A 72,089-nucleotide genomic window follows, 5' to 3' on the forward strand; every position below is an offset into this window, starting at 1 on the left:
CAAGGCATTTATTAAAATTGAAATGCAATTGCTCATTTCTTCCAAAATTCACTCATTATTTTTCTATTTTGACTTTTTTCAAAGAGAACTTCCCCAAAAACCTCGCCATTTTACGCCAGACTTGTTTGGGTTTTCAATTTTGTGTGTACTCATAAACCAAACCACGACACTTATTTATTTATTTATGGTACATGTGTATATGTGGCTGATTCAGCGGAGTAGAATCTCTGAAATTATTGCAAATAAAATAAATAAATAAAACACTCATTTTTATTTTTTTCATGTTTTTCAAATCTTTTTTTTTTTCACCTCACTTATGCCATAAATATGATCCTTGAACCAACACACTACACCACAATTTATAGCACTCAAAAATAGTTTAAGAATTTAAAAAAGGTAATATAAAGTGAAACCAACATATAAACTATCAAAGAAATTGTATAGACCATATAAGTGTATTTGTGATTTTCATATACTATTTATTTTTTATTTTTTGATTTTTTGATTTTTGATTTTTTGATTTGACAAAGATATAAAATTAAAGAAATTAACAACTAGTCAAAAGCAATATACACACTAAGAGCTGACAAAAACCTGCATTATTTTTATCACCGAATCACCAAATATTTAAATGACTTATGGATAAAGCTCAAACTAATGCTAGAATTTTAAAATAAAAAGGTTTAAGAAAATGAACATTAGAAAATTAAAAATTTTGAAAATTTTCAATTTTTTATGATTTGTGGGTATAATCCCTTCCCCACACTTATTTTCAACATTGTCCCCAATGTTGTGAGATGAAAGAAAATAAGACAACGAAAGTCCTCCTTTATTAAACTTTTTATTTGTAGAATTATCTTTTAGCCTTGCAATTTTAGAATAACAAGAAGAAATCGATTTACCAACGCCATTCAAAAGATTTTCTTTTTGTAGTTTTTCAAACTCCAACTTACCATCCTCTGCAAAATTCGACCCCTTAACTGCAAAAACTAGGTTAGACCTAGCAGACAAATTCATAGATATAAAAATTGGAAACTCAGCAGTTTCATCAAGCACATATTTAGTCAATCTGTCTGCTTGAACATCAAAAGGGATTGGGGGCACATAAGGATTGTGTGGTACATAAGGCTCCTCTTCCTCGAAATCTTTATTTTGCACAGGTTTGGTATTTTCAAAGAGTTCATCAATAGGGATTGGGGGCACATAAAGCTCGAGAGGCTCATAACTATAATCAGATTTATGCAATTGAGGCTCATCTTTTTCAATAACAATATCATTAACATCATTATTCAATTTTTCAATTATTTCAGTTTGTTGACAAATGATATTATCTTTGAACTTGTTTTCATTATTCAGAGCATCCTCACGTTGATTAGGTAACTTACCTGGCACATGCCCTTGCACAAATTTAGCAATTTGCTCTAAATGTGCTTCCAATCTTTTAAAGCAAGCCTCATTTTGTTGCAATCGTTGTTCATCTTCTTCTTGTTGCAACTGGTGCTCATAAGCTTCTTGTTGCAACTGGTGCTCATAAGCTTCTTGTTGCATCTGGTGCATTTGGAACCATTGATCATGTGCTTCTGATCGCCTATTGCAAGCCTGTATATAATCATTCAAGGAGTCCTCCAAAGATGGTTTTTCAAGTTGGGGTGGAGTTAATTGAAAATCATTTTGATTATTAACAAAATAAAAATTGGAGTAGTTTGGTTGAAAATCATTTTGATTATCAACCCAAGAGGGTGGAGGAAGTGCATCTATGGTTGTAGTCGTTTCTTGCGGTTCAAAAATTGGGTTTTCAAAAAGTAATATTTCTTGCGGTTCAAAAATTGGGTTTTCAAAAAGTAATATATCAATATGATCGTCTAAAGGAAACAGTTTAGGATATAAAGAACGACGACCCTCCATCAAATAAATAAACAAGATAATCAATAAAGAGTAAAAGGGAAATGGATAATATTAAACAATTACTAAGTACTTCTTTACTTGGTAAATAAAGTGGGAAAAAAAAAATCTTGAATGCAAATTTAAAGTGCTAAAAAAAATGAAAAAAAAAATTGTAGCAACAATAGTAAAGAGAAAAAAAAACAAGGAATTGATAATAAAGGGAAAAAAACAAACTTGAGAGGATCAACTCAAATGCAAATTATTTGGAATTCAGGAAGCGAAAGAATTGAATTGGAAGGAAAAAAAATAGCAAACAAAAGTAAGGGAAAATAAATTAAGATGGGGAAAAATAAACAACTGGAATAGAGAAAGCAAAAACAAATAGTAAGCAATTTTTAAAGGGACTAACGACTTGAATAAATAGAATATTAAAAAGGATAATCAAACGACAATAATAATAAAGTCATAGAATCAAAGAATCAAGCAGTTAAGGAATGTGAAAAATAAAGAGAATAGTGGAAATAAAAACAAGTATAAAGCAATTTTTAAATGGCCGAATGAATTAAATAAAATGCAAGATTAAAAATGAAAGAGAAGACAATAATGAAGGGATAGAAAAAATATCAAGCAATTAAGGGGAAAAAGAAGAACAGAAAATTAAATTGCAAGTTAAACAATTCCCCGGCAACGGCGCCAAAATTTGATGGACAATTTAATTAAGTCCTCGCAAGTGCACGAGTCAGTGTAGTGATAGTGTGCAAAGGCAAGGGTCGATCCCACAGGGAATTGATATTATGCAATTTAATAACTAAAAAGAGTGGAAAGAGAAGACTTTAACATAAAGTTTTAATTGCAGTTAATAAAAATTGGATAATTTAAGGTACTAGGATTAAATGCCAAAGATAACGATCAATTAAACTCAGAAAATTAAACAATGAATAATTGAATCAAAATTTAAAGGTGAACAAATAAATTATCGAGAAGCAAAAAAAATCAAAGAACAATTAAACCTGAAAAGCATAAGAACATGAATTTAAAAGGTATGGTGTTTACTCAATACTTCTCTCAAACAGACTAATAAATACTAAATTGGTCGAATTGAACTTAAATATACGAATCATGGGGAAAAACTTAATCAATTGTATTGGCAACATAAAAGCCTAAGTTAATGCAAAACTTTGTTGGCGATTTCTATCACATTCCCAGAAGACAAATGCTTAGCAATGCATAGTGACTCAGTAGCAACAAGTTCAGGCAACATCAACTTCCAAAAGACTAATCACAATCTAATTTGCAATTAAACACTAAATAAGATGGCAATTAACAATCTAATTTGCAATTAATAAGCACTAAATAATATGACAATTAACAATAATGAGTGAAGAGAAGGAAAACAATTACCAGTATAACTTTACTGCTAACCAAAAAGATTGCTTAGATAACCAAGAAACTGAACCAACACAACTCACAAAACATAATATTTCAATCACTAATTAAGTAAACTAATGATAATAAGAGTAACGAGAATGGAAATTGCCGTATAACTATCGTTGCTGCACAGACCACCAATTTGTTGCCGCCAGGAGAACTTGCCGTCACGACCGGAAGAGAAGTTGCCGATCAGAATTCGCCGACCACCAAACCAGAATTACTGTCCGCCAAAGATTCGTACGGCCAAACACTGGAAATCACCTCCGACCGGAACTGGTCCGGAGTGAACTTGATGATCCCCTTCCTCGAACGCGCATGTATTTATATTGTTTGAACCCAACAATTTTCTCAAGTTCTACGCTATAGTCGGTCAAAGCTCCGAGCAGTCACCATGCCCGAAGGAGATGCTCTTCTTCCGTTCGTTGTTTTGACTGGTCGTTGTTGAAAGAGTCTCAACCAAGAAATAATTATTACTAATTAAATAAAATACATCTTATTAAAAGCTTAAATATGTTAGAGTCCATATATAACTAATCTACAATTACTACTAAAACTAATTATTAATATATTATTATTAAATTAGAATCAAAGAATTATTGAACTGACAATTCTTATAACAAAACTAAATTAATAACAAAAACAACCCAAAAATTAAACAATATTAATAAAAACTACTTATACAATAATAAGTAAAATAACTAAAATAAGATAAAAAAATAATCAATTATTTGCAACTTAACTATAAAAAATTATTTAAAGTAACAACAAAAATAATGTTTATCAAACTTCCCCACACTTATTTACTTGCTTGTCCTCAAGCAACTGCATTATTAAAAAGAAAAGAAATTAAAATAAAATCAAGCATAAGATCGAGCTTTACCCAAATAGACTTCCAAATTTATTACCACCAATGCAAAGTTAGTGCCAACTCAAAGAATCTATAAAACATTTGACTAGAAATTAAAAACTTTAACAACTAAAATGAATATAAAACGTGTGCTCGTGTGCTGACACCTCTTATATGAGCTATACAAAATCTCAATAAACAAATATGAAAATTTCACCATATTCAACCTAAACCAAATTCAGAAATATTCTATCACTGTGCAGGTGCAAAACATGAAGGAAATAAGGATCAAGGCATTTATTAAAATTGAAATGCAATTGCTCATTTCTTCCAAAATTCACTCATTATTTTTCTATTTTGACTTTTTTCAAAGAGAACTTCCCCAAAAACCTCGCCATTTTACGCCAGACTTGTTTGGGTTTTCAATTTTGTGTGTACTCATAAACCAAACCACGACACTTATTTATTTATGGTACATGTGTATATGTGGCTGATTCAGCGGAGTAGAATCTCTGAAATTATTGCAAATAAAATAAATAAATAAAACACTCATTTTTATTTTTTTCATGTTTTTCAAATCTTTTTTTTTTTCACCTCACTTATGCCATAAATATGATCCTTGAACCAACACACTACACCACAATTTATAGCACTCAAAAATAGTTTAAGAATTTAAAAAAGGTAATATAAAGTGAAACCAACATATAAACTATCAAAGAAATTGTATAGACCATATAAGTGTATTTGTGATTTTCATATACTATTTATTTTTTATTTTTTGATTTTTTGATTTTTGATTTTTTGATTTGACAAAGATATAAAATTAAAGAAATTAACAACTAGTCAAAAGCAATATACACACTAAGAGCTGACAAAAACCTGCATTATTTTTATCACCGAATCACCAAATATTTAAATGACTTATGGATAAAGCTCAAACTAATGCTAGAATTTTAAAATAAAAAGGTTTAAGAAAATGAACATTAGAAAATTAAAAATTTTGAAAATTTTCAATTTTTTATGATTTGTGGGTATAATCCCTTCCCCACACTTATTTTCAACATTGTCCCCAATGTTGTGAGATGAAAGAAAATAAGACAACGAAAGTCCTCCTTTATTAAACTTTTTATTTGTAGAATTATCTTTTAGCCTTGCAATTTTAGAATAACAAGAAGAAATCGATTTACCAACGCCATTCAAAAGATTTTCTTTTTGTAGTTTTTCAAACTCCAACTTACCATCCTCTGCAAAATTCGACCCCTTAACTGCAAAAACTAGGTTAGACCTAGCAGACAAATTCATAGATATAAAAATTGGAAACTCAGCAGTTTCATCAAGCACATATTTAGTCAATCTGTCTGCTTGAACATCAAAAGGGATTGGGGGCACATAAGGATTGTGTGGTACATAAGGCTCCTCTTCCTCGAAATCTTTATTTTGCACAGGTTTGGTATTTTCAAAGAGTTCATCAATAGGGATTGGGGGCACATAAAGCTCGAGAGGCTCATAACTATTATCAGATTTATGCAATTGAGGCTCATCTTTTTCAATAACAATATCATTAACATCATTATTTAATTTTTCAATTATTTCAGTTTGTTGACAAATGATATTATCTTTGAACTTGTTTTCATTATTCAGAGCATCCTCACGTTGATTAGGTAACTTACCTGGCACATGCCCTTGCACAAATTTAGCAATTTGCTCTAAATGTGCTTCCAATCTTTTAAAGCAAGCCTCATTTTGTTGCAATCGTTGTTCATCTTCTTCTTGTTGCAACTGGTGCTCATAAGCTTCTTGTTGCAACTGGTGCTCATAAGCTTCTTGTTGCATCTGGTGCATTTGGAACCATTGATCATGTGCTTCTGATCGCCTATTGCAAGCCTGTATATAATCATTCAAGGAGTCCTCCAAAGATGGTTTTTCAAGTTGGGGTGGAGTTAATTGAAAATCATTTTGATTATTAACAAAATAAAAATTGGAGTAGTTTGGTTGAAAATCATTTTGATTATCAACCCAAGAGGGTGGAGGAAGTGCATCTATGGTTGTAGTCGTTTCTTGCGGTTCAAAAATTGGGTTTTCAAAAAGTAATATTTCTTGCGGTTCAAAAATTGGGTTTTCAAAAAGTAATATATCAATATGATCGTCTAAAGGAAACAGTTTAGGATATAAAGAACGACGACCCTCCATCAAATAAATAAACAAGATAATCAATAAAGAGTAAAAGGGAAATGGATAATATTAAACAATTACTAAGTACTTCTTTACTTGGTAAATAAAGTGGGAAAAAAAAAATCTTGAATGCAAATTTAAAGTGCTAAAAAAAATGAAAAAAAAATTTGTAGCAACAATAGTAAAGAGAAAAAAAAAACAAGGAATTGATAATAAAGGGAAAAAAACAAACTTGAGAGGATCAACTCAAATGCAAATTATTTGGAATTCAGGAAGCGAAAGAATTGAATTGGAAGGAAAAAAAATAGCAAACAAAAGTAAGGGAAAATAAATTAAGATGGGGAAAAATAAACAACTGGAATAGAGAAAGCAAAAACAAATAGTAAGCAATTTTTAAAGGGACTAACGACTTGAATAAATAGAATATTAAAAAGGATAATCAAACGACAATAATAATAAAGTCATAGAATCAAAGAATCAAGCAGTTAAGGAATGTGAAAAATAAAGAGAATAGTGGAAATAAAAACAAGTATAAAGCAATTTTTAAATGGCCGAATGAATTAAATAAAATGCAAGATTAAAAATGAAAGAGAAGACAATAATGAAGGGATAGAAAAAATATCAAGCAATTAAGGGGAAAAAGAAGAACAGAAAATTAAATTGCAAGTTAAACAATTCCCCGGCAACGGCGCCAAAATTTGATGGACAATTTAATTAAGTCCTCGCAAGTGCACGAGTCAGTGTAGTGATAGTGTGCAAAGGCAAGGGTCGATCCCACAGGGAATTGATATTATGCAATTTAATAACTAAAAAGAGTGGAAAGAGAAGACTTTAACATAAAGTTTTAATTGCAGTTAATAAAAATTGGATAATTTAAGGTACTAGGATTAAATGCCAAAGATAACGATCAATTAAACTCAGAAAATTAAACAATGAATAATTGAATCAAAATTTAAAGGTGAACAAATAAATTATCGAGAAGCAAAAAAAATCAAAGAACAATTAAACCTGAAAAGCATAAGAACATGAATTTAAAAGGTATGGTGTTTACTCAATACTTCTCTCAAACAGACTAATAAATACTAAATTGGTCGAATTGAACTTAAATATACGAATCATGGGGAAAAACTTAATCAATTGTATTGGCAACATAAAAGCCTAAGTTAATGCAAAACTTTGTTGGCGATTTCTATCACATTCCCAGAAGACAAATGCTTAGCAATGCATAGTGACTCAGTAGCAACAAGTTCAGGCAACATCAACTTCCAAAAGACTAATCACAATCTAATTTGCAATTAAACACTAAATAAGATGGCAATTAACAATCTAATTTGCAATTAATAAGCACTAAATAATATGACAATTAACAATAATGAGTGAAGAGAAGGAAAACAATTACCAGTATAACTTTACTGCTAACCAAAAAGATTGCTTAGATAACCAAGAAACTGAACCAACACAACTCACAAAACATAATATTTCAATCACTAATTAAGTAAACTAATGATAATAAGAGTAACGAGAATGGAAATTGCCGTATAACTATCGTTGCTGCACAGACCACCAATTTGTTGCCGCCAGGAGAACTTGCCGTCACGACCGGAAGAGAAGTTGCCGATCAGAATTCGCCGACCACCAAACCAGAATTACTGTCCGCCAAAGATTCGTACGGCCAAACACTGGAAATCACCTCCGACCGGAACTGGTCCGGAGTGAACTTGATGATCCCCTTCCTCGAACGCGCATGTATTTATATTGTTTGAACCCAACAATTTTCTCAAGTTCTACGCTATAGTCGGTCAAAGCTCCGAGCAGTCACCATGCCCGAAGGAGATGCTCTTCTTCCGTTCGTTGTTTTGACTGGTCGTTGTTGAAAGAGTCTCAACCAAGAAATAATTATTACTAATTAAATAAAATACATCTTATTAAAAGCTTAAATATGTTAGAGTCCATATATAACTAATCTACAATTACTACTAAAACTAATTATTAATATATTATTATTAAATTAGAATCAAAGAATTATTGAACTGAAAATTCTTATAACAAAACTAAATTAATAACAAAAACAACCCAAAAATTAAACAATATTAATAAAAACTACTTATACAATAATAAGTAAAATAACTAAAATAAGATAAAAAATAATCAATTATTTGCAACTTAACTATAAAAAATTATTTAAAGTAACAACAAAAATAATGTTTATCAAACTTCCCCACACTTATTTACTTGCTTGTCCTCAAGCAACTGCATTATTAAAAAGAAAAGAAATTAAAATAAAATCAAGCATAAGATCGAGCTTTACCCAAATAGACTTCCAAATTTATTACCACCAATGCAAAGTTAGTGCCAACTCAAAGAATCTATAAAACATTTGACTAGAAATTAAAAACTTTAACAACTAAAATGAATATAAAACGTGTGCTCGTGTGCTGACACCTCTTATATGAGCTATACAAAATCTCAATAAACAAATATGAAAATTTCACCATATTCAACCTAAACCAAATTCAGAAATATTCTATCACTGTGCAGGTGCAAAACATGAAGGAAATAAGGATCAAGGCATTTATTAAAATTGAAATGCAATTGCTCATTTCTTCCAAAATTCACTCATTATTTTTCTATTTTGACTTTTTTCAAAGAGAACTTCCCCAAAAACCTCGCCATTTTACGCCAGACTTGTTTGGGTTTTCAATTTTGTGTGTACTCATAAACCAAACCACGACACTTATTTATTTATTTATGGTACATGTGTATATGTGGCTGATTCAGCGGAGTAGAATCTCTGAAATTATTGCAAATAAAATAAATAAATAAAACACTCATTTTTATTTTTTTCATGTTTTTCAAATCTTTTTTTTTTTCACCTCACTTATGCCATAAATATGATCCTTGAACCAACACACTACACCACAATTTATAGCACTCAAAAATAGTTTAAGAATTTAAAAAAGGTAATATAAAGTGAAACCAACATATAAACTATCAAAGAAATTGTATAGACCATATAAGTGTATTTGTGATTTTCATATACTATTTATTTTTTATTTTTTGATTTTTTGATTTTTGATTTTTTGATTTTTGATTTTTTGATTTGACAAAGATATAAAATTAAAGAAATTAACAACTAGTCAAAAGCAATATACACACTAAGAGCTGACAAAAACCTGCATTATTTTTATCACCGAATCACCAAATATTTAAATGACTTATGGATAAAGCTCAAACTAATGCTAGAATTTTAAAATAAAAAGGTTTAAGAAAATGAACATTAGAAAATTAAAAATTTTGAAAATTTTCAATTTTTTATGATTTGTGGGTATAATCCCTTCCCCACACTTATTTTCAACATTGTCCCCAATGTTGTGAGATGAAAGAAAATAAGACAACGAAAGTCCTCCTTTATTAAACTTTTTATTTGTAGAATTATCTTTTAGCCTTGCAATTTTAGAATAACAAGAAGAAATCGATTTACCAACGCCATTCAAAAGATTTTCTTTTTGTAGTTTTTCAAACTCCAACTTACCATCCTCTGCAAAATTCGACCCCTTAACTGCAAAAACTAGGTTAGACCTAGCAGACAAATTCATAGATATAAAAATTGGAAACTCAGCAGTTTCATCAAGCACATATTTAGTCAATCTGTCTGCTTGAACATCAAAAGGGATTGGGGGCACATAAGGATTGTGTGGTACATAAGGCTCCTCTTCCTCGAAATCTTTATTTTGCACAGGTTTGGTATTTTCAAAGAGTTCATCAATAGGGATTGGGGGCACATAAAGCTCGAGAGGCTCATAACTATTATCAGATTTATGCAATTGAGGCTCATCTTTTTCAATAACAATATCATTAACATCATTATTCAATTTTTCAATTATTTCAGTTTGTTGACAAATGATATTATCTTTGAACTTGTTTTCATTATTCAGAGCATCCTCACGTTGATTAGGTAACTTACCTGGCACATGCCCTTGCACAAATTTAGCAATTTGCTCTAAATGTGCTTCCAATCTTTTAAAGCAAGCCTCATTTTGTTGCAATCGTTGTTCATCTTCTTCTTGTTGCAACTGGTGCTCATAAGCTTCTTGTTGCAACTGGTGCTCATAAGCTTCTTGTTGCATCTGGTGCATTTGGAACCATTGATCATGTGCTTCTGATCGCCTATTGCAAGCCTGTATATAATCATTCAAGGAGTCCTCCAAAGATGGTTTTTCAAGTTGGGGTGGAGTTAATTGAAAATCATTTTGATTATTAACAAAATAAAAATTGGAGTAGTTTGGTTGAAAATCATTTTGATTATCAACCCAAGAGGGTGGAGGAAGTGCATCTATGGTTGTAGTCGTTTCTTGCGGTTCAAAAATTGGGTTTTCAAAAAGTAATATTTCTTGCGGTTCAAAAATTGGGTTTTCAAAAAGTAATATATCAATATGATCGTCTAAAGGAAACAGTTTAGGATATAAAGAACGACGACCCTCCATCAAATAAATAAACAAGATAATCAATAAAGAGTAAAAGGGAAATGGATAATATTAAACAATTATGAAGTACTTCTTTACTTGGTAAATAAAGTGGGAAAAAAAAATCTTGAATGCAAATTTAAAGTGCTAAAAAAAATGAAAAAAAAAATTGTAGCAACAATAGTAAAGAGAAAAAAAACAAGGAATTGATAATAAAGGGAAAAAAACAAACTTGAGAGGATCAACTCAAATGCAAATTATTTGGAATTCAGGAAGCGAAAGAATTGAATTGGAAGGAAAAAAAATAGCAAACAAAAGTAAGGGAAAATAAATTAAGATGGGAAAAATAAACAACTGGAATAGAGAAAGCAAAAACAAATAGTAAGCAATTTTTAAAGGGACTAACGACTTGAATAAATAGAATATTAAAAAGGATAATCAAACGACAATACTTCACTTCAAAAGATAGACTAATCAAGATCAAGATAGCATTTAACTTAAAAACCAAACCCAAAAGAGGTGTCACCGCCACAGTCACCACACACGATGACTGCACAGGCTAGGAAAGTACTGTCTAGAGTCAAGCTCATCAGTCTACAAAACATCTAACAATTGAGTTATAAACATCCATCAATAAAACAGAGTCTAGACTAACATCTAGCAACTCTAAGCTACACGCTAATCTAACTCGATCGCGCTCAAACACTGGGCCCACCTTAAAGGGGTTAACAAACAAGCAAATAGAAAACAACCCATTAGTACAAATGCTAAGTATAACGCCACTCAACCCTGTAAAGTACTATAGATATACTTCTGGAAAACATTTGACATTCACACTTAATCAAATACTTAATACTTCCAATTTCTTAAACAATAACTCAAAACATACTCAACAATAATTGTAGATGCTCGCAACCTAAATAACATATATCCATGCTTTCATAAATGCTCAACTTAACATATATAGATCTCAAGCTTTCACAAAGATATTTCTAAACATAGCTCAAAAGTAAACTCATGCTCAACTGATAGATAAAGGACACTAAATAACTCAACAAGCAATCTCATACTGATAATCGATAGCCAACTTTAGTCGATTAAGCTTTACTCACAATCATGCTAATAGATAAAGAATTAACTAATACTTAACAAATAAGCTCATGCTTTCATGCCAACACTTAAACAACAATAAAGCTTTACTTCTCAACATACTTTAATGCAAAATTGTGCAAGTCACGCAATAAGATAATCATGATGCTTTAAATATATAGATATATATACTCTCGCTCTTAGTAAAAAGAAACATCTTTTTCTGTGGAGATTTCTGTTGAGTCACATTGACTCACTTTATCTTCTTTCTCTTGAGTCTCTTAGCTCGCTTTTCTCTTCTTTCACTTTCTTTCTTTATTACTTTCTATTGAGTCACATTGACTCGCTTTTCTCTTCTTCCTTTCTTTCTTTCTTACTTTCTTTTGAGTCACATTGACTCGCTTTTCTATTCTTTCTTAATCTTTCTCATATTTCTCATTTCTCTTCTTGTGCGAGGCAGGTACTCCGCCGTAGTGAAGTCCTAGCGTACCGTGCAATCTCGTGCATACGTCACATCCGTATCAACGGAACCTCTAACTCGTGGGGGAGGTAGGACATTCACGACTCGTGAATGGACCTATACAGGCTCGACAATCTAGCCGGCTTAATACTCAACTCGCTCACAGAACCACTCTCTTGGTTCTTACTCTTTCTTTCTTTCTTTCTTTCTTTCTTTTTTTCTTTCTCTGTGGAATCAGGTATCGTACTTTTAGTGTGCACATCCCCTAACCGGGATTCCAAGCCCAGCGGGTAGTATCCAACCTAGTAACTCGGGAATATCGACCTCATTACTTCTAAATATCTGTCGGCTCGCAATGTCCGTTTCTTTTCTCAAACTTTCTTTCTTTCTCTTTTCTTCCGAAAGGACATAGTCCTATCGGTCCTCCAAAACAAGTTTTCCTCACAATAGATAGATATCATATATATCTCATGCAACTTCTTTCTCATGCAATAAATCTAACTTATGCAAGCCCATGCACATAATTCTTAGCAACTTCTCTTTCTTATAAATTGGAAATCAAATATCATGCAATCTTCTCAATGCAACTAGATACTGATTTTCCAAAATAGATATAGATTTTTGAAAGAAAACTTAGGCTTACTAAGAGCCAATGATGCACTTTAAACCATGAAATACTAGTCATGCTCTTTTACTGTAAAATACTCTCCATTTCTCTTTAACTGTAAATCAAGGAAACAAAGTACTACTTCATGCTTATAACTCAAAACTTAGCAAATCTTCTTATCAAATACTTAACAATTAAGTATTGATCATGTTTTTCAACTCAAAATATACTTCATACTCTAGTAATTCTCTTTACTGTAAACAAGGATATTCATGTACTGGACAAAACCACTCTCTCACATTCTTTGCAAAACTTCTCAATAAATAACAATAAGTACTTAGACATGCTTTTAGTGCAAAACAATCAAATAATGATCATGTTTCTTTATCCAGATAACTAAGCTCAAATACTTCCATTTTTCTTTCACTGTAAACAATTTACAGAACACTACAAGAATAATTCTCAACACAACTTCTACTGTTAAACAAGCATTTCAACTCCAAATTCAACGAAACTAACTTCTACTAGTGCGTCGTAGCGAACCCGAGTGTCCGAGCCTCAAGGGCCCACGAGTCCCGGTCCGAATGACACGTAGCTGAGCCATAGAGGGCCCGACCAGTAGACTTTTTGACCTGGCGGAGCTTGGTAGCGAGGCTTGGGAAGCCCCGCCACTTGGCTCCGGCAAGCGGCGGACCATCTCATGGTCCGTACCCTGGAACTGTTGCTCCATGGTGCTAGCCGGCGGACCTCCTCGAGGTCCGTTGGCTAGTACCTTGAGGCTATTTGGTGCACCAAACAGTGTGCATCAGAGGCCTTCTCTTCACCTGTAAACATTTCTTGTGCAATCCAACACTCCCAAAACCTCAACAACTCAATCATAGATCAACAATAAGTCACAAATAGCTCAACAACATCTAACATTTCTAGGCATTTACACTTCAAACTAGACATTCAGAGAGTCAAATATTATAGTTGGGAGTCCATGGGTTATACCTTAGCTTCTTCTTTTTCTTGTGTGGATTCCTTCTTCCTCTCTACTAAACTTTCACTACTTCCACTTCATATACTCCTCCAACAAGCCACACAAACAACACACAAAGATGGCACCTCAGAGGTTGAAGCAAAAGGAGGGGAAAAACAGGAGGAAAAATGAATGAATGGTGGATAATATAAGGCTTGGAAATTTACTGTGTTTGCTTTTTTCTTTCAACAGAGAGCTTGGAGAGTGGAGAGGCAAAGAAGATGATCAGGAAAACAAGGTGAAATAATGAAGTTTATAAAGGGTGCAAAACCCTAGGAGGATCAACAATGATTAGTGGAGGATAAAATGGTAAAATGGCTTGTTTCTACAAGGGATCAGACAAAAGCTTGTAGATGGTACATGGTCCACCTTGCATCATGGACCAAAGACTAAAAGTGAATTTTGGCTAACTTTGGGGTCAACAATAGATTTTTCCAAAAATGTTTTCTAGATAAACACTTGGTTCAAGTTTCTCAAATTTCTTCCGGTTTCACTCGACTTTTGGGTCAAAATTTTGGTACACAATGTACCCGAGAATTTAGGATTTTGGAAATATAATATTCTCGGTGTTGAATTTATTTAAAAACTCAATTTAAAATATTTAATTCAAACACCGTTTTCGAAATAAAATTTGTTGACGGAGTGAAAATAACTATTTGGAATTTATAAATTAGAATTTAGAAAAATTATTTTTGCGTTGTACAAGGGCGGGCCAATAAAACCCAAGCCCGCCAAAAAGCGAGCTTTTTTTGCCCGCTCGCTTGGGCCCGCGGCCCACCCCGCCCCCAACCCGTATTGACAGTTCTATCTTTATATAAGAGGAGCATTGCTCCTTTAATGATTTAAGAACCCATTTGCTTGCCCCTCGTGTGCTTTTCTGTTTTCTAACATATATGTATTTTGGGTGTATAATCAGGTCCCGAACGGGATTGGAGGCTTGGAGCAGTTCTTGGGGTTGTACAATTAGTTTTGTACTTGCATTATAGTGGACGATCCAAGGAAGAGTCAAGAACACATCTGCTCGAGTTTTGCCCTTGAAAAACAACCGTGCTTGCAACCAAAGTCTATCTGGGGGAATCATTACTCCCCAAATGATTGTTTGTGTTGCAGATGAAAATAAAGGACAATTAGTTTGGAGGTGATTTGGGTGGTTGAACAGGCTGAGAAATTTGGTGTTGCTCAGTTCTTGTCAAAGTGTCTTTAGATCACAGATTCTTTTGTATACTTGTAGACTATATGTTTTTTGAGTTACGAGGGAAACCCACAAACCGCAACTATTGCCCGAGGATATGTGATTTTTCAAGGATGTGTACTGGGTAAATCTCATCTTGCCTTGTAAATTATATCTTATGTGTTATTGAATGATACAATCAATGATGATTACATTGTCAACTGTTCTAGTATGGATACTAGATATTCGCCCGCATGAGCAGCTCAACTGATTATAGAAGTGAAAGTTGGAAAGAATGACCATGGATAGAGTCTCACAAATGGCAGTGTGGGAGCAACCTCTCAAAGTGAGGGACTCCTTGTGCGCAGTAAGTAAATGTCTAGCCACTGTGGTTCATGTTCAATTGAGTTACCATAATTTACATCCTCCCAGATACTCGGGTCGGAGTGTGGGGGGTCCTTAGGGTTGGGGTTCAACCTTTTAGAAAGAATTGATACTTAGATATTCAATAATTATATGGAAAGGAAATTTCACCATTATTATAAAATTTTAACCATGAGTATTAAATTGCTCTCAAGGGAAATTATGCTACACAATTATAATACCTAATTTCTGTTGGGTAAAAAGGTGAAAAATCCCCAAATATAATAATTCTACAGAAAATTATTATAACTTAGGGAAAACAGAAAACCGGGAAGGAAAAGAGTTGAGTGTTTGGGTGAAGGCTTTAGCACGAGTTCGAACACAAGGTTCTTTTTCTTAAAACCTTATTTGCTACCTCCCACAAGTGCTAGGAGCGTTGTAGCCTAGGTTTCCCAGGATAAAACGTGCTACGACTCTTTGTTTAAGCACCTAAACAAAGAGCCCGGCGAACAAAACAAAGCTGGAACACAGCTGGGGAAAGAAGAGAGTAGAAGCAGAAGTTTTGAAGCTGAAAACTATACTGGAATTCCTTCGTTTCTCTCACTGTGTGTGTAAAATGCTTCTGCCCAACCTCTTCTTTATATAGGGCTCGTTGGAAGGGATAGCATTCAACATGGCAGTAAATTGGGATTAAAACCAATTGTGTAACACCTGTAACGGTCAGCACTAAGTAGGATTAAACTCTGAGTTTAAACAATTGGAATTAAACAGTATTAATTCCGTAACAGATGAGTTTAATCTTCTGACCGTTGGGGTGCACGAGAGTATACACTCTCGTGCTGTGGTGCACGAGAGTACCCACTCTCGTGTTGTGACACAACACGAAAGTACAGCTCTCGTATTCACCGTTGCACGAGAGTTTTGCTCTCCGTGCACCACAACCTCTCATGCCACACACGAGAGTAGGTGCTCTCGGTTCGGTTTTGGCCGAACCAAGTGACTATAACAGATGGAAAATGATACCGAAGTTTGGCATAACTTAGCCCGCACGGCCAGCCAATTTCCGGACGACATTCGTGCCGGTGCACGCGAGCTCGGGCTTGATTTCAAGCCTTTTTGATGTCCTCTAGTTGGATTTTGATTTGCACACCCCCCTCCCCCCCTGCGCGAGAGAGCCTCTATGCTATACAATTCTACAAGCTTGAAATGAGCTCATGTATATAAGGGGGGGCAAATCTTGTTTCCAAACCAATGTGGGACAAAGTCCTACATTTTCCCTTCATTTCCCAATTCAAATGGGTCTACTTTGAGAATCAATATCTCATTCACCCATTATCCGTTTTGAGCGTACAATATATCAATCTCTTCGTCTCACTACGAAGAACACGAATCCACTTTGACCCGACCCAAATCGGAAGTGGACCTCACTGATAATTGTACCACAATGTAGCCACTTATAATGCCATTTTATGTCATTTTTAAGCTAATTTTCCAACAATTTCAACTATATATATAATTTATGCAAAAGGATGTTGGAAAAAGTGCTTGTAATCTGTAATACACTTGAAATACAACAAAATACAGAAAATAACCGGGAACAAAAACTGGATCATTTGATATCTTTAGGCGTGTAATCACTTTCCTATAAGCTTTAAATCTCCCTCTATAAAAGCAACAAGGTTCAAGATTTAATCTTATGGGATACAAGAAGATGAATGAAATTCTCAAGTTGCTCTGTTTGAGAATTTCCTGTAGAATTAAAAGCCTGTGAAATATCTTGGTTTCCTGCAAGTTGATTGCCTCCATCAATTGCCTGTTAATTTTCCCTATCTCTTTCAGATGCTTCACCAAACTATATATAAATGTAAATATAACTGTTTAGAGAAGTTACATGGAAGTTCTTATTTGAATTTAAAACTTAACTTCCATAAGATATATCTTAACTGATATATCAGGCATGGGAAATAAAATCACATGAACCATGTACATCATGTACATTTTCATAAGATATAAACTTTCACATGTTTTGATGAACTGCATACGAAAATAATTAAAAGATATATATTATATGTATATATTTATAACTTTCATGCATGTCACCATGCAAGTATTATAAATATATAATATAATACATATTATCAATTCAGTCACACTACATCATGTAAAGAGATAAATAATGTATATATCATCCTCCCAAATGCTCTATCGGGCCTGAGTGTGAGGGGCCCTTAGGGTTGGGGTTCAGCCTTTTGGAAGAATAAATAATGTATATATTTATTCAATTCTTTACACATGCAGCACAAAGCCAACAAAACATGCACCGAACCATGCAACTTAATCATGCATCAAATCACGAAGGATTAATTCGTTGACACTAACGAATCGGCATTAAAACCAACGAGGCGAAACTTTGACCAAGTTAATCCATTCACCCGAATCGAAGCTTGATTCATTCGTGCTCTAACGAATCGTGACCTTATGAATCATTAAGATTCATTATGATTCGTTCACTCCTTCGACCGAAACAACCGATTCGATAATCAACGAATTGTACATTAATTCGTAATTAACAAATTGTACATCATATCATTAAGCAACGATCCGAAACCACCGAATTGATTAAAAGCATCAACGATTCGTTAACACTAACGAATCATTCGGTTCCAACCGTACGCAATATTCATATTTTCTAACTTACTTTCTACCAAACTAAAATAATATTTATAACTCCACAACTCCAAATACTATTTAAGCTTTCATGGTAGTCCATCTGAAACATTAATCTCCATTACTATATAAATCTCCAACAAAGGAAATTCACTCAACACTATAAAGAATATACTTCGTATATTTACCAAGACTATGTGATCTAATGGTACCCGGGTCAGACTTTCATTTAGAAGGTTGTGACTTCGAGCCTTAGTGAAGGCGTTATCTATTGGTTTGAATAGATACTACATTGTAATAGAGCCAGTAGCATTCAAAAAAAAAAAAAAAAAAAAAAAAAAAAAAAAAAAAACCTCCGTATATTCTATAATTTTATGAAACTCATAATACGATCGTCTTTTATATTGTATTTTATGCATTAGATTTTTTTTTCCAAATCACTAAAAATTGTTTTAATATGGTAATATTACAATAAAATTCAAATTAAGAGGTTAAGCAAATTATTATTTTACATATAAGGAAATATATCGAAATATACATATAAAAATATAGATTAACACTTTTTAAAATATAATCTACCGGTATATTGTACAAGTAAAATATTAGTTAGGATGTAAAATCAAGAATCAAGAAATAATAATAACATTATTTACATAAAATTCTTTTATATTTGATGATATTGACAAAATCATAATATTTACCAAATAAATAAGAATCATTGTCCATAAAAAGTGAAATCTTTCGCCTCTATATCCTCACATACTTACTCGACAAAATTTGTAAAGGTAATTAGCATAAATAGTTCAATTAGTTCATGGGTGATAAATAATGGGCACAGATACATGATCGAGCCTTGACAGTCGCATTGTGGGAGTTATACTCAATGTGGTGGTTCCTTGTGAACATAAGACACAGTCCTCTTAACAAATGGGTAGCTGAGTCACTATAATTTATCTCTCTTTTATTCTGTAAGGATGAAGTGCGCAAATTATGCCATGGAATCGTGTTCACCGAGAATGGTGAACACAAGGCAAAACGACGTCGTTTTTAGGCAAAAAAAAAAAAAATCGCGAATGTGGAGTTAACGACGCGCGTTTGATCAAATTATGAATTTTCTGTTATGAGATTATGAATTTTATGAAAATTCATAATCTCATAACAGAAAATTCATAATCGCATAAAAGAAAATTCATAATCTCACAACTGAAAATTCATAATCTCATAACAGAAAATTCATAATCTTATAACAGAAAATTCATAATCTCATGGTTCCAAAGTGAATGTGTAGGCATGGTTCCAAAGTGAATGTGCAGACATGGATTCATAATTTATGAATGTCCGTGATTTCGGACGGGAATATGTAGGCATGGTTCCAAAGTGAATGTGCAGGCATGAATTCATAATTTATGAATGTCCGAAATTATGAATGTAATGAAAATTCATAATCTCATAACAGAAAATTCATAATCGCATAACAGAAAATTCATAATCTCATAACAGAAAATTCATAATCTTATAACAGAAAATTCATAATCTCATGGTTCCAAAGTGAATGTGTAGGCATGGTTCCAAAGTGAATGTGCAGGCATGGATTCATAATTTATGAATGTCCGTGATTTCGGACGGGAATGTGTAGGCATGGTTCCAAAGTGAATGTGCAGACATGAATTCATAATTTATGAATGTCCGAAATATTTGTTCACCTCAAATTAAAGTGAAACCACAAAATGTGAAAATAAAGAAGAAAAGTCACGCAATTAATTAAGAAAAAAAAAAAGATAACGGTGTACTAACACCGTTGGAACCGTGTTCACCATACGGTTCCATGGCATAACGTCCCGATGAAGTGTAAACCCTAGCCCAGTAACTCATAAGAGTGAGAGAATATCGCCTTTTATAGATAAAATTTGTAAATGTGATAAATTATAATGACTCAGCGAGAATCTTGCTATTACATTGATAGATCCTTGATTCCTTGTATTCAATACCCATATATGGACGACAGAATAGTTGATTTTGATTTCATGAAAGGCCAGGTTTCTAAATTAAGGTATAGCAAAATACGGAATCACCCCGCCGGCTACCCAATGAACAATAATCAATCTTGAAAAAACCAATATAGTTAGAGCATCCTTATCAGTTGAGGTTATTTCTCAATTATTTGTGGGTCCCAGCATCCACCTCATCCTCTATCATCTCATTTAATTACAAAAAACTCTTCTCCACATCAATTTTGAGTTATTTCTCAGTTTTTTATGCACCCACCATTTAACTCACTATATTTTAATTATTTCTCTTACTCATTGGGACCACAAATATACCATACTTTGCATAAGAAATATTTTTGAAATAATTCCTCCCCACATCAGCTATTAACTTTGAGTGGAGAGAATTCATGTAGAAATAACTCCTAAATAACTACTAGTATTGGATGTTGAAAATTATGCATAAGTATGGTATGAGTTTAAAGATGTCTCTCATAGTTAAGACCTGACGGCCTGCTCATGACAATTGACATCTCGTGGTCTAACCCAAAAACAATAATCAATCTTGGAAATTGCTCTAAGGGAAATTATGCTATACAATTATAATACGGAGTACCTAATTTCAACTATATATATATACTAGTTTTTTCTATGCGCGATGCGTAAAAACATTGCCTAATTTTTATACATTTTTTAAAATAATTAACAAATCCCTACTAATTAAAATCTATATGAAATCAAATTTATTTATTATAATAATCCAATATATAATGTCTACAAATATTATTATCATTAAAGAATATAAGAAAATATATGGTGCCTTTCAATATATATATATATATATATATATATATATATATATATATATATATATATATATATATATATATATGGTGGATGTATGTGCATGACAACAATAATGGAAAAGATAACGGAAGTTATAACGGTAGGAGTATTTTTGTCCAAAAAATTATATAGTACAATTCTAAAAGCACAATGTACAAAATGAATAGCATTAAAAACATGAACATAAATGAGGGATATAACTTTTATTGAGACTTATTATGTTTTTATTTAGATTAGATTAAATTAGATATGATTTATACAAAAGGAAATTCACTCAGCACTATAAAGAATATATATTCTTTTTTTTTTTTTTGAAAGGAAGAATATATATTCTATAATTATATGAAACTCAAAAACTCTATTCGATTGTATCATTCCTGCTCAAAATTGTATAATACGATATTTTATATTGTATTTTATGCATTAAATTTTTTTTCAAATCACTAAAAATTATTTTAATATGGTAATAATATAATACAATTAAAATTAAGATGTTAAACTAATAATTAGTTTACATATAAGGAAATATATCGAAATATACATATAAAATATAAATTAACACTTTTTTTAATATCATCTATCCGGTGTATTGTAGGAGTAAAATAAGGAGTAAAATATTAGTTAGGAGGTAAAATCAAGAAAATATAATAACATCTATCTGGCATGTGGCCCTGCCTACAAACCCATTGAATCATCGTGATTTACATCCTCTTACATGCTCTCTCGGGTCAGAGTGTGGGAGGTTCTTAGGGTTAGGGATTCAGCCTTTTAGGGTAAGAAAAGATAATAACATTATTTTATATAAAAAAAATTATATTAAATGTTTTTGACAAGTCATAATACGGAGTATTTCCCAAATAAATAAGAATCTTTGACCATAAAAGGCGAAATCTTTTGCCTCCATATCCCCTTATCCTGACTCAACAACATTTGTAAAGGTAGTCAATACAAGTAGCTCAATTAGTTCATGAGTGATAAATAATGAGCAAGGACACATGATCGAGCCTTGACAATCGCGTTATGAGAGTTATACCAAATGTGATAGATTTATTATGGACATAAGACACGGGTCCTCTTAACTAATGGGTAGCTGAGTCACTATAATTTATGTCTCTACTATTTTGTTGGGACAAAGTGTTGACCCTGGCCCCTAAGGGGGTGTTTAGTTTAAGTTATTTAAGTTATACAACATAACTAAGGAAATGTGACATTCCAAAACTTACATTCTTATGTTTGGTTTATGTTATCTTAGGAAATATAACATTCTCAAAGAATGAAACATACCATCCACATAGAATTTTGAAGGGAATGTGATTCCCTTACCTTTCTTAGATTATATAAGATTACTTTGGATATTTATAAATTTTGCCACTTTAATTCTAATTATTATATATATATATATATATTAGAGTTCCAGTGAGAACATATGCTTAGGTGCATTCGTCTAATATTTTTTTAATGGTCTAGATTAGATTAAGTGTGTGCGAACGTGCATTAAATGTGTGCAAACGCGATTTAGTGTGTTTGCACACATTTAATGCGCGTTCGCATACACTTAATCTAATCTAGACCATTAAAAAATATTAGATGGACACACATGATGTGTCCTCACGTTTTCACCTAAGCACATGTTCTCATATGATCCTAACTCTCTCTCTCTCTCTCTCTCTCTCTCTCTCTCTCTCTCTATATATATATATATATATATATATATATATATATATATATATATATATATATATATATATATATATATATATATATATATATATATATATATATATATATATCATAAAAATAATCATAAACCAAACAGGATTATATTACATACATCAATTTTAACCAAACACAGAAATCTAACATTCCCAGCAATATAATATTTCTCTAAGGTAATCTAACATTCTGTGAACCAAACGACTCCTTAAGAGCAAGAGAATATCGTCTTTTATTGACAAAACTAGCATTTTGTGCACACGATGCACGAGAATCTATGCCCAATATTAAAATATTGTTAAGTAACAAAATTTAAAAAAATTAGTTAAAATTATATTTCACAATTTCTTAAAGTGATGATACCTTTGAATTATCATATTTGAATAATATAGTGATCAAAACAATTTTTTTATATAATAATAATTTACACAATTTTTAGGGGTGGGCGTTTCGGATTTCGGTTCGGTTTTTTTCGGTTTCGGTTTTTCAGTTTTAAAAAAGTTAAACCATTCGGTTTAACATTAGGGTTCGGTGTCGATTTCGGTTCGGTTTGAAATGGTTCGATTTTCGTTCGGATTTAATTCGGTTTGGTGTTCGATTCAGTTTAAGATCCCCAAATTTCAACATTTCCTAATGCTTTGAACATACTACCAAACAATACATATTCACATAATCCAAATTCAAACTCTAAACATTATATAACAAAATAGCAATCCAAAGTTCGAACACAATACTAAGTACTAATTACCAAACATCAGTTAATGTTTTTGCACAACCGACTCTTCAGTTGGAATTTTTTTATTGATAAGATGAATAATCATCTATCGTTATAGTTGATATTAAAAGAACAAGTGTCAATTACTATATACTTAATTTTTGGACACAATCTGTCATTGTTAGTGCACTCGAAATATACTCCAGTACTAGAAAATAATTATAGTGCACTGGAAATCAAAATTAGAATGACTGTAAAGGACATTAAATTTATAGAAAAACATGAAACTATGAAAATACTGAATATTGTAAATATAACTCAAGTTAGATATAATTGTGAGGTAAAGAACAATTGCGACAAACAACAAAAGTGCAATGTAGAAAACAAGCTATAAAGAAATCAAATAAACAATTTACAGGGCATTTGGTTGGAGGGATTTTAAATTCCCTTCCCACTTAATTCCCACCTAATACCAAAGGCCATTAAATTTCATAGTTTGGTTGGAGGGAATTGCAATTCCATGAAATTGCAATTCCCCCATTTTCATGGAATTAAAATCCCATGTCCCACCCTGGGATTTTTAATTCCTGGGAAAAAAAGATAGTGATGAGTCAAAATTACCCCTTCATTTTTTAACCTAAAATTAATGTCTAACAACAATAATTGACATTTTTTACTTTATACTACTTATTCCCTTTCAATTCCCATGTATACCAAACATTGGAATTGAAATTCCCAGTAATTCTATTCCTGTCAACCAAACACTAGAATTTAAATTCTTACTTTATTCCCAGTAATTCAACTCCCATGGAATTATAATTCCTTTCCCACATAATTCCCCCCTCCAACCAAACGCCCTGTTAAGGTTCGGTACCAGTAAAAATGAGAACTGAACGACAGAGCAGACATCAAAGAACTTGGATTTACTTCTTTTTTATTATTATTATTATTATTATTATTATTATTATTATTATTATTATTATTATTATTATTATTATTATTTAGGGAAAATGGCGCTTTTTCCCCCTAAGTTATATACTTATAGCACTTTTCCCCCCTGAATTATTTAAGTGGCTCTTTTTCCCCCTGAAATGTTAAATGGACATATTTACCCTTAAAATAAATATTTAAAATAAATATTTCATTTATTTTTCTTCTCTAACAAATTATTACTATAATTTGGTTCAAACAAAAGAGATACTATAGCAACCAAACCAAAATATTCCAATTACAATTTAGAATCAAAACGCGATATTTAGAGTTTATTAAAATTGCGAACCGAAATGACCGGTTCATGTTCCGAACTGAAAAAATAAAATACATTTTTTGTTGAATTTAGACTATTTTAAAATAAAAAAATAAAATTTTAAAATAAAGACGGTTCAAAATCGCAAACCGGATCCGGAACCACCGGTTCACGGTTCAAGGTCCAGTTTTTTTAATTCATAAATTTAATAAATAGAAATCCAAATATTGGGTTTTAGATCTGAATCATAACCGAAAACTTTTAATTCGATTACTATAGTGTCCGGTTCAGTTCGAACCAAATTGTGGTCATCGCTACATATACACAATAATTTGTTGGAGAAGTAAAATAAATAAAATGTTTACTTTAAGGGTAGAAATGTCAATTTAATATATCAAGGGGAAAAACTACCACTTTTAAAATAATTGAGGGGGCTAATGTGCTTACATAAATAATTGAGTGGGGAAAAATGCTATAAGTATATAACTTAGGGGGAAAAAGTGTCATTTTCCCTTATTATTTATTAAAAAATTATATAGTATTCGGTTCGGTTTAGTTTTTGCCAAACCGTTCGGTTTCGGTTCAGTTGGTACTGAACCGTTCGAATTACAAGATCTCGAATCATTCGATTCTATTACTAGTTCGGTTCGATTTAGTTCGGTTCGGATCGATTTGGTTCGGTTCGACTCGGATAAATCGAAGCGAAGTGCCCACCCCTAAATATTACATATCAATATATCAATGTGGGTGTTAACTTAGTATTATGTATACACAAATAATATACATCCATACATACAATATTAATTAAGAGTAAGAGAATATCTCCTTTTATTGACAAAATTTGTAAATGTGATAAATTATAGTGACTTAGCGAGAATCTTGCTATAGATTCGATCCTTGATTCCTTTTATTCAATACCATTACGGACGACAGAGTGATTTCATGAAAAGCCAGGTTCTAAATTAAGGTTTAGCAAAATACGGAATCACCCCGCCGGCTACCCAAAGAACAACAGCCCAACCCAAGGGCACAAATGTCATTTAACTAAGTCGGCGTACCACACGAGACTAAACGCGTCAAAAAAACAAAAAGAAAAAAAAGGAAAAAAAAAAAGAAAGTTAAAAGATGAAACGAAGCGCAGCAAAAACCCTAAAACCTCTCTTCACCTTTTTGCTTACACACTCTCTTTCGCCACTGCTCCCGTAGTCCCGTGCCGGCTCTCCTTCGCTCTGGGCTTCTCCGACGAGGGGCCTCGTTAGCCCCTTGCTCTCCTCTGCTTTCGCTTCTATATTCATTCTTTTTTTACTTTTTTGTTTCCCTTCATGCATCTATGCATCTCGCTCTCTTTAGCGATCGGTTCTCTTCTCAAGAACCTGTGGCGATTTGATTGAGCTTCTTGCTTGTAAGTGTAATCCCGTCTCCTCCGTTTAATTTACTGTAATTTAAGTTCTGGGCTAATCGAGATTTGTAATTTATGATTTCAATTTGCACTCTTTTGCCTGTCTTGATTTTAGTTTATGTCCTGGGCTTTTCAATCCTTATGCCTATCGATTTTTCCGTTTCCGACTTAAATATTCGAAATTTTTGTTTTCTGAGATTTGGGTATTTGGTTTTCTTCTAAAATAATCGGTAATTTTGTATTTTATTGTTTCCAGAATTTGGAGACCGTTGTCTGAATTTTGCTTAGGGTTTTAATGTTTTTTTTTTTTGGAGTTAAGATTTTATTAAGTTTGTGGTATTGATTTCTTATGCATGCATATTGTGTTATATTGCCTTATGATGTCCTTAAATGGCAGGTTTATTGTGGCTAAGTACCAGTCTGGAAATTAAAGGGTATTTTTTAAGCTTTAATTCCCCAACAATGACGGTAACCGGGGCTGTAGTGAAGAGGTTAAAGATCAAAATCTCCAGTAAAGGAGTTCGAACTCATTATGAAAGAGATTCTCAGGAAAATGTACAGAGTCTACAGAATTCTGTGGATGCTGTCAAGAAGCCTGAGATGAATTTAAAGTTCAAACTTCCTGTACCGGCCAATTCGAATAAGCGTGGACCTCAAGGCACACTAGATGGTGAAAAAGGAAAGCGGCAAAAAATGGACCGGAGTATAAAGCAACAGTGTGGAACCATTCTCCAAGCGCTGATGACTCACGATAATGGGTGGCCATTCCTACATCCTGTAGATCCTGTATTTTTCAACATTCCTGACTATTTTGCGATTATCACTAAACCTATGGATCTGGGGACGGTCAAATCAAAGTTGGAAGGCAATATGTACTTTAGTGTTGAGGAATTTGCTGCAGATGTGCGCTTGACGTTTGCTAATAGCATGACATATAACCCTCCCACCAATCGATATCATACTATGGCAAAGGAATTAGATAGTCTTTTCAATAAACGATGGAAATTGATGGAGGCGAAGTGGAAAAGTAAGAGTGGAGGTGCTGAACAGGGTTGTCTGCCAAATCGAAGAGGAAAAGATTTTCAAGATATGAATAAATCTTGCTTAAATAAAGCACCATTGCATGTTAACCCGGTCACAAAGAGGTTGATGCGAATTGAGGACAAAGAGAAGCTAAAGAATGAGCTTCTTGAGCTATTAAGAGGAAAGGTGGTTGATAATATGCAGAGCACACTCCAAAAGTTTGGATTGGGAAAAGAAAAATTGAATGTTGAGATTCACACATTGGATGATGAAACTTTATTGGAGTTAAAGAGGGTATTGGTGGCAGCTTTGGATGCCGTGGCTGCAAAGGTAAACTTCGACCTACCGGTTGTTCCAACTTCCTTGTACCAACCCAATTAGCCTTTTCAAAATTTTCATCTTTTGATATCTTTTTCTGTCCATCATATCATTCCATTTCACTTTTATGCTCAAAATATTTGAGCTGAAATTTTTGGTTTCACAATATTTTTCATTAATGTTCTGTTGCAGGCAGAATCTGCAGAAGGGATGCATGTTTTTTCTGCGAAATCTAACCACAAAGGTATGATGCTATTGAGTTTTTGTTTTGTACTCCAACACGCAACTCCATTACTTGGACATTGGTAACTGGAATTCTATTGGCTCTGCAAATACCAAACCTCCAGTTAGCTTGGTTGATTCCCAGTATGCCTCTAGCGGTAACAGTCAGCGTAGATGCTACAAACAAAGTGTCTGTTCTGCAGCATCTTCTAGAGGTATGGTTGCTTTTCTTTCTTTGCTTCATCTGTCTATGTTCAGATTTTTCTCCCCATTTTGGCTCATATACCCTTTGTTGTTCTAGATCTATCATCCAAAAGAGTATCGGAAGAAGTACAGTGCACTTCCTTGAAGTTGGTTAGTATAATAGTATGTGCCTTCTTAATTATTTATTGAATTTGCATTTTTTCAAGTTATGATTGTCAGATTTTTACCTACTTTTAGGATGGGGAAATGAAGTCTTCATCAACAGGGAGCCAATTAATTTTCGATGCTAATGGTGAGCACACCTCATTGACAGAAATTTTTTATATGCCCTGATATATTTCAGATGATGTGAATATTAACATAGAATCTCTATCAATAAAGGGGCTGGTTCGCAAAAGGAAAAAGAAAGTCCTAGCTCTGATCATTCATCATGTGCCACAACTACCACCACTGGTGAAGGTTGGTTTATTATTATTATTATTTTTTTCTTTCAAAGACATGAAGAACCTGCTTCATTCTATGGAATTTTTTGTTAACGGTGATGATAACTCTTGGTAAATAGGTTGCACTTCACTTGCTGATGTTCAGCTTTCCCCAACTAAGGCTCGACGTGCTGCCATGCTGATGAGCCGTTTTGCAGAGACTATTTTCAAAGCAAAACATCAAGTGCTTGAGCCACAAGTAGGGCTGTTGTTTTATCTCTGTACATGTGCATTGTTTATATATTCTTTTTAATTTTTTTTGGGGGGTAGGAAGGATAATCCATAATGTTTTTTGTTTGTGTTGCTCAGGGTGATACAGCTAACTCACTGAAGCTGCAGCAAGAGAGAGAGAGACTGCTAAAGCAGCAGCTTGCAGGTAAAACATATGTGTGTGTACAAGGTTTTCATACTTGGCCATCAACTACTATCTTGTGGAGAGACAATGTTTACATGAAAGTTGTGGTTTGAATTCACATTAAATATGTTCTGAAGGTCATACTAAGTTTAAACTTTGGCATAAGTGTCATTCCGCACCATGATCTTTAATAAGTGATATTTAGAGCCATAAACCATAAATTTATTTTCGTCTTAGAACTTTTTACAGGTTTCCTACAGGTTACCGGTAATAATATTGTTGACTTGGAATTTTTTATTAGTTTTTTTTTTGGTATTTTTCTTCTTTTGCCTTCGTATTATTATTTTTTTTTTCGTATTTTTCTTTTTTTTTTTCCTTAACGTATAGGCCTGCGTTTTTCGCTTCTCGTTTCTCCAATCAGGCCTGCTCTGCGGAGTTTTTTATACAAATTGTTTCTATTATATGAGTAATTGAATGCTTTCTGCATTTTTTGTTTGTGTTTCTAAGATACAAAAAAATACTATATTTGGTGCATCGGTGTGGGAGATACTACAGCTACATTACTGTGTTGTTTCCTTTGGGTCTCATCTCGAGTGAAATTGTGTTTTCCAGAGAAAGCTAGGATTGAAGAACAAATTAGAGTTGCTGAAGAAGCTTCACGCATGAGGGCAGAAGCTGAATTGAAAATCCAAAGGGAGAGAGAAAGGGAAGCTGCCAGAATTGCATTGGAGAAGGTATCTACTAATCAATTCTACATGGTCTCGTTATATATGAGTCTCATTATACGATGCCAAAAGAGATGGAAATGCATGGACAAGTAAAAAATATGTCTAAATCGTGCTCCAGAATTCTAAATTTTCCTCAACTCCTTTGAACAGATGGAAAAAACTGTTGAATTCGACGATATTAAGAAGATAATGAGAGAGCTGGAGAGGCTGTGTGGATGTCCATACCCTGATGACCCACTTGGCAGTGGATATGGGGTCAATTTTTCTTTATCAAGAAAGCCGCTAGAAAGGCTTGGTTTGTACATAAAGGACGACCTTCTTGAAGAAGATGATGATGAAGCAGTTTTGAATGGAGACGGCGAAGATGGGGAGATCCTATAAGAGGATTACAGTCATGTCTTGTTTTGTTCTCTCCTCTTAACCTCTCTGCTGGTTTGCAACTCTGATATTGAGACTTGAGATGTGAAAAGAATATGTAAATGGGGTTGTATAGTTATTTGGGGAAAGTGGGATATATATAATATTTTTGTGGGAATTCCAACTCTGAAATTGCTACTCAAAAGTGTATTCCTGCTTTTCTAAAAATGCTGGCTGGGATGGATGGATTGAAATGACACTTAGGAGTTGAAAGATAGATAGTATAAGGAATGGAATGAGTTTTAGGAGTAGAAAATTTTTTGTAAATTGCATTTTGTAAAAATATAAATGACAGATGTCTATTGTCCAACATAGACCCATCTTTTTATTAAACATGACATCCATAAATCAGATCATACATCTAATAAGATCATGGCATCTTCAACTTGTATTCATGTGAACTGTGAATAATCTCCCTATCCTCATGTCTTCCCTTCTCGGTAATAATTCCATTCTTCTCCATAGGTTTTATAGCATATGCGGAGGAGATAAAAATAGAAGAGAGTGTCAAAGATCTTTGCAGGATGTGTTTGGTTTTTGTAGGAATAGTGGGCTCCACTAAAGAAACATAGAAGTTCCCCGGTGTGGATGAGAAGTACCAGAAGCGCCCAACTGCGGATGTGCTTGGTTTTTATAGGAATAGTGGGCCCCACTAAAGAGACAGGAATAGTGGGCCCCACTAAAGAGACATAGAAGCTCCCCGGTGCGGATGAGACAAACCAGAAGCACCCAGCCGAGGATGTGCTTGGTTTTTGTAGGAATATTGGGCCCCACTAAAGAAACATAGAAGCTCCCTGGTGCAGATGAGACACACCAGAAGCGCCCAACCGAGGATGTGCTTGGTTTTTGTAGGAATAGTGGGCCCCACTAAAGAAACATAGAAGCTCCCCGGTGCGGATGAGACACACCAGAAGCGCCCAGCCGAGCGTGTGCATTCCACGCGCCCGGGTGCGTTATTTTTTTAAATTTTTTTAAAAATATCTTCTTTCCCTTCCCTCTCCTAGTCATCTTTGTAAAAATTCATCAAAAGCTATGCCTAATGAGGACGCTCTTAGAATTATTATCTTCAATTTCGTAGAATATCAATGACAAATGTCTGGTGTAAACGTAAATCAACTTGATATTCAGAGAAAGTATATGAATAGATACTACAATGTAATAGAGTTAGTAGCATTCAAAAAAAAAAAATCTACAAACAAACATGTTAAAGTCACAGATCGAATGCTAAGATTACATTACGTGCATGTTTGTATTTGTATATTATTGCATTTGGGGGGTGTGGAAATATATATCTTCTATTTAGTCCCAGCAAGAATGGATCATATGAATTATTCGCATAGAAATTACAGTTGATTGAGCAAAAAGAGGCTCTTTAATTTAATTTATTCCAGCGAATTGAAATGAGAAACGTTAAGTTTTCATGTAGCACTGGTGTGGAGTGCAACCAAGGAAGCATAAACTCCATCCTTGATGTTCAAAAGCTCCTCATGTTTCCCCTTCTCCGCAATCATTCCATTCTTCACCACCGCGATCAAGTCCGCCCCTTTAATCGTCGATAACCGGTGAGCCACTACGACAGTCGTCCGGTTCACCATCACCCGGTCCAACGCTTCCTGCACTATGTGCTCTGACTGCGTGTCCAACGCGCTTGTAGCCTCGTCTAGTAGAAGAATTCTCGGGTCTTTAAGTATCGCTCTCGCGATGGCTATTCGCTGCTTCTGCCCGCCCGAGAGTTGTGTCCCTCTCTCCCCCACTGAAGTATTGTAGCCCTGAGGCAGTGAGGAGATGAAGTTGTGAGCATTGGATGATTTTGCAGCCTCAATTATCTCTTCTTCTGTAACATTTCCATGTTTCCCATAGGCTATGTTGTTGCGAATCGTCTCGTTGAATAGCACTGGTTCTTGGCTCACTAGCCCCATTTGTTGCCTTAACCAACTGAGCTTCAGTTTCCTGATTGGAACCCCATCCAAGAACACTTCTCCAGAATCGGGATCATAGAATCTCTCCACGAGCCCAATCACCGTCGATTTCCCACTTCCACTCTCCCCAACAAGAGCACATGTCTTTCAACAAAGAAAAGAAAACCAAGTTAATTTCAAGAAAGTTGCTAATATAGTTAACAGGATTGGGAATGAATAGTTGAATACCTTCCCAGCAGGCATAGTGAGGCACATGTCCTTGAAGATTTGGATATCGGGACGAGTTGGATACTTGAATTCTACGTGTTCCAGCTCGATATCTCCTCGGACTGAACTTAACGTTGTACCTTGGTCACTGCTACTATCAATCTTGGGCTTCCTGTCAAGAATGTCGAATATCGAGGTTGCTGAATCCTTAGCCTTGTTAAGGTCTGGTGCCATTGCAGAGGCTTGAGAAACTCCAGTAGCAGTCATTGCTAGTGCAAAGAAAACCTGCAAGCCAACAAATTCAAAAACATCTAAACTGGAGACTAAAACTTTGGAATTTAAAATCGAGCCAGTTATGTTTGTTGTTTCTTTAATTCTTACCTTGAAGACCTCGGGAAAGGTTGCTAAGTCGTGTTCGATAAGAACAGCTCCAATGTAGAAACAAAATGAGTTTGTAAGATAGAGCACCAAAGAACCAAGGCCTAGACCCACTCCACTTATAAGTCCTACTTTAACCCCTTGCTTCACAGGTTCTTCACATTTCTTCTCATACATCGCCATCACCTTCTCCTCTGCACAAAACGACGCCACGGTTCTTATGCTCCCAACTGCGTCGTTTGCAACTTGACTCGCTTCTTCATACATCACCTACATATACATATACATATATTGTTGTTAAAATCAAAGCACTATTAAAGGGCCCGGGGAACCTTAGTGGATGTGTTATTGGCTCTTTGTGTTTCAGTAGGTTGAGAAAGTAGTTATGAACAGATACTACATTGTAATAGAGTCAGTAGCATTCAAAAAAAAAAAAGGGCCCGGGGGCGGGTGAGGGGGGTTCGTGTTAATGTCATAAGTTTACCTTTGCGTCAGCGCTAAATCCTGCATACAACCTCATCTGCATAAAGCCTTGCAAGCCTAGTAGTGGAACGACAACGAGGACGACTAATGCTAGCATCCAGTTAGCTGTAAAGGCAATTACGACGCCTGCCACAACCGTTGCTATGTTCTGGACAATTAGAGCCAAAGCATCGCCTACAAGGCTCCTGACGGTGGATGCATCAGTGGATAATCTTGCCCCGACTGCACCACTGAAACGAGAAACTAAACTCAGCACGGGGGAATTGAAGATGCATGTGTTCCATCTCAACTAAAAGTTTAAGCTGATAACGAAGCTACAGATATATGGTACCTTGAGTTTGCAGGATCATCGAACCAGCTGATTTCTTGGTAGACTACTTTCTTGAATGTTAAAGAACGGATTCTTTGGATAAGTTTCCCCCCCGCGATTCCAAAGAAGAAATTCTGGATGGGCACAGCCAGGAAAGTAGCTACACCGAGGAGAACATACATGAGTGCCCAGAACTTGGAATCTTTTTTCAGCTCAGGCGGGGGCTCGAAGAAAATCTTGATGACAGTGGAGAGCAGGAGGCCGAATATGGGGAAGATTACTCCGTGGCAACATGCAGCCAAAACTCCGAGAAGCAAAATTGGAGTCTCGGGCTTGTTCAGGGAGGCAAGCCTTCCAATAGACACTTTCTTCCTTTTCTTCAATGTTTGGGCATCTGGTTCTGTATCTTCTTGTTGATCTGCTATTTCGGATTCTTGGATGTCAATCAGCCCTGGAATCGGATAGCTATGCGTGAAAGAATGTCGCGATGATCCATGGCTCATAGATCTTTTCAGCACAGATAACATGAGGGTTGATGATCTAGTTATCTGATCTTCTACACTTAACTGTTCCACCATACTTGTTTCCAATTCTTTCTTCTCTTCTTTCTTGCTTCCTTGCTGCATTTTCACTAGCTGTGTATATGCTCCATTAGGATCTTTGATCAACTCATCATGAGTTCCTAACATTCACCAAAAAAAAGAATCATGAAATAAAATGATCAGTAGTCCTTTTTTTTTTTTTTTTTTTTGTTTTTTTTTTTTTTGTTTGTAGTACTACTGACTCTGTTACGATGCAGTATCTGTTCATAACTACTAAGCACAAAGAGTCAATACTGCCTCCACTGAGGCTCAAACGCAGAATGTGCCACTAGACCACAAGGTCCTTGGCGATAAGTAGTCCTTTTGTATTCTCCAAGATTCATACCTTGTTCCACGAGTTTGCCCATTTGCACAACTGCTATTAGATCAGCGTTTCGGATTGTAGTCAGACGATGAGCGACAACGACAGTGGTCTTGTTGGCCATGACCTTGTCGAGTGCGTCTTGCACAATTCGTTCCGATTCTGCATCCAAGGCACTGGTAGCTTCGTCGAGGAGTAGGATTTTCGGGTTCTTTAGAATGGCCCGGGCTATGGCAATCCTTTGTTTTTGTCCACCGGACAACTGTGTTCCATGCTCACCAACCATTGTATCGAGCCCCTACACAAAAACACGACATTATTACAGCGACCTGAAGTATGTGTTTCGTCTCAACTAAAACGACATTTATTATTACCTGAGGGAGCTTGTCAAGGAATTTGGCAGCATTTGCAAGCTCTATTGCAGTTCTAATCTCTTCATTTGTAGCATTTTCCTTACCATAACATATGTTCTCCTTAATGCTAGTTGCAAACAACATTGGCTCCTGGCTCACTAACCCCATTTGTTGTCTCAACCATCTTACCTTAAATTCCTTCAAATTAACACCGTCTAAAAGCACTTCTCCAGAATCAGGATCATAGAACCTTTCCAGCATACTAATGATGGTAGACTTGCCGCTCCCGCTCTGGCCAACGAGAGCCGCGGTTTTGCCACTCGGGATGTAAATCGAAAACCCTGCAAAAATCTGCACATCTTTCCTCGCTGGGTACTTGAAATACACATCTTTCAGCTCGATTTCGCCCCTCACGTCTTCTAGCTCAGTGCCACTCATGTCATACACATCGATCACCGGTTTTCTGTGTATCGTCTGAAACATCTTGTACGCTACAGCCTGCCCCGACGAAAATGCGTTCAGGGATGGACTCGTCTGCCCCAGTGCACTAACATTGCCATTTCAGTGGATCAGTAAACACAAAAGTACGAACCTGCGAACTACTGAAGGATTGCACCACAATTACTACATGAATGCACATGTTCGGGAGCCGTGCATTCATGTAGTAATTGTTGTGCAATCTTTAAGAATTGGCATTAAGAAATGATTGTAAATGGTTGTTACTTACATTCCTCCATTCATGATGGCCATAAGAACATTAATCACCTCTCCTCCTGAGTACCCATTGTGTAATATCATCCTCCCACCGTACCAGACCGCTAGCCCATAAGTGCTAAACACAATTAGCAGTATAACTCCCAGTCCTATGCCAGAAGCCATCCCTTGCTGGACTGTAGATTTATAAGCAATTTGCAGCTTGCTGTCATATTGGTCGATTGCGCGTTTCTCTCCGGTGAAAGAAGCAACCTATCAACTCAGACTTTTAGTTGAGAGCGTTTAAATTTGAGTATATATAGAGGAGATAGTAAGATTATTGTAATTACAGTTCTAATCCCTCCAATTGTTTGCTCCACTACATTTCCAGCCTGTGCATAAGCAACTTGGCCGCGACTTGACATTTTCGACATGAGCAGCGCCATGAATCCTCCCGCTATAACCAGGGCAGGTATGCACGACGACAAAACCAATGCGAGGCGCCATCCTTTTATGAAGGCAATTGTGAATCCTCCCAGGAATGTTGAAGTGAACTGTATGAACTTCCCAACCTGCATGAAATAATCAAACAATAGTTAGGGCTATTAAGGGAATTCAACAATATATAATGTTGCCTTCGGGCACCTCATTTGGTTCTTGGGTGGTAGATTGCGAGCAAAGATATAGGATCGATGATTCAGCCTTGCCAGTGTGGTGGGTACCATGCCTGGGTTCTCCCAGGCGTGATTTCACCCCTCCATTATGACGGGTTGGCGTGTGGGGTCAGGGAATTTTGTCTTTTGTGGGCAAGAGAATTGAATGATATTTTCTGATGTTTACCTACCTTTTCGCCCATGGCTTCTTGAATGAGAATGGTATCGCCCGACATTCGGCCTATAACCTCTCCGGTTGTAGTTTCAGTGTCAAAGAAGGCAATGTCCTGTCGCAGAATTGTCTGCAAGTACAGTGCCCTTATACGAGCCGCCTGTCGCTCTCCAGTAACCATCCAACAAGACATCTCTATGATCATATGATTAAAAAAACACAATCTTATTTTCCTTAAATGTTGACAATATATATACACTAATTCTCGGAAAACTTTCTTATATCCAATTCACTTACGTAAATACGAAGCTATGCCCGAACCAATGGCAAGATACACGTACTTGACACATATCTGTAAGTCACACAATAAACAGTTCCATTATTGAGTCAATTATAATTTTATGCCAAACATTTAATCAGCAGAATACAAAATTAAAATTCCGTGCCCGTAATCTTTAGTCAAAAAATTTAGTGTTGGATCGACCCCACACTCGCATTTAAGTATATTATATACAGTGATATGCATGCACTTAAATTATCTTATGGAATGATTCTGAAATTATTAATTTATTAATACTATTAAAGTGGAGGACAAAAATAGAATGGAAATGGAAGAGAAGTGTTTCATGTCACATATGAGATGTGATAGCTAGTGCCACTTTGCGTTGATTCTTCTTGGAAAGTGGAAATGGTTGTAGTTGCATAAGCAGTTTCTCCAACAAGCTTATATTACATGCGCAGCATAATTATGTCTCCCACTATTAGAAAAAAAATAAAATTGTTCATTTTTCTAATTCATTAATATAATATTAGAAAAGAAAATCATATTTTTGATTCCTTAACCGTTGCCAATGTTGTAAAAATCGGTCTAGGCGACTGCCTAAGCACCCAACTTGGCTTAGCCGGCGGTGCTCAATTCAGCCGAGTCATTTTTTTTTACCTGCGCGGGTGCTCCTCTTTTATATTTCTCTAGTCATGTACTCAACTAATCATATACCTAACATATGTAATTGAGTAGTTTGTGAGATTATAATAGTCTAACAACTCACAATCCTAAGTGGAGACGATATACTTGAATTACTCGATCGCCTCTCTAGGCACCCAACTAGGGTTTACCGACCTTCTGCATCATTGATCGTTGCAGAATTGCTTTATTCTTAAATTTACAAATTTAATTTTTAATAAATAAATCAGTTGTAAATTAAGTTCCTAGACTAATTTATCGATCTTTATATTTAAAGTTTTAAGAGGGCATATTTATAACTTTTAATTAATCTATTTATAATAAAACCTTATATACAAATAGAGTTTGATGCGTCAATAAGTTATTGAAATACCAAGAAGCAATTTTGCAAATCTCAAGCGATCAAAACCTAGGATTCCAACCGAAAACTCTTGATTTCCGGAGAGTTTTCTCCCATGAGAGAAAGACTAGATTTATAAATTAGAAACAATTGAGAGACAAAAAGTACAATTTTAATATCAAATTTTAAAACTAAAAAAAAAGGAGGAAATATTAATAAAAATTGTTAAAAGAAAATTAAATAATACAGTCTTTGTTTTTCCATTTTTAGCCACTTTTGAGTTGGGTATTGTTTGTTGGATATTCTTTTTTTTTTTTTTTTTTTCTTTCTTTCTTTCTTTTGCTTTGCTTACAAAAGATTGTAAAGAGAATAGTATCCGATGCTTCTAAGGTCATCTGTTAACACAACTAAAAAAGTGTTGCTTTAGTACAAAGAAAGGATGAAAATATCCCAGATAGCACCACTTTAGATTATACCTTAATAATCTCATAATACCACCACAGATTATGAACCCTAATCCAGTAATCCTAGCTAGAATAATAATACTATGTAAGAATATGTTTCTTTCTCTTCATAACACTAATAAAAACTCCAAAATAATAATTCAAGTTTTATCAAGCAATTTGTTTTGGAGAAACCTACAACAATTATTCAAAAGATGTTTCTGGAATAAACCTTAATCTCGTGTAATAACTTACAAACCACACATGAGAGGTAAACATACTCTTGTGTCATAGAGTGAAACCACATAGGGGAAGTAAACCGGGTTCGACCAAGAGGGTACGTGTTAGGAAAACACACGACCAAGAGGGTACGTGTTAGGAAAACACACCGTCACTATCTAAAAGGATGTATCCTACGTAAACCCTACTAATGTATAATAGCCTGCATGAGAATGAATTATATTTCACCCACTCGATCACTCCTATCGGGAGTAGGCAAGTTTGATCAAGATTCTAGTTAAAGTAGAACTGATCTGATCTGTCGTTAACATGATTCACAGTACACATCTTTGTTTGGTAAACTACCATAAATGAAAGTTTATGATCCAAGATAAAGACAGCCCATCCAGATGCATGTGATCCACAGACAAATTAAACAAAAATCAAAGGAAAAATTCTGGGCACTACGTAGTACTAACCTTAGAGACTTCATGAACAGCATGCGAGGGATCCGTAGTGCCGAAAGAATTGATGAGCTGGCCGAAGATGACGGTCATCATCGGCTGCGCCAGCCCATTTCCGATGGCCCCCAACGTGCCGCCTATCATCAGACACACGTCCAGCTGATCGGCGAACGTAAACAGCTTGTAGAATGGGACTTTCTGTACTTCATTTTTCTTCGTCTTGCTTTTCTCTTCTTTTTGTTCTTCCACAAAACCCATTTCTTCTTTCTCTTTCACTTTCACTTTCACTTTGGATCAGAAAATGCGGAGAGATCGGTGTATATATATAGTAGGTGTAAATATCAGAATGAATGAATGAAGTTTGGAAGGCAAGAACAGTTTTTATACCCAGGAAGAAGAAACTAAAGTGAAAAGGACTGGTTTTTAGGGGAAAATTACAGAATTTTGTGGGGAAATATGTGAATTTTTAGGAACATATTATATGGTTGGTTTTTGCAAAAAGATAGATACCGAACTTATTGCGTCAGAGTTTATTCACCTCTCACTTTCCATTTCCGCTGTTTACTACTTGCAGATCCGAGTTTTAATAGTTATACATGGGTATGTGTTTCTTCTAGAAACTTTTGACTGTCGTATGAACAATTACACACACGTTTGTTTGTTTGTTTTTTTTTTTTTTTTTGTTTTTCTTTTTTTGTTTTTTTTTTTTTTTGTTTTTGTTTTTCCCCTATATGGATTCATAATCCTACTTGGCTAGCAACTTCCTAAATTTAAGCATATCAAAAAGTATATGTTATTTGACGACAGAATTTTCGGATTAACGGATGGATGGAACCCATAATTGATTTCTTGAAAAGATTTCGGGAAACATGTATTCACACTAAAATTTCAATTACCTCGTTTTATGGTGCATTTGAGAATTAGTTTTTGTTATAATAATAATAATAATAATAATAATAATAATAATAATAATAATAATAATAAAAATAATAATAATAATAATAATATTATTATTATTATTATTATTATTATTATATTTATTAAACCAAGTAGTGGGATTAACTTTGGACGTGCAGTGGAGCATGACACTTAACAGAACACGGAGCATTAGTGATTATTGCCTAATTTTAGCTAGCTTTATTAGTTTATCCTTTAATATAAATAGGTTATGTTGCAAAGCTTTTTTAATCATCAAGAAGCAAAATAAATTCTCTTATTCATCTCTCTCTCTTCTCAATTATATTTATATATATATATATATATATATATATATATATATATATATATATACACACACACACACGTACATAGATATATTATTATTTAATATATCTAACATTTGGTATCAGAGCCAGTCAACCTTTCAACCCCGAGATATTTCCCGTAGTGAAATATGGCAGCAAATTTCAATATTGTATGGTCGGGCCTCAAATTGGACGGGAAACTCGATTACAATTATTGGCAAATTATGATGTCCACACATTTGAAAGCTCAAAATCTTTGGAGTTTTGTTGATCCCGATCTACCCGAAGGAGCTTATGCAGCCGCTACAAGGCGAGATCAATTGGCCTTGAGACAGATTCACCAAGGTGTCATTACCCCATTTTTGGACAATTAGCTCGTGCTCAAACAGCAAAGCAAGCTTGGGACATCTTAAAGGCGTCAAACAAAGGAGTCGATCGGGCATAGAAGTCTAAGTTGCAGTCGTTGAAAAGGTTGTACGATAACAGTGAGATGACCTCTACAGAAATAGTAGATACGTATTTCACTCGTCTTATTGGTATGGTGAATAAGATGAGGTTATATGGAGATACGATTGAAGATGGTGCAGTGGTTGAAACAGTTCTTCGAACTATGCCGATGAAGTATGACCATGTGGTGGCTTCAATAATAGAGTCACACAATACCAAGCTCTTATCAATTGCAGAGCTGAAAGGTATGGTGAATAAGATGAGGTTATATGGAGATACGATTGAAGATGGTGCAGTGGTTGAAACAGTTCTTCGAACTATGCCGATGAAGTATGACCATGTGGTGGCTTCAATAATAGAGTCACACAATACCAAGCTCTTATCAATTGCAGAGCTGAAAGGTATGGTAGAAAGTCATATTGACAGGATTGTATCAAAATCGGAACCACTAGCAGAAGAAGCTTTGAAGAGGCAAGTCACCCTTAATGTGACTAGCACTAATCAAAGAGGGTGAGGATCTGGTAGAGGTCGTGGAAGAAGAAGAGGATCTAGTCAAAGAGGTCGTGGTAACTTCAACCAAGGAGGAGGACGTGGTAACTCCAACCAAGGAAGAGGTGGAGGTAATATCAAACAAGGTAAATTTCCATTTCATTGCTACAATTGTGGCAAGTATGGACACAAGATTGCAGATTGCTGGTATAATGAGGACAATCGTGAAAATCAAGCAAACATTGATGAAAACACTGCTGAAAAATCTGGTGAGAGTTCTGAAACCTTACTTTTGGCAAGTGATAGTTTTTCTGTAGATAAAAACATATGGTTCTTGGATACTGGGTGCAGTAACCATATGTGTGGGAAGAAAGAATTATTTTTCGAACTAGATGAATCAGTTCGGTCTGAAGTGACATTTGGCAATAAGTCAAAGGTGCCAATTTTGGGAAAAGGTAAAATCTCTATTCAGTTGAAGGATGGTACTCACAATTTTATATCTGATGTGTTCTATGTTCCTGAACTACACCAAAATTTGTTGAGTATGGGACAATTGTCAGAAAAAGGATATAAGATAAATATAAGTCAGGTGTGTTGTACCATTGCAGATGCTAAAGGAGTTTTGATTGCAAAGGTAAATATGTCTCAGAATCGACTATTTCCTTTGAAAATTAAGCATACTCTCCTTGCTTGCTTTAATTATGAAATTTGTGATGATAATTGGTTATGGCATATGCGGTTTGGACATTTTCATTTCTCTGGATTAAACTATCTTGCAAGAAAGGAACTTGTTTCTCATTTACCTGTTGTGAATGTCCCTGATCGTATCTGTGAGATTTGTGTGATTGGGATGAATCATAGAGATCCCTTCCCCGTGGGCAAGTCAAGGAGAGTCACAAAACAGTTGGAGATTATTCACTCAGACCTGTGTTCATTGGTGGTTCCCTCACATGGAGGTTGTAAGTACTTTATTACTTTCATTGATGATTTCAGTAGGAAAACATGGGTTTACTTTCTGAAGCAAAAGTTTGAAGCATGTGATGTTTTCAAACAATTTAAGGCTTTTGTTGAAAAGTAAAGTGGTTATGAAATTAAAATCTTGAGAACTGATAGAGGTACAAAATATATTGCCTGTGATGATTTTCTGAAGAAGAAGGGTATCCATCACCAGATGATAGCTAGATACACTCCACAACAAAACGGAGTGGTTGAGAGGAAGAATAGGTCTATCATGGATATGGTAAGGTGCATGTTGAAATCCAAGAATCTGCCTAAGCCTTTTTGGGCAGAAGTTGTTGCTTGTGTTGTCTATGTATTGAATAGGTGTCCAACTAAGAGTGTCCGTGATAAGACACCTGAGGAAGATTGGAGTGGGAAGAAACCCTCTATAAGAGATCTCAAGGTTTTTGGATGTTTGGCATATGCACATGTGCCAGATCCATTGAGAAAGAAGTTGGATGATAAAGGTGAGAAGTGTATATTCATTGGTTATAGTGACACTTCGAAAGCTTATAAACTGTATAATCCTGAAACTAAAAAAGTTGTTATAAGCCGTGATGTCAGTTTTGATGAATATGGTGTCTGGGATTGGTTAGCTAAAGCTGAAAGTTCAGTTGTTATTCCTGTTGTTGAAAATATGGTTGATGAGCAACCAATTCCAGATAATGTCCAGTCTCTTTCACAGCCAGAGTTGTCAGTTCGACGATCTCAGCGCGAGCCCCACTTACCAGCTCGCTTGCAGGATTATGTTTTGGGTCATGATAATGACCTATCTAATGAAGAGATTGTTCAATTTTCTCTTTTTGCAGATTGTGATCCTTAATCTTTTGAGGAGGCTGCTACAGAAACTCATTGGCTTAAGGTGATGGATGAGGAGATACGTGCCATTGAAAAGAATGGTACTTGGGAGTTAATAGATCAGATTTACCTCTTGGAAAGAAGCCAATTGGAATAAAGTGAGTTTACAGAATGAAATACAAGTCAATGGAGAAATTAATCGTTTTAAGGCATGGTTGGTAGCAAAAGGTTACAAGAAGAAACCATGTATTGATTATTTTGAGGTTTTTGCTCCTGTGAGTAGACTTGATACAGTTCAAATGGTTATTTCTCTTGCTGCTCAAAATGATTGGAAATTGCATCAAATGGATGTCAAGTCTGCCTTTTTGAATGGTTTTCTTGAAGAAGAAATATATGTTGAGCAACCTGCAGGATTTCTGAAGAAAGGGGAGGAAAATAAAGTGTACTGGTTGAGAATTGGGCGTGGTATGGTTGCATTGACTCATATTTTATTGAAAGTAGTTTTATGAGATGTCCCCATGAGCATACTTTGTATGTCAAATGCACGGATTCTGGTGATATTGTTATAATCTGTCTATATGTTGATGATTTGGTTTTTACTGGAAATAACTTGATGCTAATCTCAAAATTCAGGGAGCGAGCACTCATTAAGAGGTTTGAAATGACCAATATGGGCCTTATGTCTTACTTTCTTGGCCTTGAGGTTGTTTAGATGGATGGTGGAATCTTTATTTCACAAAAGAAGTATGCTGTTGATATTTTGAAAAAGTTCAAAATGGAAAACTCCAAACCAGTTTCAACTCCCATAGCTGAAAAGTTAAAGGTGTCTAAAGATGAGTGTTGTAAGAATGAGAATGTTACGGCTAATAAAAGCTTAATTGGGAGTTTGAGGTATCTGGTGGCAACAAGACCGGATATTTTTTTTGGAGTTGGAATACTTAGCAGATTCATGGAGGAACCAAAAGAATCACATTGGGTTGCAGTAAAGCGAATTCTTAGATATGTCAAAGGTACGAGTAATGATGGAATTTTTTACTTTACTAATGAAGTTGTGGAACTTGTTGGATATACAAACAGTGATTGGGCTGAAGATATTGTGACCAGAAAAAGCACATCAAGGTATATGTCTTCTATCTTGGTTCAACCATATTTTCTTTGTCTTCAAAGAAACAGCAGATTGTGGCACTTTCAACCGCAGAAGCAGAATATATTGCAGCAGCAAACTGTGCTACTCAAGCAGTTTGGCTTAGGAGAATTTTGGAATTCTTACAGCACAAGCAGGAAGCACCTACAACTATTTTCTGTGACAACAAGTCTGCAATTTCGTTGTCCAAGAATCCTGTCTTTCATAGTCGCAGCAAACATATTGATATTAAGTATGACAAAATCAGAGAGTTGGTTGTTGAAAAACAAATCAACATTGAGTATTGTTCAAGTGAATGTCAAGTTGCAGATATCTTTACGAAGCCATTGAAGATGGAGACATTTCTTAATTTGAAAAAGTGTCGAGTGGATAGTGCAATTGGGTCCCCTAAGTGAACAAAACTCCATTCAAGTCCCCTAAACCTGTAAAATTATTCAATTAAGTCCAAGTTGACTTGTTTATCAGGTTAAATGCATACGGTGTTGACACGTGTCCTTATTTTATTTTTTTATTAAAATATTATTTATTATAAATTAATTAAAATAATAATAATAATAATTAAAAAAAATTAAAAAAAAAAACAGTCGTGGCCGTCCGACCACGACTGTTTAAGGAAGACGGCCATGCTCGTCTTCTTTCGTCGGCCATGGCCGTCTTCCTTAGACGGCCACGGCTGTCCTTGAAGAAGGAAGGCAGCCACCGGCTGTCCGGCGTTGACAACTGGTGGTTGTTGTTGTTTTTTTTTTTTTTTTTTTTTTTTTTTTTTTTTTAATTTTAAATTGTTTAATTATTATTATTATTTAATTAATTTATAATTATAATAAATAATATTTTTAATAAAAATTAAAATAAGGACACATGTCAACACTGCATGCATTTAACCTGATAATATAAACAAGTCAATTTAGATTTAATTGAACAATTTTATCGATTTAGGGGACTTGAATGAAGCTTTTTTCACTTAGGGAATCCAATTGCACTATCCACTCGACTTAAGGGGTCAATTTGACACTTTTTTCTAACTTAAATTAAAGAAGAAAATTGGGATGACCAATATATCCAACTTGATTTAAAGGAGGCAATGTTATTATTATTATTATTATTATTATTATTATTATTATTATTATTATTATTATTATTATTATTATTATTGTTATTGTTATTGTTATTGTTATTGTTATTGTTATTGTTATTGTTTTGTTATTATTATTATTATTATTATTATTGTTATTATTGTTATTATTGTTATTATTATTATTATTATTATTATTATTATTATTATTATTATTAAACCAAGTAGTGGGATTAACTTTGGACATGGATTAACTGCGATTGTTATAAAGTGGACCATGGTCCATAGTGCTATGTGGACCATGGTTGTCATGAAATTGTAATAGAATTAAAATGATACTTTATTGTTGCTAAAATGAAACTAGTGTGTATGAAAAATAAAACTAAAAAACAGAATTCATTCAACAATTATATTGTCAAATGAAACTGTAGTATAATTAAAATGATCCTTTAATGTTTTCAAAAAAAAAAATATGATACTTTAATGTTGTGAAAATGAAACTAGTGTGTATTGAAAATGGAACTAAAATCCAGAACCGTATATATATATATATATATATATATATATATATATATATATATATATATATATATATATATATATATATATATACATATATATATATATATATATATATATATATATATATATATATATATATATATATATATATATATTGTCAAATGAACGTGGAGTGTAATTAAAATAATACTTTGGCATTATTATAATTAAACTAGTGTGTGTGAAAAATGGAACTACAAAATAGAGCTCATACAATAATGTATATTGTTAAATTACACTGTAGTAGAATTAAAATGATACTTTGGTTTATTCATAAAGGACCTGAATTGGGAATCAAAATGCATGTGATGCATAAATGGTATTACTCACACTTTAATTTAGAAGACATACCGCAATGATTCTTGTTTATTGATCTTCAATGAAGGTTGTGGCAATACTTGCACCAAATGAAAAATTATAACATTTTTCCGTTAATATTGTACAAATTAAGTGGTGTAAGTTTATTAGGGTAAATTCAGCCATTGTGGCGGTAATTAGTTCTTGATAACTAAATAGTAATTACAATCAAGAATGGACATATATATAAGGTTTTGATTTATTCATTAAATTTTTATTACCACATAAAGTACTCAGAGAACAAATTATACTGTGATCATAAGTGGATACTACTCACATTAATGTTTCTTTGAGTTAATACTAGCACTAAGTGGGACAATGTAATATTTTCCATTACATTATATCACTAATAAGTGGTGCAAGTTAATAGGCCATTTATGGCCATTACGTTGTGGTATGAAATAGAAGTAACGATTTTCGTTACTTTGCCTATAATGATGACATGTAGGCTATTTAAACATGCTCCTCCCACGGCTCATGTGAGAGTCTCACAACTACACCATCTAGTTTCTCAGGAGATTAAGTGGTAGACAAAATTTCCTTACTGTTCTTCTAGCAATGCAATAGAGATTACAACTATGGTTGGAGATGCTCGATCATATGCATGCTTCTGCTATCAAGATTAGGTTATTTTTTTTGTATTTTACATGTATAATACATGTATTGATTTGTATATTTCTAACAACCACTACTACGAACGTCACATCAAAGCTTAACACATATCGGGACTCACCTAAGCTACATACTAACTGCATGTCACCACCACGTCATACCTATTGACAAAGAATATGACGTGTTCCCTCCTCCGACCTTATAAATAGAATGATTCCTCAGCTAGTTAATGGATTTGATTCCCTATACTTTAATTTAGTATGCGTCCCGACACCTGACCATTATATTATAGAGCCTCTTTTGTTAAACATACAACATATAACATAAATACCACATGTGCAGTAATCCAACTATCAGTATATATTTTTAGTTGAGATGAAATACAATCATGCATCATTCAATTTGATATTCGTATATCTAGCTTGAAATCCAAAGCTAGCTAGTTTAAGCTTCCATGAGAATCAAAAGTTACCAATTATTCCAAATTAGTTTAGTTGAAGCTAATTAAGGTCTGCTGCTCCAAGTACATGTACACCCTGTGTGCATGCATGTGTTTGATTCTGAACACGCCATTGATGGATGGCTTTTCTTTTTTGTGCTTCAAATTCTTCAACAGTTGTACAAAGACTAATTAAAGTCACAAGCGTCACATTTTTTTTTTTTTTTTCTTTTTTGGCATGCGCAAAAGAGAATTATATTAGAGAATCAACCACATCTTGACTGAGGTTATCCTGGCGTAGCATTAAATTTTGTTATGATATTTAATTGTAAAATACTTATTATTACATTTTTGTGTAAAAAATAATTTAAAATAAGATTTTATTAAGCATATTCGAATTGCTCAAAAATTAAAGCTCAACCCAAGCTCAAGTTTCAAATTTTTGAATCGAGCTGAATTTCAAGTTTTGACTACTCGAACTTAAATCAACTTAATTTCACCCATTTTCAAAAAAAATTTAGGGTGTGTTTGGTTGGTGGGTTTTGCCCATAGGAATGGGTATGAAAGTGATTGTTGTTGTTTGGTTGATAGGTTTTTAGAACACTACTATGGGTTTCGAATACCCTATCAATTGAAAAACCCATACCCAAATACAATAAGAGTTTCATTCCCTTATTCATTCTGAAGCACTACTATTAGTAACTATTCCAATTCCACCCTACTACCAAACATGTTCAATATTTTCACCAAAACCCATTACCATTACCAAATATTTGATACCCATTCCGATTCCGATTCCTATGTGCGAACCAAACACACCCTTAGGGTGTGTTTGGTTGGTGGATTTTACCTATAGGAATGGCCGAATGGGTATAAAAGTGATTGTTGTTGTTTGGTTGATAGGTTTTTAGAACATTACTATGGATTTCGAATACCCCATCAATTGAAAAATTCATACCCAAATAAAATAAGGGTTTCATTCCCTTATTCATTCTCAAGCACTATTATTAGTAACTATTCTCATTCCACTCTACTACCAAACATGTTAAATACTTTCACCAAAAATCATTACCATTACCATTACCAAGTATTTGATACTCATTCCGATTCCAATTCCTATGTGCGAACCAAACACACCCTTAATTTCACCCTAGCCACCTCACCATCCACGCTTGAAGATGCTGCTACCATCAGACATACCTTTCGTCATTCTTCTCCTTCATCTAATCATAATATACATTTAAAACAAAAACAAACAAACAAACTCCATTACACTTTATATTTATTAACTACATACGAGACGTCTGATATCACAACAATTAATCAAAAAAATCTTATCCATGAATTAAATAAATAAATAAATAAATAAATAAATATAAATAAATAAATATATATATATATATATATATATATATATATATATATATATATATATAGAAAGAGAGTTGAGTTCAAATGAGGACCACTATAGTATAGAGGACTGTGTAAACTGATGTAGTCGTGTGCCATTAGGCTGTATGTCGTGTGCATGACCTAATGTAGTCATGTGCCATAGTTTGTATGTCGTGTGCATAAGTTTGTTAATTAATAGAGTGCATGGTACTAATTTATTGTGTGCCCGTAATCAGTCCGCACACTCCTCTATATATTATGGAAGGGTTCAGGTGCGGGTATAGGCTTCCCGTGCGGTTGACGCACCTTAAGCATTAAAATAACGCACCTTAAGTACACAAACCACGCACCTTAAGCACACAAACAAAACACCTTAAGAACACTAACCACTCACCTTAAGTACACAAATCACGCACCTTAAGCACACAACAAAGCACCTTAAGAACACAAACCACGGACCTAAGGTTTTAAGACGGCTCACATTAAGTTTCACACAACTGACGCACCTTAAGCATACAAATCACGCACCTTAAGTTTCAACAACTACATACTCACATTAAACACAAAACTCACACACCTTAAGCATAAAAACCACGCACTTTAAGAATGAAAATCACGCACCTTAAGTTTCAACAAATACTCACATTAAGCACAAAACCCGCACACCTTAAACACAAAACTCACGTACCTTAAGAAGTAAAATCACGCACTTTAAATTTAACCTGGATGCAAAAAATTACTAAATTGCTACCGCATTTTTTAATTTTTATTTGGATAATTCTGAACGTTGATTTAAATAAGGTTAATGGCTCAAATTTAATCGCACAACTGCACCTGGGCACCCCAACCACATTTGAACTTAATTATATATATATATATATATATATATATATATATATATATATATATATATATATATATATATATAAGTGTAACAATTTGAGTGCATGTAGCAGGGCAGTATAGGATGCCTGGTTCAAAAGAGAAATGTGAAGTTTCTCGTGTGGGATTTGATCACGTTCAGGATCTCTAAAAGTATGGTCATGACTTTTGGCTGTTAAACTCGTGAATCACGAGGTTAACCACCACAACTAATTGTAATTGCTATTGTTTGTCCGTTTGTTATACGGTGGAACATGTTCCATAGTGCTATGTGGATCATGTTTGTTATACTTAATGTTGTTCAAATGAAATTAGTGTGTGTGAAAAATGAAACTAAAAAACAGAGTTCAGTCAACAAAGTATTGTCAAATTAAACTATAGTATAATTAAAATGATACTTTAATGTTGTTAAAATTAAATTAGTGTGTGTGGAAAATGAAATTAAAATTCAGAACCATACAATAACATATATTGTCAAATGAACGTGGGGTGTACTTAAAACAATACTTTAGCATTATTATAATTAAACTAGTGCGTGGGGAAAATGAAGCAACAAAATAGAGCTTATACAATAATTTATATTGTCAAATGATACTGTAATAGAATTAAAATGATACTTTGATATTGTTATAATAAAACTTGTGAGTGTGGAAAATAAAACTGAATAATACTTATTTTATGGACCACAATACTACATGGATCATTGTCCACTGGAATGTCAAGTTGGGCCAGCCTGGCCTTGAATTGATTCAGACCTTAGAGGCCAGGTTTTATTAGCTCATGGTTATGTGATTATATAACAACTTAAACACGCAATTTATATCCTACACCACGGCACGCGTTGCACTGTGCGCCCAGATGCAAAACAACGTCGTTTTAATTTAATTTAATTTTTTTTTTGAAATTTCTCGCCCCAGTGTATGACAGTTATTTTTTCTTTAAAAAAAACCCTGTTCAAAAATGTACATAATGTTATACTAGAATACACATAATTGTATACATGAATGTAGATAATTATATAACAAAATATACATACTCTTTTTAAAAGATAATACACATAATCTAACATAATACATAATAAACATAAACTTTTAACATAATACACATCAACTCTTAACATAATACACACAAATTTTTTTATTCGAATGTACATAATTGTATAAAAAGAATGTACATAATTGTATAAAAAATGTACATAACTATATGAACAAATATACATAATTATATGAACAAATATACATAATTGTGTGAACAAATATACATAATCACAACAACTTCCTACCGCGCCTCCCAAAACGACCCCAAAACGACGTCGTTTTGGGAGGCGCGCGGCGCACAGTGCTACGCGCGCCGTGGTGTAGGGTATAACGATTGGACACAGTGTTGTAGTAGTAGTAATAATAGTAATAATAATAATAATAATAATAATAATATAATAATAATAATAACAATAACAATAACAATAACAATAACAACAACAACAACAACAACAACAACAACAACAACAACAACAATAATAATAATAATAATAATAATAATAATAATAATAATAATAATAATAATAATAATAATAATAATAATAATAATCCAAGTAATTTGTAGCTCAATGATACCTCTGTGACTCTCCCAAATGAGAGGTACAATATTGCGCAACCACTCTTAATCATAGCTCAATGGTACCTATGTGACTCTCCCAAATGAGAGGTACAATATTACGCAATCACTCTTAATCATAGCTCAATAGTACTTCTGTGACTCTCCCAAATGAGAGGTACAATATTGCCACTCTTAATCATTGTAGTTGAGAGTCTATTATTATTACATACATTTTATAACACATACATAACAAAATAGGCAATATAAATAAATATAATAAACATATAACTAAGAGGTAATTCTATTTTTTGTCCTATAACAGTTATTTTTAGTTATTTTTCATAATATTCCCATATGATTATAGTATTATCGTGGTATGACTATTTCTGGTCATGCGTCAACAAAATTATTGAAATATCATTAAATACAAAGATATTTCAATCTTTTTTATACAAAGTGGATTGATATACTATATTTTTATTTTTACTTTTTTTTTTAAAAAAAAAATCATAATTGAAGACTTAAATACTCTTGTACTTTATGAAATTTAAACGGTTTTATTGATGGAGGATAAAAAATGATCATGCTACAATAATACTAAGAACAAATGATGATGTTCTAAAGAAAAAAAATGACTAAAAGTGGATTGTCATCCCCTATAAATTTAAGGAAAAAATGGAATTAACTCTATAACTAATAATAAATTAATAATGTTGTTATTATTGTTATAGGATATATTTATGATACACAAATAATAGACAAGACAAATTAGAAATTAATAATAATAGATTATTCATGTGTTTTCATAAATAACTTAATGGTAAGCTCCTCTTTTGAATAATTATTTCATATCATTGCTTATATGAGGGAATACTATTTTTGAGAATAAAGAGATTTATCAAACAGTAGAATAAGTTTATTTTCAAAAGTGCTATTATATTTTAAATATATTTCGTGAACCAAAAATATTGTAAGTTTAATAATTAAGCTAAAAACAATCATTTAGCATTTGAATTGTGTACTACGAGCACATTTTTTGGGTAGTCATCGGATCGGGTCAAAACTAAGTACGGGTCAAAGTGATAATTGTATGGGTAGTCATGGCCGACCGGCCGACTTCATGTGATGATGATTTTCAAAAGAATAGTCCTGTGACAAGTGGTCACTCTACTTAACTCTCTCAGATAAATCTAGAAAATCACCTTAATTATTGCAACAAATCAACACGTATAAAAACGGTCTCAAAATTAAGGAAATTAAAGAGCCTTGGAATTGGATTGCTTCATACAATTGGTAATATAATTAACGCAATAAATATTCAATTTTTTTTAGGTTCTGTTTGGTAAATGATTGTTAGCTGATAGCTGTTAGTTTATTGGGTTAGACGGTATAAGTAGTTGATGACATTATCTGATTGTAGAAAGGTGTTTGGTAAATTAACTGTTAGCAGATAGTTATTTGGTATAACTTTTTTTCTCAAAAAACTAATTAAAAAAGTTATTTTGAGCAACTTTTTAAATTTTAGCATTTTATAGTTACAAAAAGCTAATTAATCAAACACTTACTGTATTGATTTTTTAACCAAGTCAAATCGTTAATAGTGATCAAATAAGCACCTACAATATACACGAAATTGGAGTTCTCAACTTCTCATTATCCCTCGTACTTCAATTTCTAGAGATTTACATTAGGTTTTATGTTACTATGTTAGTCTAACTTTTAAGTATTAAATCATAAAATTAGCACATATAATATAATAATTTTATGCTACAAGATTAACCGAAAAAATGTTAATAAGAATTGAACCCATAATTTTTAATTAGGTGAATATCATTTCACACACAAAGTCATTTTGTTTGAATAAAAGAAAAAAAAAATGATTTTAGTGATTTTATACCCGTCATATGCCGTGCCTCACCCTTTTGCCACTTCAATACCTAATCGGTCTTTTCATTTTCCTAATTCATCAAAATCAATCATCGATATTTCCGTTTTCAAAAAAAAAAAAAAAAAAAAATTATCGATATTTCCAAATATTAATCTCCTCTCCGGTTGCCGCGTGCTATTTATCCTAAGTTGAATTCAAACTACTTGGACGGTTGGACCAGATAGGTTTGGCAGTTGTGAACTTGTGATATGCAAACCTATATTCTTGTTCCAAGTCTCCCATTACAATTCTAAGTGTTGGAGTAGCCGAGAATTGATGAAGACACCTCACCCAGGCCAGTTTCCTTTGTTTTATTTGAGACAGATATTATTTCAAGATCAAATTTAAAGTTAATAATAACTAGACATTCAATATCTTATTGATGAATATATTGAATTCGGCTTAAGAAAAAGGCTTAAGTAGAATGACCCGGTAATTGGACGGATGATCCTTCTATCCTATCTAACCATATCACCTCGTTTTTTTCGTCTCTTTTTAACAGGATGGACCGGAGAGATGGGTCAGAAATGATAAATATTCCGGAGTCCCACAAGATCTCGAGGCACCAGGCCAATCAGTTAATCCGAAGATCCTCTATGGAAGAAGTCAAAAAAGCTGTCTTTGGAATGAAGAAATTTGGTAGCCCGGGGCCAGATGGTATACCGGCGGCCTTCTATCAAAATTTTTGGGAGGAGATTGGCCCGGCCCTAACTGGGCTAGTCAATCAAGCGCTGTCAAGTAGTAAGGTTCCGACGTCTCTTCTTCGGGCTTTTATTACTCTCATCCCGAAAAAAGACATCCCGGAGACGGCAGCTGACTTTAGGCCCATCACCCTTCTGAATGTGGCCTTCAAAGTGGTGTCTAAAGTTCTTGTCAACCGTATGAGACCCATTATGTGTCGTCTGATTGGTCCTCATCAAAATAGCTTTCTCCCTGGGCGTTCTACTTTAGATAATGTGATCCTTACTCAAGAAGTGGTTCATACGATGAATAAGAAGCAAGGCAGGAAAGGCCTTATGGTTTTCAAAATTGATCTCCAGAAAGCCTATGATAGTGTTGACTGGACCTTCCTCGAGGAAACTCTTGATGGGTTTGGCTTCCCAAGACGGATTACCCAACTCATCCTTTTTTCCCTAAAAGAAAGTGACATTGCCATCCTTTGGAACGGAGGTCGTCTGCCTTCCTTAGCCCCGGGACGCGGGCTCCGTCAAGGTGATCCGCTAGCTCCTTACCTCTTTAATCTCGTCATGGAAAGGCTGGCCTTTGAAATCCAGAAGGATGTATCCTCGGGAAGATGGAATCCCATAGCTGTTTCAAGAGGCGGGATTGGTATTTCCCACCTTTTCTTTGCGGACGACCTTATGCTCTACGGGGAGGCGTCAGCAAATCAGGCAAAAATCATGATGGATTGTCTCAACAGATTTAGCAACTCCTCCGGTTTAAAGGTAAATCTCTCAAAATCCCAAATCTTTTGCTCTCCTAACACTAGTGCAGGTACCAAACGAGCAATTGGAGAGTGTACGGGCATCCCAGTCACTGCCCAGCTAGGCACCTACCTCGGCATCCCTATTCTTCATAAAAGGGTCTCAAAAAATACTTTCACGGCCATCATTGACAAAATGAGAAAGAAGCTTGCAAATTGGAAAACTAGCGCCCTCAGCATGGTGGGCAGAAGAGTTTTGGTCCAAGCTTCCCTGGCCACGACTCCAACTTACATCATGCAATCCATGGCCTTACCGGTAAGTACATGTAAAAGTATTGATAAGATTTGCAGGAATTTCTTGTGGGGGCACTCGGAGGACACAAGGAAAATCCACTCGGTCAATTGGGCGGATATTTGTACCCCGAGAGACATGGGGGGCTTGGGCCTTAGACGAGCTCAAGACTTCAACAATGCGTTTCTTACTAAACTAGCGTGGCAAACGGTGACCAAACAGGATAAGCTTTGGGTCCAGGTTATGAAACAAAAATATTTAAAGGGCGGTGATTTCTTTTCGGCGCCTACCACAAATAATTGTTCCTGGGGTTGGAGAAGCATTATTAAGGGACGTCATATCCTTCAACAAGGCATTAAATGGAAGGTGGGCAATGGGGACACCCTGAATTTTTGGCACGATCATTGGGTTGGCGACGCACCTCTTGCTTCCCTCCCTAACATCGCGGTCCCTCCTAACGAGTTGCAGCCAAAAGTCAACCACTTTATCTCGGCCAACAGGTCCTGGAAGACAGATGAGCTTATGAATATTTTGCCCGTTAATGTCGTGGATTGCATACGGGCGGTTCCCATTAGTATTAATAGTGGGCAACAAGACGTGCTGACATGGCCTCACTCAGGTACGGGCTTGTTTTCTGTTAAATCTGCGTATTCTTTGATTGCAGGGCACCCTAATGAGGTTTCTAACCAAGGCTGGATGTGGAATCTTAAATGCATGGCGAAAATAAAAATTTTCCTTTGGAAAATTGTTAACAATGGTCTCATGGTCAACGTCGAAAGAAAACACCGAGGCCTAACAGATGATGATTTCTGTCCGAACTGTGGGAGAGACCAAGAGACTCTTGACCACCTGCTGCGGAGATGCGAGATGGCGACAAGCTGCTGGGATCTCTGTTATGCTCCGGACCATTTCAATGCAAGCTCCAACAGACCTCTGGCGGATTGGATAAGAAGTAACTGCTCCTCGCCACTGGCATCTATCAGGCACAGTAACTGGAGCTCTCTGTTCCCTCACATTTTATGGAACCTATGGAGAGCGAGGAACGAACTTGTGTTCAACCAGGTTACTACTCCTGCTGATGTAATATGGAGACGGGTTGCCAGGCAAACAGAAGAAGCACAACGCCATCTTCTTAAACATGGGGGGCCGATGACGAGAAGGCAGACTTGGGTTTTCTGGTCTCCACCGCCGCTGGGCAGATTTAAACTCAACACTGACGGCTCCAAGAGGATAAACTCGGGCATGGCCAGCGCGGGGGGTGTTCTCCGCGATCATCTCGGCAATTGGACCATGGGGTTTACGGCTAAAATCGGCATTACATCCAGCTTCATTGCGGAACTCTGGGGTCTCCGGGAGGGGTTTATCATGGCTAAAAACAATGGAGTCTTGAGGCTAATTGCGGAATCTGATTCAGAAGCTTTGGCGCATGCCATTCACAATGTTTCGGGATCCAGTTCGGAAGCTGATACGTTGGTTATGGATTGCAAGAGCTTGATGGAAGGATTCCACGAGTGTGATCTCCGGCATGTCCTCCGTGAAGGCAATCAATGTGCGGACTTCCTTGCCAATATGGGTCATAATAGTCCGTGGGGGACAACGCAGTTGGATCGTCCTCCTAATGGGATGAGCTCCCTTCTGGCTCGTGATAGCAACAGTGTTGCTACTAGAAGGCTTGCGTAATTCTGGGGCTTCCCTTCTGCTCCTCTTTTCTTCACCAAAAAAAAAAAAAAAAGAATGACCCGGTAAGCAAGGCTTGGGTGGGAGCGTTATGCATGGTGCATACGGATGCAAAAACGACGTCGTTTTGGCGTCTAACTTTAAAAAAAAAAAATCAGAATTGCATAACTACACATCAATAATTTCACTATACTTCCATAATTTCATAACTATACATCCAGAATTGCATAACTACACTTCCAAAATTGCATAACTACACTTCCAGGATTGCATAACTATAATTTCAGAATTGCATAACTACACATCCATAACTTCATAACTACACATCCATAATTGCATAACTACACTTCCAGAATTGCATAACTACACTTCCAGAATTTCATAACTAAAAAATCCAAAATGAATATATGAACTAAAAATGAATAACATAATGTTGTTGCTGGGAATCGAAACTGATTTTTTTTTTTAAAGTAAGACACGCATTTTATGCAAAACAACGTCGTTTTTGCATCCGTATGCACCATGCAGGGTGCATACGGATGCACAGCATAATTTGCCGCTTGGCAGAGGTGGCTACTCGAGTGGGGCACTAAGGACAAGAGAGCAAGGCCTTGGAGAGGGCTGTTCGGGCTAGGCACGAAGGACCGGACCCGAGGTTGGCCTCTAGGCTAGTCATGGAGGTCGACCTGCGAAATCAGTCTCCAGCCTCAGGGCTGGGGAGGGTCGGTTAGGCGACCTAGTCTCAAAGGTCGCCCTATTTGTAGGGCCAGTAGGGAGTTCGTTGGAGATTTAATTTATATAACTAAGTCTTGTCTTAGTCAAGACATCATCATCATTTTCTCTCATAACAATCCTAGTAATAATACATAAATCTCCTAGCAAAATCTTTGTCTCAATTCTTTATTATCTTATTCTTATATTCTTATATTACTTATATTCTTAAGACTCTGGGTTGGGAATCAACATGTGTATCTAAAACAATAAACAAAATGCATGTTTTTATGTTGATGTTTAGGTTTAATTAGAGCCATGAAGCAATAATTAAAGCTGGAGTTGTATGCTTGAGCCAGAATTGAAGTTAGAACTTACTCTCAAATGATATAGCAATAAACAATATTTATTCAAGTAAACATGACATACTAATTAAAATTAACGTAACGTAACTCACCCAACAAAGTCATGTCAATTAAGTCTATAATGTAATTGATTTGTAATTGTTCTTGGAGCTAAAGTCATACAGTTATAACCATTCTTGTTGCTTTGAATCGCACTATATCGACTTCCTTCTTCTTTTCACTATATTTTCTTTATCATCTGACTTGAAAAATACTAAATCTTGCTTTTAGGAAGATGCATTAACTATTTAACCTTCTTCATTTAGTGGACCCTTTAACTTAATTAGTAACGCCAAAGAGAAATGTTCGACGGTGAAAAATGTAAGAAAAGAATCATTTTTCTTTTGTCTTTTAGCAATAATTATCTATTTAGCTTCTGTTAGTATAATATTGTATTAGCATATTTTTAGTCAAAACTAACTTAGATTAGCAAAGGTTATTGGTGTGTTATTTTGTTAATTTCCTAATCTTAGAAGGTATTAAACATTGTCAAATCAAGGAGATACAACAAGTATATATGAAAATCAAAGAACATTGAATATTCAAGAATTGCAGAAATCCAAAAAGATAATGGAGGTTTCCTATTCACTCCTGAAGGAGAAGATCTTGAAAATATTTCTCTTATTATGATCTTCATTGAAAAGGAAAGAAAACTTGAGAAGTTTTTCTTTTCCCGCAGGTTTGACTACTATGTAGTATTTTGGGCATAAATCCTTCTACATAGATCCGATTGAGTTGAGTAAGATGTTATTGGAAAGGTAACTCACGTGATTACATTTTTCTAGAAGAAACCATTCTCAGATTCGAATTGTAAGGTGCTCGAAAATTCAGTTGAAGTCAAACCAGAGAATCTGGTAAGTTTTAATTTCTAGCTTTTACACTTGAGAAGTTTTTTATGCAAGGAAGTACTCAACTAGGATTCATATGACTACTATATATTCCCAAGGTGCTTTGAGAATGATGGGGGATCAAATTCTATCATTCTAACAAGGGATCAAACACTAGGTCACTCAAGGGATTTTCTACATACTACAATGGGGACTATAGTTTGACCTTGAGGAAATTGGTTACTATCATTTGTGAACGGGAGTTCACATCTGCAACGAGAGTTCCATCTGGAGGCAAGAGGGATCTTGCAGCACGAGGGAGTCGTGTTCACAATTCCCAAGGCGTTACATAAAGAGCAGCCACAAGTCTTCAGGTTTCGTACTTGCTTGTATAAGTTGTGTCTTATGTAATTAAAAATGCATAGTAAATTGAGCTTCTTTCTAGGCTAGGGCCTTGTGAATTCAACCATGTTAAAATCTTGGTGTCACTATTTTCTTTATGCATTTTTATATTTATATGTTTGGTTGCACTTTATGATTAATTATAACCCGTAAACAAGTGTTTGGTCTTTTTTTTTTTTTTTTTTTTGAAACCAAATAAATAGTAGATATATAAAGGAGATGAAACGAAATCAGGGGGGACAGAGTCCCAGTACAGATTGTTAGCCTGACTATAGGCTGTTGTAGCTAAAGCATGAGCTAGACTATTAGAAGTGGAATAAAATGAATGGAACAAATAATTAAAGAACGTATAAGGTTCCTACATTCACCGTTGATAATGTCAACATAGGACCTAATATTAGCCTCAGGAGATGTCAGATTGTGACACCGGTTAGAGCAATCTGAATATAAGCGAACCTTGAATTGGTATCTCCTCGATCTTTGAGCCATGTGAGAACCTCCTTACAAGCCATAGTTTCAGCCATTAGCAGAGAAGAGCAATGTGACAAAGAGCCATTTGTTGCGACAATAAAACCACATGTTGGTGAGAGGGGAATAACCCCGTAAGTGGCCTTGTCGTACCATGAGTCGTAACTTGCATCCACAAAACAACTAGGCTCCAAGTCGAGGTGCTTAATCTTTTTTAATTACTCTAATGGCACGTTTGGTTCACGGAATAGGCCTGGATTAGAATAACATTCCCAGTAATAGGCCTATTCCTTTATTTGGTAAAAACATCTATTCCCGATAATAATGTTCCTGGGAATGACCTATTCCCCTTGCAAGGGGAATAGAGATTCCTCGCGGGGTCCCTGGTATTAGACTATTCCCGAGTTCTTAGGAATAGCCTAAAGTTGCTATTTTCTATTTTACCCCCCAATAAAATTTATTTCCTATTTCACAACTGTCACCACTAGCACCGTCGCCACCACACCACCGCCACCATCGCCGTCGCCACCGCCACCACCACCACTGCCGCCGCCGCCACAACCACCACCACCACCATCGCCACCACATATTTTTATTATGGGTATTTATGTCTTTTAAAACATATTTCATTTCTATTTCTTAAACCAACCAAAAACACTATAATATAATTCCTGTTATAAATATATTCAATGGACATTTATTTGTAACGGACATAACGGATGATTTTATGGCTCATTATGTTTATTTATGTCCTTTTGTATTAGTTATATATGGAAGTGTATTTCATGTAATATAGTGTAGATGATGAACACGCAGATGAATAAAAGATCAGTCTTCCCTCTCCATTCTCTATTCCTTCTTCTTACTTGCGTTTATATTATTTTATAACACGTTATCAGTACTTTGCTCTACATTTGAGATGAACTGAGAAGTTGTTCAGAATGATTTTACTGCATTCTGAATTTTATGGGATTTCAATCCTGAATATCGCAAATAGATTATCTTTTGAACTCCCAGTTCAATCTAACTAGTACATGGATTTAAATAATGAAGATGTTTTTATTCTTATGAAATTTCTTGGCATTCCAAAAAGCTACGGAGTAGTATATTATCTCCCCCTAATGCCGAGACACAATCTTCATTAGGAATGCAGTCAACGTACCCAATTATATGTATTGATCCCCTATCATGGGCTTTCGGTATTTAATCAATAGACGGAGGTTTCTTTGATAGCCCTTTTAGAGGTACGTTGTGGTGGTGATATAAAATAGACTGTGCAAATAAAATAACGCAGATAGGGAAATGTTACTTCTGAAACCACGTACTAGGTGAAAAAAAGGGGGTATAGCAATCCTTGAGGGATTGATTTGTGATACGCAGTGAGTTAGACTTAGTAAAAAAAATTTGACTCATAGTAACGTCAAGCAATCCTTCGGGGATTGATGGGATAGGTTGACCATTTTTGGTCAAGAATTCATTGTCAAGATTCATCCTAAAGGATGACTTAGGGAATTAAAATCCTTAATCTACCTTCTAGGCAAATAAATATACAAAACAATGAGGGCTATAAATTTAAATATCATATGCCAAAATCTCATGTCAAAAAGTTTCTATAGCAGAAACTAGCATTGTAAACAAGTCATAGCCTTTAACTATTATCACATGCAAGCTAAGGTTTAGCAACGACAGGTGCAACCTAACCATATTGAGAATTCATGCTATTGCCTCACTTATAAGTTGTGTGATGAATTTCAATAGCTATGGCCTATAGCAAATCATAAATTACCAACAAGATAAATAACAAAATCTCTTATGTGAACATAACCAAGAAATTATATGCTAAATGTTGTCAATTAAAGAGGAGCACATGCAACATGTGATATAATTGTCCCTTATGTCTTGGACACCAAACTCTCAATTGAGTCATGCACATCCATTAAATAAAGAGTATCATGTTTGGTACACACAAGGCATGACATGACAAGAGATATTGTTTCTTAATTCATAAATTAGAAAAATGAGAGAAGTACCGTTCGCCGAAGAATAATGAGCACATGTTCGTTGCCGGGCCCATTCATTCCTATTTCGGGGAGTCAAAAATAGCACTTTTCCAAGCAAGCTCTCATTTTATATCATAGTTTCATATCAGCATGAAAACATCACAAAATAGCAAGATATACAAGCTGAAAACGGCAGAAAATTTTCAGAATTTTGACCTGGATTGCAGAATTTTCTGGGGGGAAACGGTAATACATTTTGACACAAAATTTTTCAGATATGTAGTTCAGTAAGTCTAGAAGGTATATAAAAAATTTCATGTCAATCCAAGGTGTGGAAGTATTTTTTCTGAAATTTTTCACAACATTGCTCCAGGCAGAAAAATAATTGGCAGCACACTGCCAAAACTTTACAAATTTTTCTGGAATAACCAAAGCATATTTTTAACAAAATATTTTTACAGACATAAAATATCACGAGTCTAGGTTCTCCAGAAAAAAAAATTCATGCCAAAGGGAGTTCAAGAAGTATTTTTCACGAATTTAATTTTCAAACTGCGCCGGTCAGAATTTTCAAGCAGTGATTACTATGTGAAAAAAAAAAATTATTCATAATATGTTTGCTTCAGGCAAACCAGCATGATGTGATTCAATTTTGACTTTTGGAGAGTAGCATAGCATTAGAAATAGAAGTTGCAAACTTCATTCATGAGTCATTGCTCACCTTAAAGATCAATCCACATTCAGGGTCTTCCAAACCTTATTAAAAATAGCCTAATGACCAAACACTTAGCATAATTTTGTCATGTACTACTACTGGAGTACAAAACGACCATTGACAATGAGACCCGCATACACCAAATATCCTTCAGGGATTCACTTAGGGTTTATAGATCCTTTTAGATCAGATATCTATAATCGAGGGCTTGAGGCAAGATAACGGGTGACTGATAAGATTAGTGCTCTTGATTTACCTTCTGGGTAAAACTATATTAAAAAAACAGTCCTTTTGTGTAAATACTCAAATTTGGTATTTATTTCAATGTCAAAGACTCATGTGAAACAATGTTATAGATTAGCGCAACCAATAAACTTGAATTTGGAAAAATAACAATTGACTTTTAAATCAGTACCCAAGTACATCTATAATCTGCCAAATACATCTATTGATCATAATGATCATAAAAGAAGTGACTAGGTCCTATATCCTTGGACCAAACATATCTATCGATACTCCTCTACACTAGAAGTGTAGGAGATCTATCGGTGAAAGAGATATGGATCGTAATACTAGATCTAGTAAAGAAATATTGTCACTCTTGAAATAAATTTGAAAAATTATGTCCTGCAGACATTCATCCAGATGACGAAAAACCCTAGTAAAATTTATTGGTGCACCAAACAAACACAATACTAGGGATGCGGAACGACCAGATCAAAATATCTTTGGGAAATGTCTAGAATCTGGTTGTTTTAGAAATTGCCATTACTTTTACAAATATGGGAGTTTTACAAAAATGTAAATAGTTGTCGACAACACAATTGCCATTATAAATTGCTCGTTATATGATAATCTGGATTCAGAGTTAGGCACCAGAAGTGCCATGACTATTTAATATATAAAGGAGCAATTAAGGCATAGCTCGACTCGCTAAAATGAATAAATTCTCTTTATAACAATACACCATTTGAGTGTTAGCCCTGAAGGTTACAAATGGGTGTGTGCATGAAAGAGAAATGAGAATAATGAGGTGATGAAGCGAGTTTGTAGCCTATGGGTTCACGCAGAGACCCTTAATTGATTTTCATCAAATATACTCTCCCACGGTAAATGGCATTAAGTCCGCTACATAATACAATTGACAGATTACTAAATTTAGATATGCAGTTAAATTTATCTTGAGAAATCCCTGATGGATTCATAATTCTCGAATGAGGATTTATTTAAGTATTATTATGTGTCATTATTTACTCTTTAAAGGGTTGCGAATGGAGTTAATATCCTCATTGAAGGAATAATATGTACCATTGTGTGCTCGATAAAGGGTTGATAATGAACTTATTTAATTTATTATTTATTATCTCAGTCAAGATTGATGGTATAGACATCAATGAAATATATAAAGAGCTTGATAATGTCAGTTTATGTTTAAAGACTGAGACTTTTGAAATAAAAAGCTTGTGAAAGCTATAAGTATTATCTCGACTTGAAGATCGAGTTTTTCTTTGAAGTATTTTTTTTATATACACCAGTCAGCCTACATCTAAAATTACTTTTTCACATGCCTATGTGCATATAAATGTCATGTTTTTATCAAATTAAAGGTTGCCTAATAATCTCTTGAAGCAGATAAGGAACCTTTTTGGACTCGAAGTCCCTTACTTCATTATCGTTGGAGCACCATTATAGAACCAGAAGTTCCATAATCGCAACATATTTGCGATGAAATTGCTAGCAAAATCTAGTGCTCCCCTTACAAATGAAGTACTTGAATAATGATTAACATATCCTCCGGTATCTTCGAGATACAAAGACATGACATTTATGTAAGAAACCATGATACGGTTTTAATAGGCTACTTGGGTACTGGCTGTTTTGTTTGATCCCCGCAATGCCAAGTCCAAACTGGTTATACAATGAATTTCTCTAAATGTTCAAAATGAGGACAATAACACTTGTGTTGCGCAAATGTTATATGAGCTCTAGAAGAGCCATAAGATTATTGTACACTACTCTAGTGACAATCCAGAAGATTTGTCCAATCCATCCCTTCAAATTTTGAAATATATGTAGAACTTGAAGATTGTTATCTTCAGGGGGAGACGGGAAGTACATTTACTCGAATCAATCCGGAAGATTGAACGTAAAATCCTGAGGATTAAGTCATAAAAGACTAACAGTTGCGCACTATTTGCAACACAACGAGAAGTGCATTTACTTGAATCAATCCGGAAGATTGAACGTAAAATTCTGAAGATTAAGTCATAAAAGACTAACGGTTGCGCATTATTTGCAACACATAAATGCATAAATATCATGTACTCTTTTCCTCACTAGTTTTCTCCCATTGGGTTTTCTAGTGTGGTTTTTAATGAGGCATGAGTATGATATTAATGATGTAAATGGGAAAATATTGCAAAATAAGTGCTTAAATGGACAAACCCCAGAATCCTGAAGATTATGCAGTTTGCGCCCTGAAGGGTTATGGTTGTACTCTTTTTCCCTTAACTAAGTTTTTCCTACAGGGCTTTCTTAAGTTAAGGTTTTTAATGAGGCGACCAAATACAATATATGTTTTTACATATATCATGTACTCTTTTCTTCAACTAGGTTTTTCCCACATGGTTTTCCTAGTGAAGTTTTTAATGAGGCATGAATATATATTTTATTGTACTCTTTTCTTGTCTAGGTTTTTCCCACGGGGTTTTTCTAGCAAATTTTTAACGAGGCAAGATCATGGTCAAATAATGTCCAAGGGGGAGTGTTATAAATATATTCAATGGACATTTATTTGTAACGGACATAACGGATGATTTTATGGGTCATTATGTTTATTTATGTCCTTTTGTATTAGTTATATATGGAAGTGTATTTCATGTAATATAGTGTAGATGATGAACACGCAGATGAATAAAAGATAAAGATCAGCTAAAATCTATTCCTTCCGCGAACTAAACAATAGAATACAATTCTTATTCTATTCTTTGCTTATATCATTCCTTATGGAAGCATGGCGGACTTAATGCAATTAATGGATTGAAAAAGAGTAGGGTCATTTGACAAGTGAGAATTGCTGACTTTTCTTTTCTTAATATCTCCGATGAATCCACCTAATCAATCTTTCTCTCTCTTAAATTATTTTTTAAAATTATTTTTTCTTTTATTAAATATTTAAATTTAAAATCTAAAAACTAATAAAAATAAATGAAGGTTGGTATCCGATATTCATTTATATTCGTTTTGCTGTTACTTTTTTTTTTTTCATACATTATATTATATAAGAATTGTACTATATAATTTTTTAGACAAAAATACCTCTATTGTCATAACTTTCGTTATCTTTTTTTTTTTTCATTATTACCATACATATGCATACACCATATCTTTTCTTATATTCTTGAATGGTAATAAACTAATAATATATTTAGACATTTTTTTTTCTAGTAAAGACATTATATATTGGAGTAATATAATAAATAAATTTGATTTCATTTAGATTTTAATTAGTAATGATTAGTTAGTTATTTCTTAAAATATAAATATCATATTTTTAAAAATGGTTAATATTATTATTATTATTATTGTTGTTGTTGTTGTTGTTGTTGTTGTTATACAATAATATTAATATCTAAAATTTTAATATAAAAAAAAACTCATTAGAGTAAACCAATATTATCACCAGTGATTAATGTATGTATTTTTATGCTTATTGAATTGTACATTGCACTATAAATATTGTACTACTCCTTGTCATTTTTATCGGACACAATTATTTTACACCATTAAACTTCTTTGAGCATACATTAAATGTTAACATATTTTTAATCATTTGTCATATCTAAAATTCTTACTTTAATAATTATTAATCATATCATAATTATTACACAATTTATCATATCATAATTATTACACAATTTATCAAGTATATATACTTTTAAGCCCGGAGAGGGTTACGGACCTTCGTCCAATTGCACTCTGCAATGTGGCCTACAAGGTGATAACGAAAGTTCTGGCTAATAGACTCAAAGGGGTCCTTGATTCGGTGGTTTCGCTTTCACAAAGCGCGTTTGTCCCCGATAGGTTACTTACGGACAATATTATTGTGGCCGGGGAAGTTGGTCATTTTCTTCGCAGAAAAACGATCGGTGTTAAGGGTTGGGCGGCCCTTAAGCTTGATATGGCCAAAGCCTACGATAGAATGGAATGGCCATATCTGGAAGGAATGCTGACTGCTTTTGGCTTTGATCAGAACTGGATTAATCTTTTGATGCTGTGTGTTTCTACGGTCAGGTATTCCATACAGGTAAACGGAGAAGGAATAGGGGTAGTAAGTCCTACCCGGGGTATTCGACAGGGGGACCCGCTATCTCCGTATCTCTTCATAATTTGTGCAGAAGGTTTGTCCATCCTTCTTCAACAGGCAGAGGGGAGTGGCAATATTCACGGCGTACGTATTGCACGAGGGGCCCCTCCGGTGTCCCATCTGTTTTTCGCAGACGATAGTCTGCTTTTTTTCCGGGCTTCGAATGAGGAGGCGCAATCGGTTAAGGTGTGTCTAGATTGTTACAGCGCAGTCTCAGGACAGTTAATCAATTACGACAAGTCAAGTGCCATGTTCAGTGCGAACACTAAAGCGGAGGTGAGAGAACAGGTGTCTGCGTGTATAGGCGTTCGGGAAACGACAGATTTCGGAAAGTATCTTGGATTGCCATCGGTCCTTGGGCGTAATAAATCCGTCACTTTTCAGTATATAGAAGATACGGTCCGGGCAAGGCTTAGTTCGTGGAATCAACGCTTGCTCTCCAAAGCAGGTAAAGAAATAATGCTTAAAAGCGTTGCACAGGCCCTCCCTATATTTACTATGTCTGTCTTCTTGCTGCCAGTTCGGCTTTGTGACAGATTGGAAAAATTGTTTAATTGTTATTGGTGGGGTGGAGGCAATTCGAATAATAAAGGAGTGCATTGGATGAGTTGGAGCCGTTTAAGTGTCCCGAAATATCACGGTGGGCTAGGATTCCGAAGATTACATGAATTCAATGTCGCGTTGCTAGCTAAACAAGGATGGAGACTTCTGACGACACCGCAGTCACTGGTTAGTCAATTACTGAAAGCTAAATATTTCCCGAATTGTGATTTCACTGATGCCGTACTGGGTAATAACCCGAGTTACATGTGGCGTAGTATCCTGGCGGGTCAACATGTTTTGAAGGCGGGTTTGGCTCGCCGAATTGGGAATGGCAGGGACACGAAAATTTGGGATTGGCCTTGGTTGGCCGATCGCGTTAACACTACACTTACTACTGTACCTTTGGATCACTTACGAGACGAGAGAGTCAGCGGGCTGTTGAACGAGGATGGACAGTGGGATGCCGATCTCATTCGGGACCTGTTTATTGCCGATGATGTGCGCAGAATCCTAGCCACTCCAACGGCCGCCCACGTATCCGATTCGTGGCGCTGGGTGGGGGATACTCATGGGCTCTATTCGGTGAAACACGGCTACAAGTTATTGACGGCACAGCCTACGTCGAATAGCAATCCTGACAACTTTAACGCATGGGACAAATTATGGAAGTTGCCAGTTCCTCCCAAGGTACGTCATTTGTTATGGCGGTGTGTCCGAGGCATTCTCCCGGTGCGAGAGAATCTTAAATTAAAACATGTTTGGATTGGGGGTGGCTGCCCACTCTGTATCAGTGATGTGGAAACGGCGGAACATTTGATTGGTGAATGTTGTTTCGCAAAACAGGTCTGGGCGAGCGATGCAAGTTGGCAGGGTGAGTCGATTCAGACGTTCATAGCTTCAAAGATCAAGGATGCGCGTGAAGAGACGGTGGTCCGTATGGCGGCAGTGATCTGGGTGATTTGGATGGCGCGGAACGATATGGTGTGGCGAAACAAATCATGGACCGTGGAAGCAGCGCACCGTCAGATTGATGTGTGGATTCAGTCGTGGAAGGTAGCTTATAAGCGGGAACACACTTCGGGCAATTTAAGCGATGAAGTTGCGTCATGGGATCCTCCTCCATTGTTCTGGCCTCTGGGTAAAGTGTAACGTCGACGCTGCTCTCACGGCGTCAGGGGCGGGTTTCGGGGCTGTGCTCTGGGATCATGGTGGGCGTTTCGTGGCGGCAAGGAGTGGCCGTTTAAACTGCGATCGTGATCCGTTAATGGCAAAGGCATGCGCGGCTAGAGAGGCGTTATTGTGGCTTCGTAATAATGGTCGTAATCATGTGATTATCGAATCAGACTGTTTGGTTTTTTGTAATGCGTTCAATTCTTCCAAATTAGATTTATCTTGTGTAGGGCTAGTAGTGAAGCAATGTACACAAATTGCTAGGGACATTGGGGACGTTGCCGTTCGCCATGTCAGGAGAACAGCGAATCGTGTGGCTCATGCCCTTGCACGGGTAACCGATTCTATGACTGACTCGGAGTCGTGGTCTGTTGTACCACCTGATTGTATTTCTGACCTTTTGGTTTAGTAATGATATTTACGTTGTTTGTTTCAAAAAAATTCCATTTTGAGTCATAGATTTATAGGTGACAATCCACTTTAAGTTCTTTTTTATTAGAACACCTACTTTTGGTCCTAGTATTATTATGGCATGCATGACCATTTTTCATCCTTTATCAATAAAAATGTTTAAAATATTGTTAAATATAAGGGCATTTCATTCTTCAATAATGATTTAAAAAAAAAAAAAAAACATAAAAAGTATAGCGGTTCAACCTACTTTGTATAAAAAAGATTGAAATGTCTTTTTATTTAACGATATTTCAACCATGTGACAGTCCAAAAAAGTGCTACATTCCTCCCGTCTTCCTTACGTGATAGCTAGCTTCCGCTAAATGAGGATCGTTCATACACCGAATTGGGCCATTTTATGCTGCCAAGAATTCTCCATTTCCAGCATGCACAACAACCCCAAAGAAGTCTAACCCTTTTAAGAGGTTATATATAGATAAGTTATTAATGAAAAGTGGTGAGTTCCTGGATTTTTCTCTAGTTTTCTATTTCCTTTACCCTTCTCTATACTCTCTGTATTCTTCATGCGTAGAATTACATTAGTTAAGATTGTTTCAGAAGATTGAGCTAAAGAATATCGATTTACAACAATATAAAACCAACTTTGTGTACCATAATTTATTATTGCGTGGCCATACACATTTTAAATATCTCTATAAATATGTTAAACCTAACGTATGTTGTCCCATTCTCCCTATGCATGGGCTCACATATCCCTTCTAAAGATGGAAATGGGATCCCTTCTTTGAAACTCGAATTATGGATTTGAGCCTCGGTGATGGTGATATTCATTCTTTGTGTTTTAGTAGGTTGGAAAAGTAGTTAATTTTTTTTTTTTTTTTGGTTGAAGGAAAAGTAGTTAATAGTACATTGTAACAAGTTGTACTCAAATTATTAAAACGTCATCCACACTTTGACTCTTTAAGAAAGGGAGTGAGAGTGGTCGAAGCTAGTGAATTGAATACCAGACGGGGTAGAAGGTTCTGTTCCTATTGAATCAGATCTGCCCCCCCGAAAGGAGGCCTTCTTCGGCTCTTCGCCTTCCACCTAAGCTGCACAGGAAATGGGAGGTCTCAGCTGTGATGTTCTCAATTTCATAAATTGTCCCCTTTTATCGGGGAAAGAAAAGAGCGACCTGCTACTCGCACTACAAAATGATATTGAAGGTCTTACCGCGATAGATCGCTAACTCATATAGCCTGATGTTCCTCAACAGGGGTTTAAAACGGAACTTCTCATCATAAGTCCTAAATGAATAAGCCGCAGCCGGCCTTTCGACCCCTGGATCCTCACAATATATTGATTTTTCAAATTCATAAAAAGAAATAAAAATAAGAAAAAGAATTCATTGAAAGCAATAACCTTCAAATAAAATCCCTTCTGTAGAATTGAAAGAAACTATTATTTTATTTACAAAATACCTTTATTCGTTTTTATTCATAATAAACGATATTTTCACTATTATACATTTGTGGATTGGCACTCACTAATAAGTGAGTGAAATGATTAATTAAAATTTTAATTTGTTAAAAAATGTCAAAAAAAAAAAAAAGCAATTAAACTTATCATTTTTTTGTGTAATTAAACAATTAAACTTAAAATTTGTACAAAAATTGAATCATTAAACAAGTAAAATATATATACAATTGAAACATTTATCCGATTCCTTCTAATGCAATTATATTTTAGTTGAAAGCATTTCAATCTTCCTTCTAACAAGCACAATAGAGGAAAGGAAAACTCTAAATGCATATTACATGAGCAATGCAACTCGATTTTACGGGAAGAAAAAAAAAATCCAATTGTACATATTTTGATTATTTAATATTACACAAGCATGCATGTTTTAAGTCTAAGGCTATCCTTATCCTTGCAATACTTTCTCACTTTCAAAAGTGGGTTAGTCGTTCCACTTCCACATCACTAAATGTGTAATTCATTTACTATTCACACAATCACACTACATCCTTGCAAATCTAATCCATTTTTAAAAGTTGACACCAATATCGCATAAGTTTAATCACTTTAAAACATTATCACACACACACACACAAAACTAGAATAGTACTACATGACCGCTTTTAATTTGCTGCCATTAGAGCATGAATATCAATGGATCTTTGAGAGTTTTTGAAACTGTGAAGTATGATTTGGAGGAGAGAGAAATGGAGAGAGAAAATGATATGGACCATAAATTAAGAGTTATTGGAAGAGTAACCTCACGACGCATTTATCAAGAAAGAAACAAGGATGTGCGCGTTTCACGCACAGCAAAGCCAAAGCCGGGCGTGTGCAGTGCACGCCCGGTGGCGCGTCAGGCGCGCCTGACAGCCTAATTTTTATTATTTTTTATTTTTTAAAAAATCAGTTTTGCTTTATTTATTTTTTCTTTTTTTCTCTTCCTTCCCATATTCTCTTTCCTAATTACATTTACAAAAACTCCTCAAAAATCACAAAAAAAAAACCCCACCATTGTGAATGCTCTTAGTTAGCCACGGTGACATTAAAGAAAAAGGAAATTTTTTTTTTCACCTCATTTAGCAAGGGAGAGCTTGGCTGGGATGAGGACAACCTAATGACTTCAGTGATTTATTTGACTTTTTTTTTTTTAACTTTTGAAATCATATAAAATATTTTGCATTCGCAATATCAATAAGTCAATAGTCTGATGATCAACTTGACTGGGTTATATATATATATATATATATATATATATATATATATATATATATATATATATATATATATATATATATATATATATATATATATATATGTATATATATATATGTGTATATATGTATATATAATCGCACTCAGGTGCGAATGTTTCGCTCAGGCGCGAAATAGGAATGGATTCTGTCCGTCCACGTGTCCAGATCTAATAGATGAGAAACACTGATTTTTTTAAAAAACGCGGTGACATTTTCGTAAATAATTGAACATCGAAGTGCAAGTAAAGTGTATTACAAGTGCATGTAAAATGTATTATCGGTGCAAGTAAAAATTTACACTGAGCATCAATACTTAGTTGCACCTATAGTTATAAGTAGTTGCACCTATAGTTCTAAGTAGTTGCACACATAGTTATAAGTAGTTGCACCTAGGTGTATGAATGTTTGCGAGTGGTTTTCAGGGGTATTACTACCCGCTGAACTCAGATCAATGAATGTTTACAAGGCAAAATTACATGCACTTATTGGTGAAAGTAGGTGCACCTATAGTTATAAGTAGTTGCACCTATAGTTATAAATAGTTGCACATATAGTTATAAGCACACCCAGATGCATGAATGTTTGCGAAAAGTGAATGCTAACAAGGCAAAATTACATGCACTTATAGGTGAAAGTAGGTGCACCTATAGTTATAAGTAGTTGCACATATAGTTATAAATAGTTGCACATATAGTTATAAGCACACCCAGGTGCACGAATGTTTGCGGAAAGTGAATGCTAACAAGGCAAAATTACATGCACTTATAGGTGAAAGTAGGTGCACCTATAGTTATAAGTAGTTGCACATATAGTTATAAATAGTTGCACATATAGTTATAAGCACACCCAGGTGCACGAATGTTTGCGGAAAGTGAATGCTAACAAGGCAAAATTACATGCACTTATAGGTGAAAGTAGTTGCACTTGTAAGTGATTTTACTTGCACTTCGATGTTCAATTATTTACGAAAATGCCACCGCGTTTTTTTTTAAAGTTATTAGATCTGGACACGTGTCGCGCACTGATTCGTTCGCATTTCCCTCCTGAGCACGTATTCGCACCTGAGTGCATCCCTATATATATATATATATATATATATATATATATATATATATATATATATATATATATATATATATATATATATATATATATATATATATATATATATATATATATATATATATATATATATATATATATATGTGTGTGTGTGTATATGTGTGTATATATTTTACACTTTTATATTTCTCTCAAACTAAGTCATTTCAACTAAAATTGAATATTTAAAATATTATTGAACATTAACACAATAACACCTTCTTACGTTTTTCTTTGGTATGATGTATGACCAAAGCTGCTACAATAGTACGTCTTGCAAAGTTCACGATATATGTTGCAACTTTTGACAGTAAAAGACCAAAATGACTAACCAGTAACCACGAATAATTGAAATTCTAGATATATATATTCTTACCTTAAATTTATAATAAAAATATTTTAATCTATAGTCGTCCACATTTGTAAATATTACTCCATCCCATTTTATGTGTTGGGTTCGATTAACGAGACTTGACTGAAGTTATTTACAATTTAATTTTTCATAATATTAAGTTCAATATTAGTATGTAAAATT

General features: G+C 34.7%; 2 protein-coding genes across 4 annotated transcripts; one reads left to right on the plus strand and one right to left on the minus strand.

Annotated features, from left to right (window-relative positions):
* Positions 1 to 25,800: 25,800 nt before the first annotated feature.
* On the plus strand, positions 25,801 to 30,140 carry LOC109184620 (transcription factor GTE12-like). Of its 2 annotated transcripts, none has more exons than XM_019334647.1 (11): positions 25,801 to 26,082; positions 26,477 to 27,432; positions 27,613 to 27,664; positions 27,768 to 27,857; positions 27,944 to 27,996; positions 28,084 to 28,138; positions 28,228 to 28,305; positions 28,409 to 28,527; positions 28,638 to 28,704; positions 29,296 to 29,417; positions 29,562 to 30,140. In XM_019334647.1, exons 2-11 carry the CDS (start codon positions 26,542 to 26,544, stop codon positions 29,790 to 29,792), a joined length of 1,758 nt encoding a protein of 585 aa, XP_019190192.1. In that variant the 5' UTR covers positions 25,801 to 26,082; positions 26,477 to 26,541; the 3' UTR covers positions 29,793 to 30,140. The 2 variants fall into 2 exon arrangements, with proteins under 2 accessions (XP_019190192.1, XP_019190193.1); XM_019334648.1 differs by having other exon boundaries at positions 25,803 to 26,088.
* An 897-nt stretch (positions 30,141 to 31,037) lies between these two features.
* On the minus strand, positions 31,038 to 38,961 carry LOC109184618 (ABC transporter B family member 9-like). 2 transcript variants are annotated; one of them, XM_019334646.1, is made up of 13 exons: positions 38,345 to 38,961; positions 36,197 to 36,251; positions 35,919 to 36,094; positions 35,425 to 35,646; positions 35,109 to 35,347; positions 34,403 to 34,928; positions 34,053 to 34,326; positions 33,147 to 33,807; positions 32,817 to 33,045; positions 32,336 to 32,602; positions 31,976 to 32,239; positions 31,229 to 31,891; positions 31,038 to 31,159 (listed from the first exon to the last, which is right to left on the minus strand). In XM_019334646.1, exons 1-12 carry the CDS (start codon positions 38,585 to 38,587, stop codon positions 31,247 to 31,249), a joined length of 3,801 nt encoding a protein of 1,266 aa, XP_019190191.1. In that variant the 5' UTR covers positions 38,588 to 38,961; the 3' UTR covers positions 31,038 to 31,159; positions 31,229 to 31,246. The 2 variants fall into 2 exon arrangements, with proteins under 2 accessions (XP_019190191.1, XP_019190190.1); XM_019334645.1 differs by having other exon boundaries at positions 31,106 to 31,891.
* Positions 38,962 to 72,089: the final 33,128 nt, after the last annotated feature.

The sequence above is a fragment of the Ipomoea nil genome, unplaced genomic scaffold (genome assembly GCF_001879475.1).
Source record: "Ipomoea nil cultivar Tokyo-kokei standard unplaced genomic scaffold, Asagao_1.1 scaffold1266, whole genome shotgun sequence".
NCBI lineage: Eukaryota > Viridiplantae > Streptophyta > Magnoliopsida > Solanales > Convolvulaceae > Ipomoea > Ipomoea nil.

Coding starts and splice junctions, on each gene's coding strand:
- LOC109184618 (XM_019334646.1), bottom strand. CDS start 38,587: ATGGGTTTTGTGGAAGAACAAAAAGAAGAGAAAAGCAAGACGAAGAAA. Junction 34,327..34,402: donor TCCTTGACAAGCTCCCTCAG/GTAATAATAAAT, acceptor GTTTTTGTGTAG/GGGCTCGATACAATGGTTGG. Junction 32,240..32,335: donor CCTTTCCCGAGGTCTTCAAG/GTAAGAATTAAA, acceptor GTTGGCTTGCAG/GTTTTCTTTGCACTAGCAAT.
- LOC109184620 (XM_019334647.1), top strand. CDS start 26,542: ATGACGGTAACCGGGGCTGTAGTGAAGAGGTTAAAGATCAAAATCTCC. Junction 27,665..27,767: donor TGCGAAATCTAACCACAAAG/GTATGATGCTAT, acceptor CCAAACCTCCAG/TTAGCTTGGTTGATTCCCAG. Junction 28,139..28,227: donor ATTAATTTTCGATGCTAATG/GTGAGCACACCT, acceptor CTATCAATAAAG/GGGCTGGTTCGCAAAAGGAA.